The sequence below is a fragment of the Phocoena sinus genome, chromosome 10 (genome assembly GCF_008692025.1).
Source record: "Phocoena sinus isolate mPhoSin1 chromosome 10, mPhoSin1.pri, whole genome shotgun sequence".
NCBI classification, from domain to species: domain Eukaryota; kingdom Metazoa; phylum Chordata; class Mammalia; order Artiodactyla; family Phocoenidae; genus Phocoena; species Phocoena sinus.
Window position 1 is genome coordinate 13,139,789 of NC_045772.1, and position 72,089 is coordinate 13,211,877.

Below are 72,089 nucleotides of genomic sequence, written 5' to 3' on the forward strand. Positions count from 1 at the left end.
CACACACACACACACACACCCCGATAGCCACAGTAAATGACTGCTACAAACAAAAGAAGCCACCTGGACTTTAGAACCTCATGTTTTATAGCCACATCTTACAGGTATGCAGGAAGACCTGCTACTCATTTGAGGGACCTCTTAAGAAAAAAGAATTCTATCTTCCCTTAACCCCATCTGTGCCTTATTAGGTAATTACGGCTCCTGAGACCCAGCTGTCTAGACAGGACTCCTCATTAGGAAGGCACAATACAGCTTCAGGTCCCCGGAACCTGAGGGGAGTCAACATCTGACAAGATACATCCCAGTGAGATTGCAAATGACATTCGCTCAAACATAAATATTTACACTCTCACCTCCCTCTCCATCAACACCAACCACATATCCTTTAAGTACACATTCAAACTTTCACTACATATTCATGTGCACACAGTACACAATCATACATAAAGCCAATCACCTTTACCCAACCTAACTCCACCTCTTCACTAATTCCGTGAGCTACCTAATCCCATTTGCACTATCATAGCAAATTCCTTACCACTCCCTTACATATACTCATATGCATAGACACCCTACTATCGAAATCACCTCTCATATCCTTTTATTTTTGTATAAGCCATGTGCTGTTCTAAAAAATTGATGTTGTATCAGCAGATAAGATAGAGATGGACTCTGCTCTCACGGAACTTACATTCCAGTGGACAGATAAACAAAGTATATAAATAAGATAGATTTAGACAGTAGTAAGTGCAAAGAGGAAATTTAAACAACTTAATGTCATAGAGGCAGAGAATCATTGAGCAGGACCCATGAACTCACACCCCTACTACTCAAATGCATTACACCTCAGACTCCTTTTCTGCAAATAGTCCTGTTGCAGGAAGGAGAGTGGGGCTGGAGAGGATGGTCATGTCCCAGGTCTCAGGCGAGTCCCTGGAATGGCTGAGTGTGGCTTCTTGGCTTCACACAGGAAAGAATTCAAGAGAGAGCCATAGTAATGTGAAAGAAGTTTTATTCAGGGAGAAACACACTCCATAGGCAGAGTGTGGGCCATCTCAGAAGGCGAGAGGCCCCAGGGTATGGGGTTGTCAGTTTTTATAGGGGTGGGTAATTTCATAGGCTAATGAGTGAGAGGAGTATTCCAGCTATTTTGGGGAAGGGGTGGGGATTTCCAGGAATTGGGCCACTGCCCTCTTTTTGACCTTCATGGTCGACCTCGGAACTGCCATGGCACCTGTGCGTATGTCATTTAGCTTGCTGATATGTTACAATGAGTGTATACTGAGGCTCAAGGTCTAGTGGAAGTTGACTCGTCCACCATCTTGGGCCTTTTTGGTTCTAATCAGTTTATGTCATGTCCTCGGGCTATGTCATTCTTTTAAAGGTTGTGCCCTGCCCCCTTCCCCTTTTCAGTCCCACATATATACCCTACACACAAGTACATTTTCCTCTGCCACTCCAGCACTCCTACAGACAAATAACTATACACATGACTCTTTCTCTACCATGCTGTACAGCACACCTGTTTATATACGAATATATCAGTTTCACACACACATTCTCCCCATCACAACTACCTTGCTTGCCCACCCATCACACACTCTTATACATGGATATACCCCCACATAATTCCCCACAACCAGAGTTCAACTTCACCAACATGCAACATGTCTCCGCAGGCACCACACATCACGACACTCTGGTACCTATAGAGTGCACATTCTATTTACACAAAGATGCGTTCACACACACTTCATTCACACACAAACACACACAGCAGAGATCAGCTCGGTGTTTTGTGGCAACCTAGAGGGGTGGGATAGGGAGGGTGGGAGGGAGGCTCAAGAGGGAGGGGATATGGGGATATATGTATACATATAGCTGATTCACTTTGTTTTACAGCAGAAACTAACACAACATTATAAAGCAATTATACTCCAATAAAGATGTTAACACACACACACACACACACACACACACAGCAGATCTTGCATTTAGCCTCCTTTTGCTTCACAAGGGAGCGCATCTGGTCTTGTTTACCAATTTACTTTAAGAAATACAACTCCTATTATTCCTCCCACCAGCCCCAAGGATCATTCAGTCTGTAGTTCTGTTAAGACAGAGCTTACTCTGATCTCAGACTAAATGGTATCTGTAAACAGTGATAGGAAGAAAAAAACAAACAACTTAATTTTGTTGAGATCCAAGTCAGGAACTTGTTTGCCATTTCCCTTGAAGTCAAAGCCATAGGGAATTTGCCTCTTCCTTTCCCTCCCCTCAGTTTCTTAGTTCCACCACTGGCCGTTCATTGTTGGAAATAAAGATTGCTCCAAACAGAGGTCTACTGATGTCAACAGCATGGGGATGTGGCAGACTCTACAATGAGTAAAATAGTCACATGTCTGCCCACCAAGCTGGAGGGGTGGGAGTGCTTTAGAGGAGGGAATGGCCCAGAGATAATTATGGCTTATCAGTTTTCTATTGCTTAGTGACTTGAAACAACACCCATTCATCATCTCAAACTTTATAGATAAGGGCCCCGGACATGGTTCTCTGCTTAGGGTCTCAAAGGCTGAAATCAATGTATCAGCCAAGATCTCATCTGAAGGCTCTGTGGAGGGATCTTCTTCCCAGCTCATTCATGATTGCAATCTTTTTCCTTGCAGTTATAGGACTTAAGCCTCCATTTCTTTGTTGGCTGTCAGCCAGGAGCTGCTCTCTGCTCCTCGAAGCCCTCCATATCCTATGCCATCTAGGTTCCACCATCAAATCCCTCTCACATTTTGTATCTCTGACCTCCATCTCTGACTTCTAGACCCAGATCTAAAGGGCTCATGTGACTAGGTCAGACTCACCAGGATAATCTATCTTAAGGTCAACTGATTTAGGACCTTAATTACATCTGCAAAATATCGTCCCAGTAGAACTTAGATCAGTGTTTGAAAAACTGGGAGAAGGTGTGTGTAATCATGGGCTGGGAATCTTGGGCTCATCATAGAATTCTGCCGACCACACCCAGGCAGGTGGTATCTGGCTCATTTCTCCAGGATTTCCCTCAGCCCTTACTTAGCCAGACGTCTCCACTTCCGCTTGAATGTAAGCTCCTGGCTTTATTCCATTCTTAACTAATCACCGTGCTGAGGCCTAAGAGTGTACGCTTTCTACATCCAGCCTTCAAATATTTGGCAACGATGAACACACCCCCTCTATCATCATTTTGCTTCATCTCACAAAGCCAGGGCTTTCCATTTTTCCTCATAAGGTACCCTTGACAGCCTTATTTCTCCCAATTCTGGCCTGCATATTATATTCTAAGAACCATGAAATATCCCTGAAGGGGCATTTAAAATTCACCAAGTCCAAGTCTCTCATTTTGTTGTTAGGGAAGCTCAGAGAGATTGTTCAAGGTCACACATCGAAGTGTTGTTAGAACTACAGCATCCCTGGTTACTTCTGATCCATGAGCCCCAGTGGGGAAGACATGAATCTTCTCACCCAACGAACCAGGGCAGGAGATCTGGTACAAGTGATAGGAGGGAGAAGGAACCCAGTATTTGCTGAGTCCACTCCATGTGCCAGACACTGGGCTGGGCATTTAACACTCCACATCCTAAACTCTCATAATAACCCTTTGAGTTGGTAGTTCTCAAGGGGCGCAGTTTTGCCCCCAGAGGACACCTGGAAGTCAGTGTCTGGAGAGATTTTGTGTTGCCACTACTAGGCACAGGGAGTATATGCTACTGGAACCTAGTGGGTAGAAGCCAGGGATGCTTCAAACATCAATAGCATCTACAAAAACTGCTGTCTGAGGGCTTTGGAGAGACAGCAAGGCAGCTAGGACATGAGAGGAGGAGCGGGTTGACTTGTTTGCCATGGGGGGTGGGCTACAGCCTGCAGTAGGCAAAGACTTTGGCCATCTGAGGGGCCTGGGGAGACAAACATTGGAGTTCATTGTTGCGAAATCAGCCAGGACATGAAGGGTTGATACTCTGTATTCTTGTTTGAAGATTTCTTATATCAAGGAGTTGGTTGAATTTGGACCCAAAGGCTTCAGCACTGCCCACTGGTGCTTCTGGTTCAGAGCTGATTTACCACTACTAGAAGCAACTTGAGGAAGACATTTTCCTCCCCTCCCCTCCCGCATCCCATCAATGTACGTCTGCCTTCTTAATATCTCTCTAATCTGCCCTTCTTTTCCATCCCCAAAGCCTAAGTTTGCTGCCTTGAATTGCTCAGATCTTCACCACCCCTCTCCTGGATTACTAACCCATCTCCCTGCCCCAGGCTCTCCCTGCTGTAATCTATTCTTTGTGCAGATGCTAAACCTATCTTCCAAAAGCTAGAATCTGATCAAAAGATTCCTTGATTCCATATATATGTGTTAGCATAGCTGATTCACTTTGTTACACAGCAGAAACTAACACACCATTGTAAAGCAATTATGCTCCAATAAAGATGTTAAAAAAATACATCAAAAGATTCCTTGATTAAAAACGTTCTAGACTTCCCACTGCTCTCAGAAAAGAAAAAAAAAAAAAGTCCAATCTTGTTAGCATGACTGGACTTGTTAACATGATCCAAATGTCTATTTATGCCCTGGCCCCTGCAAATCTTTCTAGCTTCTCACCCTCTGATCTGTCACCACAACCCACTTCAGTTCTCCAAACTCCCTCCACACATTTCCACGTAATATCCCCGCTTCAGGAGAGAGTCTCACCCTGTGCCTCCTGCCTCTACCCAGTTAGTTATTATTAGCTGTCATACCCAGCACACATAATTCTACCAGGGCCTTCCCTAAGCGGCCTCTCTCTCCCTCCCATGTGGCTGGGCCACATGACCCTCCTTGTGTTATCACAGCACTTTGTGTATCACTCCCTCTCAGCATGTACTATGCCAGGGAGAACTGGCCAGCTACTCACTTCTTGCCCCACTCGATCATGACTTTGCCAAGGGTAGAGCCGATGTGGTTTGTCTGTACATCTCTAATGTATAGTGTGGCTCTTGCCCATCACAGCCAATATGTCTTGAGTGAATAAAAGCAAAAGGCATATGGAAAGAAATGAATATTATGATAAGCGCTCCCACTGCCAGCTTCATTCAAACTAATCTAGGCTGAGCTGAGCACAGAAGCAACTCAACAGGCAAGACATTCTTTTCAGGTCTTAGAGCTCCAGAAATATTGGAGTGAGGTTTCACTCAGGACTCTTTGGTTGCAAGTCACAGAGGCCCAATTCAAACTAGCTTGGGAAAATAGAGGATATTATTGATTTACATACTGAGTCCGCAGCAAGGTCAGGGAAGGCCAACACCAGGGAGTCTAAGCTCACCTGCAGAGTCACCCTCTCATCATTCAACTTCTGTCTTCCAGCTTCATGCTCCTAGATCAGCTTCTCCATTTGACAAGGGATTTCACTAATGGTGACTTCAGGCTGGCATATTTACAGTCCCTTTTCTACTTTAGAAGAAAGCTTTTCTTACTCTGCTTCAGTTCTCCAGTTGGGAAGTTCCAGGAAGGACTCCGATGGCCCTGAGTTGGCTCGTGTGCTCTCCTCCCAATGGACTAACCACTGTTGTTAGGAGTAAAGCACACAGATTTTGTCCAAATTGGACCATATGCTCATCTGTAGCCTGGAAGAAGGTGGAGTCAGTAAGAGGATGGCAGCTCTCCCTCTGGACCCTGTGGCTGGAGAAAGAATAAGAGGAGGAGAGGTTCCTCTGGCTGCCACAGTCGAGGTGGCTGGGGCATCATTGGATCTAGAAAGCCATGCCAATTTGCATTAATGAAAAATGGTTCTAGAGGACAATTTGGAAAAGTATGAAAGGGAGGTGTATCAATTTAGCTGCATTAAAAAATATATAGTATGGGGCTTCCCTGGTGGCGCAGTGGTTGAGAGTCCACCTGCCGATGCAGGGAACACGGGTTCGTGCCCCGGTCCAGGAAGATCCCATGTGCCACAGAGCAGCTGGGCCCATGAGCCATGGCCGCTGAGCCTGCACATCCGGAGCCTGTGCTCCGCAACGGGAGAAGCCCCAACAGTGAGAGGCCTGTGTACCACAAAAAAATAAAATAAAATAAATAAATATATGTGTGTGTGTGTATATATATATATATATATATATATATATATATATATATATATACAGTAGCTTAAGATAACACCCTTTAGTTAGCTCACAATTCTGTAGGCTGACAATTGGTCTTGGCTTGGTTGGATGATTTTTCTGGGCTTGACTGGGTACATTCCTGAATCTATAGCCAGCTGCCAGTCGATGAGTGTCTTTGCTTTGGGGTGTTGACTGGCTCAGTTAGGATGGCAGAGGTGATGGGGCTGTGCATCCCTCATCTTCCAGCTGGATAGACTGGGGTTGGGGAAACCACAGCAACTCAGCATGGTTCCAAGAGAATGAACAGAAATGTGAGAGGTGCCTTCAGTCTGAGGCTCAGAATTGGCACAAGGTCACTCTTTTTTTTTTGACTCATTGACTTTTAAATATTTATTTTTTCATACATTTACTTAATTCAAAAATCCAAAAGACAAAACTGTGAGAAGTCTCAGACTCACCCAATCACCATCAACCTAATTTATCCCACCTCATTCCACCAGGGGCAACCACTGTTATTACTTTTGGATACATCATTCTGGGGGCACAAGGTCACTTTTGCCATATTTTATTCATCAAAGAAAATCACAGGACAGCTCAGATTCAAGGAGAGGGAGAAATGGATCCTACCTTTCAATGGGAAAAGCTGGAAAGTGCAGGGAGGAGTGAGGAATTGTGGCCATTTTTGCAAACAGCCTACCATAGAAGGAGAGAAGTGGGAAAGTAAGAGGAAATAGAAGTGAGGGGCTGGCATTTAGGGAGGATAAAGGAAACAGAGGGACTAAAATCATGAACGGTGTCCTGGAATGACCAGGGAGTGTAGCCTAGTGGGATCTGAGGGCCACAAAGTTAAGTTCAAGTGTCATCATGTGTCTGGGGAGCATGACGGTAGAGTCCGGAGGACAAACATGCTGTGGTCTTAGCTTCATGGCACCGAGTTCCAACACTGCCTCTTTTTCATCAAGTGTTTCTTTTCTTTGGCTATCTCTAGGAAGACACTGAGACTCTGCTTCGGCCTGGGATTGCCAGGGACAAGAACAAGCCAAAGAAGAGAGGCGTATCTAAAGCACATGGAAGTTTGGTTCTCTCTTTTCGCTTACGCATTTTGCTGTATAAAAATTAAAAAGATAAAAGGAAGGCAGCCCCTGTGTTCCACTAAACTGGCTGTTAGGAGACTCTGGGGGTGAATTAGCAATTGTGTGTTATGATGATAGCATCTAGTTAAGCTAGCAAAATGGCACTTCGACTCCATCAGTATAAGGGGTGGGTGGGAATTCTCACAGTATCTGAGAAAGCCAAGCATTTGTTCCTGACAGGCAGGGTAGAAGCTGCAGCTGAGAGAAACTCCTTATTCAGGAGTTTCTGCCTGGGGCAAATATACGAGGAACTGCCAAAGGAAGTAGGTGGATGGGGGAAGATTGAGGAGCAAGCCCTGGAAAGAGCTCATGGTGGCAACAGAAAACCTTGCATTTGTGAAAAGTCCTTTCTGCCACTTTCAAACTGGGTAACCTGGGGCAAGTCAGTCTCTGAACCACAGTCCCCACATCTGCAAAATAAAGATTATATTAATACCCGCTTCAATGGAAGATGTTAAGGATTCAATGAGATAAGCTGGTAGTGATATGAAAAGTTTAAACACATGGCATAGTCCTTGCTATTTTGAGGAAGTTGAGTTCCGCAAGTCAGAAGCGAGATACTGAAGGAATGATAAAAATTTCTTCCCTGAGCTACAAACCTCCCTGCTCCCATTCCATGGTTCCAAATAAATGAAATTTCTCTAATCAGAAATTTAAAGGAAAAGAGCTCACCTATAAATGTTACCCTGCATCAGGAATTCTGGAAACATTTTCCCCACATAATTATTCAACACGTGTGGCAACATGGGTTGAATCGTGACCACTGGGCACACCATTCCAGGCTTGGGTGTCCAGAGTTCCCTTTCCCTCGCTGAAACCCTGGGAAAGCCAGCTTGGTTGGAGGGATCATGTACTAAGGGAGAGCAAACATATCTGCATTTAAGCCAATATGATAAAAATAAAAATCAATATCATCCACATTAAAAAATTATACCTCTTTTTAAAATATAAAATCAGGACATAGAACACATACAATTGCACTAAAGAACTGTTTACTATTTCTTTGTCAGTGAAGTCCGGGAGTTTGTGTGTGACTAAATAAAACACATCAGTAATTATGCCATTAGCACACACTGCAGCACCTGACAGTAATACACATGCATTCCTGGGCAAATTTTGTGCGCAGTGAAGCTTGTAGCTGCTAGGTAGAGAGGCTTCAGGAACTGGAGGTGGGGAAGCAGTAAAACGGTGCCAAATAATTTGGGCACAGAGGTGGGTGAGAGGGAGAAAAGGAGTAAGGAGGATAAAAGAGCATATTAGGCAGGGGGAAGAGAGTGTAAGTTCCAAGGAGCATTGGGTATTTTCTTTTTTTCCTTTTTTCCCTTCTTCTCATCATCATTTCCTGAGAGCGTTGCAAAACGCTGGCACATAACACGTTTTCAATAAATATTTACTGAACAAATGAATAAAAAGTAACTGAAAAGCAGACCACAAATCAGGTAGCATCTCAGCCAGGGTGGAGTATACATTAAAACAATTACTTTGAGAAAGCCATTCACAATAGACGATATTATATCAGTTCATTAAAGTGAAATGTCCAGATTAAGCAAATCTATGGAGACCAAAAGAAAGTAGATTAGTGGTTGCTTAAGGCTGGGTTTTGGGGGGAAATGGGAAGTGACTGCTAATAGGTCGAGGGTTCCTTTTGGGGATGATGAAAAAATTCTAAAATTGATTATGGTGATGGTTGCACAACTCTGCGGATATACTAAAAACTATTGAATTTTATACTTAAATGGGTGAATTGTATGGTATGTGCATAGTATCGCAATAAAGCTGTTACATTTTTTTAAAAAACAGTACACTCTGAATGCTATTTTTAGCCCCGGACCTAATCTGTAAAACCCCTAGAAGCAAACACTTTGGCAACAATATTTCCTCAAAGGAAGAAGAAACAAGCCCTTCTACTCTTCTTCCTGGAGCCGTCTCTGTCTCTGTCTTTCTCATACTCATCTGGGACTCTGTCCTATGCCATGAGTCCATAGCTCGGAATGCCACCTCCCTAGCAATGTCCCTGCCAGTGTGTGTGTGATCGTGGCAGCAGCAGCTTCCCTGGTTTAGTTCAGAAGCAGCACAAAGTCTGGTCGGGCTGCTCAGCCTGGGGAGGACTACAGCTCAGGGAAGCAGAGAACACAGACGCACTGGATGGGCATCTCTTTTCGGTAAGAAGAGGAAGCAACAGGACTGAGCTACTCCTGAGCAGTTCCTCCTTCCCAACTCACCAAAGGAAAAAAATGCAACTTCCACAGAGGCAAAAAGTGGAAGGTGAGAGTCCACAGATGTCACACTAATTTCTGTCCCCATACATGGAAGGGAACAGTAGGGGCAGGAAGGAGATGTTCTGTCTTCACAAATAATTGAGAGGGTCTCTGTAAAGCACACCGCAGATGCCATGGCAGGCATTCAGTGATAATAATAACAGCAAAAGTAAAAGCAACAATAGTCACAAACATTGCTGAGGGTGCAATGGGAGCCAGAGACGATGGTAGGACTTCCTGTGCATACTCTCATTTAATCTTTACAACAATCCTAGGAGGCAGGCATGAGTAATAGGTTGAACCAAGTGAATTCACCAATATTTTAGTGTTGAATATAACAGGACGACTTTATTTTCCTACTTTACAGATTGGAAGATAATTATTATTATTGTTGCTGCTGCTGTCAATGTACTTGGTCAGTTTTTGAATTCACAGAAGCCCCTCAAATGAAATGTAATGTCAGACAGGTACAGTGGCGTCTTCTTCCTTTAATGGGGTTGAATTTGCATTGGGTCATCTCCCCATCCTACAGCAGTCCTCCTTATGCCCTGGAGCATATTCCAAAATTGGGGTGGGGGGGTCTTTCGTGGCTTGTTGCGCGCTCATCCTGGGACCCACCCTCATCAATACTTTTATCATTTGGGGGAAGATTTAGCACACTGAGAAAATGTGCAGATGACAGAGTGCCAAGAGAGCAAGATGAGCAAGCATGATTCAAAAAATCTAATTTAGAGCTTACATCAAAGTGATTAAATTCAATTAGGTTACACACAACAGGAATAAACTCATTCATGAATGCACGCATTCTTTCGCTCAAAAGATATTGGGTGCCTACATACGCCAGGCACTGTGCTAGATGCTGGGGATTCAGAGACCAACAAGGGAGACAAGGTATCTATGGTTGCTCTGTTGAGCTTACACTCTAGTTCGGGAGACCAACTATAAACAAGTAGACCAATAAGATAATTACCAGCTGTGACACGTGCTGTAAAGTAGGATGAAATGAAGTGTAGGTAGGTGGAAAGGGGCTCTTTAGAGGTTTGCGGTTTGGAGTTTGGGAAGGCCCTGCCTCATAAGAAGGAGGCAGTCACGAGAAATTATGGCGTGGGAAGAGCTTTCCTGTCCATGGCAATACCTTGTACCAGGTTCCTGAGCTGGGAATGGCCTTGGGCCAGAGGGACTGAAGTGGAAGAGGTGAGAAGGAGGAGAGTGGCAGGAAATGAGACGTGAGCAGGGGGCAGATTGCACAGGGCTTTGGGAAGGAAAATGAGCCTTACTTTTTGTGACTAAATATGTGCTAATCCCCTCAGGCTCAAAAATGACCTGCTCAAATACTTGACGAAGAACTGGTGGAGACCGTGAGCTTCCTTAATGATCAAATTGCGCCATAAGTCAGCATAGCAACAGCAGGATATGCCTATGGAAAGCTATGAATAGAGCTATGTTGTTCCTTATAAAGGAAGTGAGCATCTAGTCCCTCTGGGACACTCAGCGCACAGCCGTGATCCTCTGTTCAGACCTGAGCACCACACATTCAAAGCAGTGTCAACAAACTGAAGCACATCTAGAAGATGGAAAACAAAGTCTGGAGGGTCTGTAAATAACTTGAAGTGCAGAACCATTGAGGAAAATGTGGCTTCTTGGACTGAAGGAAAGGAGATTCGGGATGATCTAGGAAACATGTACTTTAAAGTCATTGTCTCGTTGCATCTGTCCAACAACCGTTGTGAGGCATGGAGCATTGCTCCCACTTTTTATTTTCTATGTGAGGAAACGGTCACTTAGGAAAATTCCTTGCCTAGGATTTCATAACTGGTCAGTAACAAGGTGGGATTTGAACTCAGGACCAAGTTGGCATTCTTTTCGTTATGTCTTACTACCTTCAAGAGAAAGACAGTCATTCACTTTTCATGAGCCCAAAGGACAGAGAGAGGTAGAAGTTATATCGAGACAGAAGTGGTCTCCAGAGGAGGAGGAATTTCCTAGAAACGTATGTGCTGTATAAAAATGGGGTTATACAGCATCATTAGAGGGGGTATTTGGCCCGAGGCTGGGGGAACTTTTGTCTAGGAAGCTGTGGTGGGATTCCACATGTCAGGGGAGGATGGACTGGGGCTCTGAAGTCCCTTTCAGCACCCACGAGGTTCTCTGGTTGTGTCTCTGAAACAGTTTCCATCTATGCAGAACTAGTATGCTCAAAATAATACGGGAGGCATACAGAACAATGGAATAGAATTGCGCATCCAGAAATAAACCTGTACATTTATGGCCTTTGATCTTTGACGAGGGAGCCAAAGAAAGAGAATGTCTGATAAATCCCCCCCTTCTCCTTGGACAGTTCTAGGGGATAAGCCTCCTACTGCCTCATTGCTCGAGCTCCGTCCAAGGTCATCCAACATGAAGTGGAACTAGTCCGTGGGCTCTGATTTGACTTCTGGCTCTGTTCCCCTTTTGGATAAAGAGTCCTATCTCAAGTTGCTGGCTCAGGAATACTGCACAAACCCTCCTTCAGAACAGATTCAAATCCATTACACAGATCTATCTGGCACAGATATGAGGCTGATGTCACTCTAGACCCAAGTTCCATAGAAGAAGAGAGGTCAAGAGAGTGGAATTTTCCTCTTTTCCTCTCTTCTTAAAGAACTAATCGTTTAAAATTAGGAGGAAAATCCCTACACATAGATTGATATAAGCATGACCACACCTTCTGCAGGAACACTATATTATTCATGTTCGCTGTACATGTTAAATTAGCAAGTACATTCCACAAGTTACAACTTACATTCCACAAGTGAGCAAACACATACACAAAATCACCATACATGACACAGTCATTCCAGATATACACATACACACCTTTCTACACACCCCGAAGCCTCCATCTCCCGCACAGTCACAAATATTCAATGCATGTGCACTTTCAAATCCCCCCTCACACGAGTGCATGCACACATGTGGTATGGACATATTCACAAGTGTGTACACACACCTATTACTAACCAGAACCATTAGTAAACTATTTCCAGCCTTCTTGATTTTCCTGCAAAGTCAGAAAAGGACCCTTTCTTTCTCCCCAAGCCCCCTACACATGGAAGCAGATGGAAAAACTTCCTGTGTGTATCAGAGGAAACAAGCGCTCCCTGCCTGCATATAATCTCATCTATAAATAAATGTAACATCACATTCCCTGGTCCCCTCGGTCTGGGGATTAGTTAGGAGCATGGGTTGGTAGTCTCTAGATAAACAATTACTCACATCTCCTAAATTGGAAACCAGGTGATCTCGGCCAGCTGGAAAAGTATGAAAAGGCCTCCCTCTTTGCCTTGAACAAAATGAACTCTCTCTCTTCAAATACCCTTTAGCAGAAAAGCAGGAGATAAGAAGCAAATGGAAGGCTTTTAATCTCTCTTTTATTTCATAAGAACAATGTCTTTCTTGTTCACTTTTTTTACTCCACAGAAAGTGCTAATGAAATTGTAAACCAGTCTAAAAGCTCATGGAAGGGGAGAGAAATAAAGTTGTAGATACAGACGTTCCAGCCTCAGACATGGTTTTCTTCTTCCCCCCAGGTCTCAGTTTCCCCATCAATGGAATGAAAAGAACTCATACGAGAAATATCTTGGTGCCGTTCCACGTCTAATGTCCTATGCAAGCTAATATTTATTGTAAAACAAATGTCAGACTGACCTGGGTTCAAATTCTAGCTATGCTGCTCACCGGGCAACTTCAAGTAAAATAGTTAATTTCACTAAACTTCCCACTTCTCTTCTATAAAATGGGGAGCCAATACCCACCTTGCATGATTATTAGAGGTGGTCAAAAAATGACATAATAATTGGGAAACACTCTGTAAAACATAATGAATCTAAAAGCATTAGTTGTTTGTTGGCTTGGGGGAGTAACTCAGTAACTCATTTCCCACATTTGTAAAAGTTGAAAATTGTAGAGAATAAATGTATGTAAAGTGTAGTGTGTGGCACAGAAAATAAAAAGTGCTTAATTGTGTGAATTTCTTCTATTACAGTAAGATTAGGGTATTACTATAGAGCTAATATCACACACATAGTATTTTTATGAACTTTTCCTCTTTTGTAAGGGTCTTGCCCTACATCTGCATATATATTATAATGTCTCTAAGGACACCAGGCAACAAAGTCTATGCTTTTTCATGAAAGTCAGTGAAATATACTGAACCAAGGGTCGTAAGGTCAGAGATATGGTCCTGGCTTGGCACCTACATGCTGGATAATTCCAGGGACTCATCATTAGGACTCTCAGGTTCTCATTTTTCTCATTTAGACAATATGGATGTTACTAATCTATCAGTGTTCCACTTCACATGGCTATTGTGAGAATCAAATGGAATAACCAATGTGAAAGAACTTTAAAATGTATTTGGTTATTAATCAGGTCCCTCTGAAAACATCAGGTAAGACTAACACCATGGTGAAGTACTCCCTTTTCTTTCTGGACCAGAGACTCTTCTGCTGAGAGATAATAAGACCAGCAGGAAGAACTAGCAGGGAAGACTCAGCCACAGCAAGCTCCCCATCCAGACAGCCTTTTTGTACGCATGGGCTGCTTTTCTACTCCCCTTTCCAGAGACACAAAGGCAAATCGGGGGCCCCGGTAGGAGCCCCTCACCAAAGTCCTCCTCAACAAAGAGACTCCGGCAGCTCCCTGCCCCCCAACCCCTACACCAAGGAAGTCTATTCCACTCCATCAGGCAGCACCAGCAGGGACAAAATGGGAACCCCAGTAGCACCAGATAAACCAAGCAGACCAAAAATAACACTGAAAATTCACTGAAAATTAAACTACTTTTGGAACCAGAGTCTACAAAAGTAGGCTAAGGCCCATACACAAAACCAAGATGAAATGACTGCCTGCTAAAATAAAAGGTTTAAACAGAAGCAGGTGTCTCTCAACATAATCGATGTAATGGATACAATAATAAAATCATCTGTCGCACCAAGAACGAAGAAAATCACAGCTTGAAAGAGAAAAGGCAGTTCATGCTGATACTGATCTGAATACAATATTGGGCTTATCTGACAAGGATAAGTTTTTTAAAGCAGCTGTCACAAAAATTCTGCAATAATCAATTACAAGTTAAACTTTCATTAAAGAAATAGAAGTTATTTTAAAAAACCAAATGGAAATTATAGAACTGAAAAATGCAGTAACAATCATTAAAAAAAAAAAAAACCTCACAGGATGGGCTCAATAAAAGAGTGGAGATGACAGAGGATAGAATCAATTAACTTACGGACAGAACAATAGAATTCACCCAATCTGCACAGTAGAGACGAAATGAACTAGATTAAAAAAAAAAAAAAAAAAAGGAACAGATCTTACATCAGAGTTGTAGGAGGAAAGAAAAAGAGCATGGGACTAAAACAATATTTTAAGAAATAATGACTGAAAACTTAATAAATTTGGTCAAAGACAGAAATCTATGAATCCAAGAGGCTGAGCTAACCCCAAGCAGGATAAACCCAAAGTAATCTGCACCAAAATACAGCATAATCATAAGTTTGAAAGGAAATCAAGGAAGAAAGTCTTGAAAGTGACCAGAGAGAAATGACACATCACCTATAACGGAATTCAAATAAAAGAGAATTTCTCATGTGAAACCATGCAAGTCAGCAGGAAGGAGCTAATTATATATCCAGTGAAACTGTCCTCAAGAATTAAAGGGAAATAAAAACATTCTAAAATGAAAGGAAACTAAAAGTATTATTCTCTAGCAAACTTACTTTTAAAGGCAGTCTTCAAACAGAAAAAAAAGAAAGAAAAAATGAAAGAATATTGGAATATCAGGAAGGAAGAAAAGATCAGAAATAGGGACATACATAAAATAGATTTTTTTATTCATGAGTTTTATAAATCATATTTGATAATTGAAACAAAAATTACTACACCATCCAATACTCAAGACAAAGATACTTAAAAATGAGAAAGGAAAAGGGTTCTAAATCTCAGTAAACCGTCCACATTTCTCTTGAATGTGCAAAATGGTGATGCTAGTTAGCTAAGTCACGTATGTATATTGCGATACTCAGAGCAACCACTCTGAAAGCTACACAAAGAGGTACACTCAGAAACACTATAAATAAGTCAAGATGGAATCCCCAAACTTGTCAAGTAACCCTTGAGAAGACAAGAAAAGAGAAACAGAGGGAACAAATAGAAAACAAATAATAAAAATGTCAGACTTAAGCCCTAAGATATCAATGATTACCTTAAATGTAAATAATCTAAATACGCCAATCAAGAAACGCAGATTGGGAGTGTGGATTAAAAAAATAACACCCAACTATATGCTGTTTACAAGAAACTCACTTTAAATTCAGTAATACAAGTAGGTTGAAAGTAAAAGAACAGAAAAGATACACCATGCAAACATGTTTTTAAAAGCAGAAACAGGTATATTAATATGCAAGACCAAATAGTTTCATCACAGAATTCAACCAAACATTTAAATATGAATTACTACCAATTTTACCAATTAATACCAATGTCTTCCAAAAAACAGAAGAGAAGGAAATATTTCCCAACTCGTTTTATGAGGCCAGTATTACCCTGATACTAAAATCATACAAAAACGTCACACACAAAAAAGAAAACTACAGACCAATATCTCTCATGAACACAAACACAAAATCCTCAACATAATATTAGTAAACTGAATTCAACAGTGTATAAGAGGAATTTTACACTCCATGAAGAAAGGACATTCATTTCAGGGATACAGGGCTGGTTTGAAAATTAATGTAACTTGCCATGTCAATAAACTAAAGAAGAAAAATCACATTAACGTGTCAATTAATGCAGAAAACACATTCGAAAAAATCCAACAGCCATTCATGATAAAAATCCTTCACAAATTAGGATATGAGAAAAATCATATCCACTCAATAAAGAGTATCTACAAAAGTTCTACAGCTAACATCATATTTAATGGTGAAAGACTGAATGTTTTTCTCCTAAAATCAAGAACACGGCAAGGAATCCTACTCTCACAACATTCCATGTCACTGTGGGGTGAGAGGCAGGTGGATGTGATCATAAAAGAGCAAAACATAAGGGACCTTTGTCCTATTGAAGATGTTCATTATCTTGGCAACTGTGGTGGTGGCTACATAAACTTACACCAGTGATAAAATTGTATAGCACCTAATAAACATACAAAAATGAGTGCAAGTAGAACTGCGAAATTATAAATAAGATCAGTGGACTGTACTGCTGTCAGTTTCCTGATTGTGACATTATACTATAGTTTTGAAAAATGTTACCATTGATGAAAATGGTAAACTGTGTAAGGGATCTCTGTATTATTTTTTACAACTGCATGGGAATCTACAATTATCCCAATAAACATTTCACTTTAAAAAAAAGAAGAAAAATCAATCAGGTGGTGAGCCATATTTGGCTTGTGGCCTTAGTTTACAGAGCTCTGATCTAGACCATTGTTTCTCAATTCTGGAACACATTAAACATCACCTGGGGAGTTTTAAAACTAAAGATGCCTGGGCCGGGGCCTTGTGGCCAAGACCGCAGAGTAGGAAGACCCTGAGCTCACCTCCTCCCAAAGGCACATGAAAATTACAACTATTTACAGAGCAGCTGTATACAAAAATGGCCTGAAGACTACCAGGACAATTTTTCACAACTAAAAATATAAAGAAAGAACCACAATGAGTTAGGTAGCAAAGGTGGAGATGTGGTATAATCAAGGTCCATACTCCTGGGTAGGTAACTGACAAACAGAAGGATAATCACAACTGCAGAGGTTCTCCCCATGGAGCGAGGCGTCTGAACCTCACATCAGGCTCCCAAGCTTGGGGGTCCTCCACTGGGAAGGCAAGCCCCCAGAACGTGCGACTTTGAAGGCCAGCAGGACTTGTGTATGAGAGAGCCAGAGGGCTATAGGAAACAGAGACTCCACTCTTAAAGGATGAGCACAAAATATCACACATTCTGAGTCCCAGGACAGAGGCAATAATTTTAAGGAGCCCAGGTCAGACCCACTTGATGACCTCAGAAAGCCTCCTGGAGAGGCTGAGAACATAGACAATGGCAACAGCCAATTTTTTTTTTTAACTTCTTTATTGGAGTATAATTGCTTTACAATGGTGTGTTAGTTTCTGCTTTATAACAAAGTGAATCAGCTATACATATACATATGTTCCCATATCTCTTCCCTCTTGCATCTCCCTCCCTCCCACCCTCCCTATCCGACCCCTCTAGATGGTCACAAACCACCTAGCTGATCTCCCTGTGCTATGCAAGCAGCCAATTTTTGGAGTTCATTCTACCATGAGGATACTGGTGCCATCAAACAACACTCTGGAGTCCTCCCTTTAGCTTATTAGCCCCAGGGAGTTACCCATCCACCAGTGGGCCAGCACCAGTCCCAGGACTCCCTGGGCTGCACAACCAGCCACCCCAGGACCTGACCCCACCCACAAGCATGACAACAGCCACCTCACAAAGCAGGGCTTGGCAGCCAACTAGGCCAGAGGCCACCCCCTACATACCAGTGCACCCAGTTATCAACCCCACAACAAGGGAAGGGCCCACATAGGGAGCACTCTTAGAGGACATAGCTCTGATGACCAGAGGGAAGTGTGCTGCTGCACCCCATAAGATGTATCCTATATAAGGCCCCTTCTCCAAGATTGGGAAACATAACAGATCTACCTAATATGTAGAAATAAACACAGAGAATTAGGCAAAATGAGGAGACAGAGGAATATGGCCCAAAGGAACAAGACAAAACCCTAGAAGAACCACGTGAAGTGGAGATAAGCAATCTACCCAATAAAGAGTTCAAGGTAATGATCATAAAGATGCTCAACAAACTCCGAAGAAGAATGGATGAACACAGTAAGTTCAACAGAGACTTAGAAAACAGAAAGAAGAACCAAACAGAGCTGAAGAATAGAATAACTGAAATAAAAATACACTAGAAGAAATCAACAGTAGGTTAGAAGATACAGAAGAATGATGGAAAGCTGGAAGACAGTGAAGTGAAAATCACCAAGCTGAACACAAAAAAGGAAAAAGAATTTTTAAAATTGAGGATAGCTTAAGAGATCCCTAGGACAACATCAAGCACACGAACATTCACATTATAGGGGTCCCAAGAGAAGAGAGAGGGAAAGGGGTAGAGAACTTATTTGAAGAAACAATAGCTGAAAACTTCCCTAACCCGAGAAAAGAAATAGACATCTAGGTCCAGGAAGCACAGAGAGTTCCAAACAAGATGAACCCAAAGAGGTCCACACCAAGACACACTGAATTACAATGACAAAAATTAAAGGTAAAGGAAGAATTTTAAAAACAGCAAGAGAAAAGTAACTAGTTACAAAAAGAAACAGAGAACTCCCATAACTTCAGCTGACTTTTCAGCAGAAACTATGTAGGCCAGAAGGTAACAACATGATATATTCAAACTGATAAAAGGAAAAAACCTACAACCACAAATACTCCACCCAGCAAGGCTATCATTCAGACATGAAGGAGAGAGAAAAAATTTTACAGACAAGCAAAAGCAAAAAGACACACATCACAACTAAACCAATTTTATAAGAAATGTTAAAGGGACTTCTCTAATGAGAAAAGCAAAGGCCACAACTAGAAATGTGAGAATTATGAAAGGAAAAATCTCACTAGTAAAGGCAAACATGCAGTAAAGGTAGTAGACCAACTATGTATAAAGCTAGTAGGAAGGTTAAAAGACAAATAATCTATATCTACAAGTAGTTAAAAGATAAAACAAAAAGATGTAAAATATGATGTCAGAAACATTAAACATGGTGGGGGGAGTAAAAATGCAGGGTCGTTAGAATGTGTTCAAACTTAAAAAACCATCAGCCCCATGGTAACCACAAACCAAAAATCTATAATAGATACATGGGGTAGGGGAGGGAGGGAGAGAGAATAAGCCAAACATAATGCTAAAGATAGTCATCAAATCACAAGGGAAGAAAGAAAAAGAAGGGAAAAAAGAATTACAAAACATCCAGAAAACAAAATGGCAAAAAGTACATACCTATCAATAATTACTTTAAATGTAAAAGGACCATATATCATGGTCAAGTGGGATTTATCCCAGGGATGCAAGGATGGTTCAACAATCACAGATCAATCAATGTGATACACCACATTAACAAAATGAAGAAAAAAATCATACCATTATCTCAAAAGATGAAGAAAAAACTTTCGACAAAACCCAACATCTATTTATAATAAAAGTCACAAAAGTGGGTATAGGCCATACAGACCTAATAAAAGGCCATACAGACATAATAAAAGTCATATATGACAAACCTACAGCCAACATTATACTTAATGGGGAGTAAATGAAAACATTATACTTAGTGGGGAGTAAATGAAAACATTTGCTCTAAAACTAGGAACAAGACAAGATGGCCACTCTCACCATTATTATTCAACATAGTATTGGAATTCCTAGCCACAGCACTCAGACAAGAAAAGAGAAAGAATCCAAATTGGAAAGGAAGAAGTAAAACTGTCACAGTTTACAGATGACATGATACTATATATATATATATATAAAATCCTAAAGACACTACCAAAAACTATTGGAATAAATGAATTCAGTAAAGTTGCAGGATACAAAATTAATATACAGAAATCTGATGTGCTCTATACACTAACAATAATCTTTTAGAAAGAGAAATTAAGAAAGGAATGCCATTTACACCATTGGTGCAATACCATTGCACCAAAAAGAATAAAATGCCTAGGAGTAAATCTAACCAAAGAGGTAAAAGACTTGTACTCCAAAAACTGTAAGACATAAATAAATTGAAGATGACACAAACAAATGGAAAGGTATACTGTACTCATGGATTGAAATAATTGATATTTGTTAAATAATTGTTAAAAAGACCATACTACCTAAGGCAATCTACAGATTCAATGCAATCCTTATTAAAATACCAATGGCATTTTTCAAAGAACTAGAGCAAATAATTCCAAAATTTGTATGGAATCACAAAAGACCCCGAATAGCTAAAGTATTCTTGAGAAAGAAGAACAAAGCTGGAGTTATAATTCTCCCTGATCTCAAACTATACTACAGAGTTACAATAATCAAAATAGCATGGTACAGGCATAAAAACAGACATGTAGATCAATGGAACACTACAGAGAGCCCCCAAATAAACCCACATTTATATGGGCAGTTAATCTATGATGAAGGAGGCAAAAATATACAATGGGGAAAAGATAACCTCTTCAGTAAATGGTGTTGGGAAAACTGGAAAGCTACATGCAAAAAAATCAAAATGACTACTTTCTCATGCTATACACAAAAATAAAATCAAAATGGACTATAGTTAAATGTAAGACCTGAAACCATAAAACTCCTAGAAGAAAACATAAGCAGTATTCCTTTTGACATAGGTCTTAGCAATAAGTTTTGGATCTGTCTCCTCAGGCAAGGGCAACAAATGCAAAAATAAATGAATGAGACTACATCCAGCTAAAAATCTTTCACACAGTGAAGGAAACTATCAACAAAATGAAAAGGCAGCCTACTTAATGGAAGAAGACATTTGCAAGTGGTATACCTGATAAGGGGTTAATATCCAAAATATGTAAAGAACTCATACAACTCAACATCAAGAAAACAAACAACCAGATTTTAAAATGGGCAGAGGACCTGAATAGGTATTTTTCCAATGAAGACATACAGATGATCAACAGACACATAAAAAGATGCTCAGCATCCCTAACCATCAGGGAAATACAAATCAAAACCACTATGAGGTATCACCTCATACCTGTCAGAATGGCAAACATCAAAAAGATAACAAAGAACAAGTGTTGGTGAGGATGTGGAGAAAAGGGAACCCTCATGCACTGTTGGTGGCAATATAAATTGGTGCAGCCATTATGGAAAACAGTATGTAGGTTTCTCAAAAAATTAAAAGTAGAAGAACCACAGGATCCAGCTATTCCACTTCTGAGTTTTTTCTCAAAGAAAACAAAAACACTAAATAGGGGAGGGAGATTAAGAGGTACAAACTTCCAGTTATAAAATAAATAAGTCATAGGGATGCAATATATAACATAGAGAATACAGTCAATATTATTTTAATAACGATGTATGGTGACAGATGGTAACTAGACTTATCATGGTGATGGTCTTGCAATGTGTATATATTGAATCACTATGTAGTACACCAGAAAAAATACAATTTTGTAAGTCATTATACTTCAATTAGAAAAAATAAAATAAAATTGCCTGGACTGCACCCCAGAGATTTTCATTGTTTTGGTGTGGGGGCCAGGCTTGCTTACTTTTTCAAAGCTTCCCAGGTGTTCCAGTTAGATTGGAGAACGCTTGTTCCCTTAAGCATAAAATGTCAATCATTCTTGCCCTCTTTTTTCCCCCTTATCCCACATTTAATCAGACACCGAAACCTAGAGGTATACCCACAGATAACTCTTAAACATTTCCTTTCTATCTCTCAAGAATACCAGTGCCTTAATCCTGGCCTCCATCACCCATCACCTGAACCAATAAAACAGACTGTAGACTGCTTTGCTTGTCTCTTGCTCTTCTAGAAAACTAGCTCTAATGGTATTTCTGAATGGCAAATCTGATGGTGGCACTCTTTCGCATCAAATCCCTTGTAAATTCCACTTTGCCTGAAAGAATACTTCTCTGTATTCTTATATTTCATTTGGCATGTTTCATCTGGGTCCCACCTACCACTCCATACTCATCTCCATCGTATACACCTGTGTCCCTTCCACTCATATAGCACTTCTCCCTATCCTCTGGACATTCCTGGATTTCTCACTTTGCAGAGGTGCTTTGTACCTCTGCACACACTAGGCCTAAAATCAATTTTTTAAACCTTCTTCACTGGGAAAATTCCTGCTTTTCTCTCAATACACAATCTTCTCAATGAAACCTCTTCCAGGAGAAGTAGCTCTTCACCTCTCTGTGGTCCTCTCCACATCATCTTGCTCATTCCATCTCTCTGTGCATCCATCCCCACACTCCATTGTATGTTTCTAAAGTCAGTTGCCAGGTGGGTACTGGATGTCTGGTATAGGACTTGGAACATAGCAGCATTTTAAAATGCTGATATAATTGAAATAAAAAAATGGAGTCAAGGTACCTATTAGAACCCTAATCTTGCTACTCATCCTAGCGTCTTGGTGTAAATATCTTCAGGAAGCCTTTTCTAAGACCCATGAATGAGGTGTGATGCCTTCAGCTATTTCCCCAATAGCACCGTGTTTCTTCTACCGTAGCACTTATCACATTTTCTCCTATACTCGATGATTTAATTGTCTGTGTTTCCTACAGGCTATAAGCTTGAAGAGACATGGGTCTGAATCTTTGTTGCTTATTGCTTTAAGCCTGTGCCTGGTATACAGTAGGTGCTCAATAAACAATGGTTTCATGAATGAATGGTTGATCTCTGTCTAGTGATCTGTCTCTTAGTACATAAATAATCTCTCTTCTTTGCTTCTTACCCTAGATCTACAGTTTCACTGTCTCAACATAATCTCTTAGTAACAGGATATACTATTTCCAAGCCAAACTGTTGGACAATCTGTACTTCCCTAACTTGGGAATGTCTTTGCTGCCCAAGTGGTAAAGAGGTGACAATACATGACCAATCTGCTTTGTCAGGACTTGGATGTGACATCACTGTGCCTGCTGAGCCTACAATACTCAACAATTCCAATGGGCTTTAGGACTTGCTTACACTAATTACAGAACGTACTTCTGTATAGGGAACAGGAGAGTTTGAACTGAATGTAAGGGATCCCAAGAGGGGAGGCAGCTTTGAAAGATGCGATGTCATCATCAGTGCTCTGCAAACTGAGTTTGGGCTGAAATATGGGTTCTGTTTGCCTGACTCAAAAGCGCCCGGTGAAAACATCAGTGTTACTATAAAATATGGTGACACGCTGGAGCTCACATGTTATGCCGAGAGGCCTCCAATAAGACGATACAGCACAAACTGTTCTCCTTTATTCTTTTATTCAGTGTTTGCGGGAGTTGCCGATCTAATAATAAATTCTTCTTCTAGGGAAGAGAGCACCAGATGAGTACAAAACAGCATTTTTGATGAAAAAAATTATGCATGTTGGGGGAGGAAATCACTTTGAGGTTTTTCAGCTCCTTCCATAGAAGAAGGAAGTGGTACTGGAAAAACACACTCATTTCTTGTCATAGCAGCAGAACAGCAGGGACTCCACACTGTCTGTTTTTCTAAGAAAGTAAAATGGAGCCACAGGAGAGTTCCTGAAAACGAATAGCAAGATGGAGCAGGGACCAGAATGTTAAAATGTGGCATACATATATCCCATATCCCCTCCCTCTTGAGCCTCCCTCCCACCCTCCCTATCCCACCTCTCTAGGTCATCACAAAGCACTGAGCTGATCTCCCTGTGCTATGCGGCTGCTTCCCACTAGCTATCTATTTTACATTTGATAGTGTATATATGTCAGTGCCACTCTCACTTTGCCCCAGCTTCCCTGTGTCCTCAAGTCCATTCTCTATGTCTACATCTTTATTCCTGCCCTACCACTAGATTCATCAGTACCTTTTTTTTTTTAGATTCCATATATATGTGTTAGCATAAGGTATTTGTCTTTCTCTGACTTACTTCACTCTGTATGACAGACTCTAGGCCCATCCACCTCACTACAAATAACTCAATTTCATTTCTTTTTATGGCTGAGTAATATTCCATTGTATATATGTGCCACATCTTTTTTATCCATTCACCTGTCAATAGACATTTAGGTTGGTCCCATGTCCTGGCTATTGTAAATAGTGCTGCAATGAACATTGTGGTACATGTCTTTTTTTGAACTATGGTTTTCTCAGGGTATATGCCCAGTAGTGGGATTGCTGGGTCATATGGTAGTTCTATTTTTAGTTTTTTAGGGAACCTCCAAGGGAACCCTCGTGCACTGTTGGTGGGAATGTAAATTGATACAACCACTATGGAGGACAGTATGCAGGTTCCTTAGAATCTTGATTTTTAATTAATATTTCCTAGGACCTTCTTGTGCCTGCTATGGGTATCAATATGCATCTCGAAAATAGCAAAATAATAATAGTTCATATCGAACATTTACCTTGGTCCATAGTACATATTACTATGTTACAAATATTTTTCAAACTTGAATCTGTACACTAATCTTGGGAGGTAGATACTATCATATCCATTTACCCCCTCAGGACAATGGGGCTCAGAGAAATGAAATAACCCATCCAAGTTCACAGGGCTGGGAAGCAGCAGAGGTACACTTTGAATTTCAATCTTCTAGATCACAAAGCCTGCTCTCTTAACCACAAAGCATATGGCCGCCTAAAAACACATGGACCAGTTTTCTCTCCACTAACGGTTTTTGCACGTATTCATGGGAGAGAAATCTGTTTAGATTTTAATAGATAAAAATCTATTTAGAGTTCAAGCATTTGGGGGATTCATTGTTTTCTTCTTCGTAGGTGATATCTAGTAAACTATGTGATAGATAAGGCAAGAGCAAAACAGAATGGAAGCTGTAGGGATTTCTCTTTGTCATCAACTTAAAGCTCACCCTCAAGTTCACATTATCCTTTCCCTGATTTTATTATCATCCTAACATGATCCTAAATTGAGCTAAATTAGAGAGATGTAAAGATTAACATTTTTTACTCATCTCTGCATTTTTCTCTGTCTCTTCTGAGAGGTCCAGACATTCCTGCCTAAAAGTGGGGGCTGGGAGAGAAAATAAACCATAGACCACTGCAGTGGCTCCAGCTTCAAGCCGCTTAACGGCCCAGGAGAAGCAGCAGCTCTGCCAGCCCAGTGTCCCTCCACACAGTGGGGGTTCTGGGTGATGCACTGTGGCATGAGGACTCCCATTTATTTCATTATTTGTACTAATCACAGCTATAGATTAGTTGTTTACCCAAGAAGAGTCTGAAAATGTTGGCCCCTTAGAACTCCCTTTGCACAAGGCTCATCTTCTCCTTCTGAGTTCCTTCTTTGTGGAACAATTTTTTTTCCAAATAATTCTCTGGATCTGCTTACAAAGTGGAGGTGGGTAGTACACTGGTTGCTTGTCTGTAGTTATGATTTATTTTGTTAACACATGGACTGGTTCCTTATTTCAATACCATTACAATGGGGTGGCTCCATCACCAGGTACAATATCTGTACCTTCTGTTCTATTCAGACAAACTCTGTATACGCACACAGCTGATCTCATTTTTATGATCACAAGGGTATAAACATATAGCAGCTCCTCTTTCTGATTTTCTGATGCTCCATCTGCCTGTATACTTTTTTCTACATCTCATTCCTGTATCTTATTCTACTTCCATTAACTCATATTGATTTTTCCTCATCTGATATAAAACATTTCCCTTGTGATCAATACTGTTTATTCAGCAGAGTTCATCATGTAATCGTGTTGACAGACATAAAATCAAATATGGAAAACAGCATTGGGGAAAACAATCTTGCATCTGAACAGTATGCACACGGTAGAGTGGTGACATGGAGAGGAGTAGTTAATTCTGCTTAGAGCAATCAGGAAAGGCTTCTCGGGAGGTAAAATTTGAATTGAGTCTTTAGGATTCAGTATGAGACTTCCAGATATCACCCTAAACAAACAAACAAGGCGAACTGAGAAGTTAGTCTGAGGACATAACGTGTGCAAAGATGTGGAAGCCTGAACCGTGATGGACCAAGTAGTTACTAGGTTCTTCAATATGGCTAGAGCATAGGGAGTGTGGGGTTGAAGGTGGAAGATGAGAATGGAAAATATGTTTGAAGCCAGACCACAAAATGCTGTAGGACTCTATAGGGCTTCAAACTGTAGGTGATAAGGAGCCATTAAATGAGAAGCAAGCAAAATAAAAATCTGTAATTAATTAGTAATCATTTAGTGGGCCCAAAATAAAGTGGCAGACACTGTACATACACTGCAAGCAGTCTACATACATTTCATGTAATTTCACTGTTAGAGATGAAAGGGAATTAAATGAGATTAAATGACAATGTCATATGGTATTTACAGTTAGTAACCCAAGAATGCCTGGACCCTGCCTAGGAAATCATCCCAACCCTACCAAGAATTTCTAATATGGATAGTAAATACGCAAATTTTAAATCCAGCCCTGTCACACTAAGTCTGCACTTCTAATCTCGTTTTAGAATGATTGTTGGCGACTGGGTGGGGAAAACCTTGGAAGAAGTAGAAAGGGAAGCAGAATGTTTCTGCATCAGTTAAGGTAAGAAGAAACTGACTTAAAGAAGTGACCCTGGGAAGGAAGAGAAGGAAACAGACTGGAGACATATTTAGGAGATTGAATAAACAAGACTTATTCATTGAAAGTGAAAAGTGAGCAAGAGAGAAAAAACTGTCTAGGCTGCAGACTCTGAGAGCTCAGGGGATAAAGAACAGTGTGGAGAACACTCCAGCTCTCTTTCAGCTGTCCTCCCATCCAGAACCTCAGAGTGTCCCATCTTGAAACTTCCCCCAAATGCCAGGACACTCACTGCCTCAGCCTTCCTCTGTAACTACCACAAACCCAGAGATGATTTAACTGCCTCCTCTCAAACTTCTCACCACTTTTGATTTGCAACTAACTCTTTCTTGTTCTGCGGTAATCATTCTTCTAGACACAGCTCCTTCTCTGCCATTTCTAGCCCAGCCAGCTCCAGTCCAACACAGAGCCAATTTCTCCTGAACTCCTATAGCACTGTTTGTAGAGTGATGGTAAATTGCTATTTATTTTTGAATCTCCAATGACTGGCACGGTATCTGGCACATAGAAGACAAATGAATACATAAAACTTGTACTTGAGTTTCCTTGCACATGAAAAGGGGATAGGAAATCCTATCTCAGTGCATGGTTTTGAGGATAAAATGTGATTTTAGAAAAGAAATGGTAAAAATGTCTTTCCGGTTGCATTGTGCAATGTACATGAAAGGAAATATTATTCCTCATTACCATGAACAGTGGTTAATTATATGTGTCAACTTGACTGAATCAGGGAGCATCCAGATATTTGATCAAACATTACTCTGTGTGTTGGGCTTCCCTGGTGGCGCAGTGGTTGAGAGTCCGCCTGCCGATGCAGGGGACACGGGTTCTTGCCCCGGTCCGGGAAGATCCCACATGCCGTGGAGCGGCTGGGCCTGTGAGCCATGGCCGCTGAGCCTGCGCGTCCGGAGCCTGTGCTCCGCAACAGGAGAGGCCACAACAGTGAGAGGCCCATGTACCGCAAAACAAAACAAAACAAAACAAAACATTATTCTGTATGTATCTGTGAAGGTGCTTCTGGATGAGATTAACATTTGAATTGGTAGAATGAATAAAGCAGATTGCCCTCCCCAATGTAGGCGGATCCCATAAAATCAACTGAAGGCCTGAATAGAATGAAAAGGCTGACCCTCCCCTGAATAAGAGGGAACTTCTCTTTTCTTGCCGTCAGACTTGAACTGAAAACTCAACTCTGCTTAGGCCTTGAGTCTGCAGCTTTTAGGTTGGAACTTCAGCCTCAGACAGGAAATACACCATCAGCTTTCCTGCATCTCCAGCTTACCAACTGCAGATCTTCAGATTTGTCCGCCTCCATAATCACGTGAGCTAATTCCATATAATATTGGGTTGGCCAAAAAGTTCACTCGGGTTTTTAGTAACGTCTTAGGGAAAAACCCGAACGAACTTTTTGGCTAACCAAATACATTTCTTTCTTAGATCGATAGATAGGTAGATAGATATAGATAGATAGATCGATAGATATAGATAGATCGATAGATCGATAGCTAGCTAGCTAGCTAGATATAGATAGATAGATAGATAGATAGACAGATAGATAGATAGAGATCCTATTGGTTCTATTTCTCTGGATAACACTCACTAATAAGACATTATTATTCCTAAGGTTAACTCCAGAGTTTTTCCCTTCTAAGAAGCTCACACTGAGATCCAACCCACGATGAACAGAGCAAGAAATGCTACTCTGGGGAACTTGGGCAACTACAAGTTACAGGGACTGGAGTGGACTGAACATGTGGGGATTGGGCAGGAGTGACCAGCAAGGCCAGCAACACAATCCACATATCTACTAAGCAAGAAACCTCAGAACAGTCCTCAAAACCAGAGTGGGAGTGACGACTGGACGATCAACTACTGGAATGAGACATGACCAATCATGCAAAGATAAACCACAGGGTCGCAGTCTGAGGCTTCTAGTTTGTTACTTTTCATTGCAATGTATCAGGATACACTCCGATTATTTCAGAAAATAGAATGAGAAGTGAACAGACAAAATAGCTGCCCAGCTATGGGCGTCTCTACTAGATCATGAGAATTATTAAAAGATCCAGAAATGCAGGGTGAGTTTTGACAAGTGGTTCAACACTTTAAACAAAAAAAAAAAAAAAAAAAGGAGGGTGCCAGGGGCTTTTTTTTAAGTGGTAGCTCCAACTTGGTGGGATAACAGGAGTGACATGGTGCCTTAGAGAAGTCAGGTAAATTAAAGACTCTGGAGGAAAGGCTTTTCATTTCTTTCTTCATTTTAAAAAATATTTGAACCTAAGCATTCACTTTCCGAAAGGATTTCTCTCTAGAAACCTGCGCAGCCTGAATAGCCCTGGACTTGTGTTGGAAATGAGCACTTCCAACAGAGCTTTATACTCATCTGTCAGGTCACAGTCTGCCCTGAAACAAACTGACTCTAAAACTGTGAAAACACCATCCCCCGACTCCACAAGGTCCTTGGGAAACATGTCCTGGGACAGCAGATATGCAGGGGAAATATGAGTGGACTGCCCTACCTGAAGGGAGACTTTGATCAATGGATTCTTGAATGTCCAGGAAGGACCAGATATAAACAACATCAGCCTTGCTGTAAAAGACTGCAAAGCCCTTGATGTAGGAGCTGCCCAGTTTTGAACCAATCATAAAAGGCACAGACGTGATAAAGATCAAATGGAGGATCAATGCTGGGTCCGGGCCAAGTTGCTGGTGGAGCCAGATGAGCGTTACTCAGTTTCAAGGTCACCTGCCTGAATCAAGAAAGGTTACCAATAATATATGAAGCAAAGTGTGTGTGGCTCAGTGGCCTGGGTTGATCTCCATGAATGCATATATTCTTATAGAGGTACCCATGCATTAGTAGAAAGAAGATATTATCTTCTGAAAGAATTATTTTTTAACATCTTTATTGGAGTATAATTGCTTTACAATGGTGTGTTAGTTTCTACTTTATAACAAAGTGAATCAGCTACACATATACATATATCCCCTATCTCTTCCCTCTTGCATCTCCCTCCCTCCCACCCTCCCTATCCCACCCCTCTAGGTGGTCTAAAAGCACCGAGCTGATCTCCCTGTGCTATGCGGCTGCTTCCCACTAGCTACCTATTTTACATTTGGTAGTGTATGTATGTCCATGCCACTCTCTAACTTTGTCACAGCTTACCCTTCCCCCTCCCCATGTCCTCAAGTCCATTCTCTAGTAGGTCTGTGTCTTCATTCCCGTCCTGCCCCTAGGTTCTTCATGACCATTTTTTTTTTTTTTAGATTCCATATATATGTGTTAGCATGACAGACTCTAGGTCCATCCACCTCACTACAAAAACTCAATTTCGTTTCTTTTTATGGCTGAGTAATATTCCATTGTATATATGTGCCACATCTTCTTTATCCATTCATCTGTTGATGGACACTTAGGTTGCTTCCATGTCCTGGCTATTGTAAATAGAGCTGCAATGAACATTGTGGTACATGACTCTTTTTGAATTATGGTTTTCTCAGGGTATATGCCCAGTTGTGGCATTCCTGGGTTGTATGGTAGTTCTATTTTTAGTTTCTTAAGGAACCTCCATACTGTTCTCCATAGTGGCTGTATCAATTTACATTCCCACCAACAGTGTAAGAGGGTTCCCTTTTCTCCACACCCTCTCCAGAATTTATTGTTTGTAGATTTTTTGATGATGGCCATTCTGACTGGTGTGAGGTGATATCTCATTGTAGTTTTGATTTGCATTTCTCTAATGATTAATGATGTTGAGCATTCTGAAAGAATTATTTTTTAACATCATTTATACCACTATAAGCTCTGAGACCTTTTATAGATTTATATAGCCTCTTTGATTTATCTGTTAAATAGAAATTAAGATGCTTTGGGTACAAATAAGAGGAAACCAACTCAATCAAGCTTATGGAAAAAGGAATTTGTTGATTCATGGACTTGTATCATTAAAAAGTCCAGAAAAATACAATAGTTGGGCAAGGCCACATCCCAGGGTTCAGTCAAAATAGTCAAGATTCTGTTACTCTCTCCAGTTCTCAGATAGCATCTTTCCATATGAAGGAAAATATGGCAGCTGGCCACTCCAGACTGATAGTTTATTTCCAATGGAAATAAGTCCTTCCAAAAATTCCAGCAGAAGGTACCATGGAAGATCCTAATTGGTCCAACTTGGACCACATTTCTATATCCCTAACAAATCACTTTGGCAAGGAGAATAGGATATTGTTATGAAAAGAGAGATACAGGAAAGGGTAGTGCAGTGGTGAACTGCGTAGTATATAGATAAAAGGAACAGATGTCTGTACTTGTTTCCTTTTCTATATTTTTAGGACCAGATGAGATAACTACTTGGAAATCGTGTTTTAAAGTGAAAATTCTTATAAAAATTCAGATGTATCTATCACTTAACATAGGGACAGTCAATGTTAATGTTTTATTTGTCCACAAATAGCTGAGAGATAAATGTGGGATCTTTTCTTGCATTTTCTTCCCACATTGAGTAATAGAAAGGTACAATTTCTGGAATAATGAGACCTGAGTTCAAATCTAGACTCCCCTCTGTTACCAGATGCGTGATCTAGGACATGATCTACTAGCTCACAGGACTGCTAGGAGGATTAAAAGAAACATACTATGTGGAAGCACTTTGTAACCCAGAGAGCTGTATGCAAACATAAGAGGAAATAGAGTTATGAAGCCATGTTACAGTACAAAGAGAGATGGGGAAAGTGCGAATGGCCAGGAGCTTAAATATCCCTCAAAAGCCTGCAGGGCAGCTTCAAGGCCTGAGGTGGAAAGGTCAGCGAGACTCAACTCTTTGGGGTCGTCAGTTACAAAAAAAAAGGGGGGCAGCTTGGGACAGTCACTGATGCCAGGGTCTCTTGGTAGATAGTGTTAGTGGAGAGAAGACCAGGTTTAAGACTTCTCGCCATACCAGCTTCTTTCCATCATCCAACATCACTCTCGTCCTACAACCTATACTTCATTCCCTTTAGGAAGAGTCCAAGAATGAAAGGACTCTAACAAAATAAAGGCTATGCAGAAAGCAGAGCTTATTGTTAATATCTCATTACCCAAGATTCAAGGATAATATTCACAACTGCCTTTACGGGAGCTGGGAAGGGCAGGGAGAAGGAGATTGGAGAGGGTGCTTTGAATGGTTTGACTAGAGTACATGGATGTCTTCTATACTAGACTCTTTGATTTGATCTTACCTGATGAGCCCTGCCAGATAGAGAAAAAGAATAGCCCTGTTTGGGGTCATGCTCCACCTAATTCATTGATTCAACTGAAATACTTTACTCGTATTCTCTAAACTTCCCACAACACTGCTCAATGCTATTCTATTACTTCACTGAGTCCCTACTCTGTGCCAGGTCCAGTGCTGGAATCTAGGGTGTGAGAATGAGTAACCCATGTTCCCTGTCATCCCAAGGAGCCCAGGAGGTAAGGACAGTGCAGCACGATGGATGCTATGACAGGGGGAAGCACAGGTGCATCGGAAGAATGGAGGAGTGGTATCAAACACAGTCCAAGGAGGCATTCCAAGAATGCTTCCCGAAGGAGGTGATTGCTAAGCAGAGTTGACGTTATCCAGGCAAAGGAATGTGGGGAGACCATTTTGAGGTAAAGAAATACAAGAAGCAGCATAATACATATAGAGATTACGAAAAGGTGTGTTTTACCAAAGGCCAAAGTGGAAATGAGTTTGTTGAGGGGGTAATATCGGTGTGTAAGGAGCATGGACCTTATCCTGTAGTTGTTAAGGAGCCACTGAAGAGCCTTACCTGCAGTGCATGGTCTTATTTTTATTTCAGAAATATCTTTATGGTGTCTGCATGAATGATCTATTAGAGGTGAAGCTGGATATAGGAATTAGAGAGCTAGAGCAATAACTCATTTGGAAGATAATGAGGTTTTGAATGAAGACAGAGCTCTGGTAGGGATGAGAGAAGAGAATTAATTAAAAAATATATATGTAAGGTAAACTTGGCCAGATAGGCAACTAACTGATTGAATACAGAGCTGAGGGAGAGGACAGAATCCAGTATAACTCCCAGGCTTCTGACTGCGGGAACTGGTGGTACCATCAAATGAGTTAGTCAAAACGGGAGGGGCAGGCTTAATGGGGACCATGATAAGTTTGTTTTAGAACATATTTGAAACAGTGATGTTCACAGAACCTCAAAATGGAGAGGCCTGTTAAGTAGCTGCATCCACAATTCTCTGTGCTGGGGAAGATACAAAGGTGAGTATCGCCAGACTAGAGGAGGCAGCTACAACCACAGAAGTATGTGCTATTGCTCAAGGATAATTTAAAGACTGATGAGAGGAGTCAGCTGTGTGTGCCAAGGATCCAAGATGTAAGGGAAGAAAGGAGGAGGTAGATACAAGATGCCAAAAAAAGAATGGCCAGAAATGGAAAGACAAAGAAGAGAGAAGTCTCGAGATGGAATGCAAGTGGTCATTACTATCAAAAGCTACTGAGACATCAAGGGAGCTACAGACTAAAAAGAGTCCTTTGGAGGCGACAATTAGGAAGTCACAGGTGAGAAGAGAGATTGCAATTGAGTGTGATCAGTTTGGGGGAACAAATTAATAGCATCCCTACCTTCCTAGTCTGGGGGCAGAATCAACTGAGACATTGAGACAGAAAACTCAAATGGAAAGCAAAATGTAGCTTAGAAGTGTAATTGAAGAGGCTTGCTACTTCTTCCTCTCCCTTGAACTGACCTCCTCCCTCAATTTAGTTCTCTTGGTTGCAGAGCAGAGTGTATCTGAGTGAGCTTACTGCAGGGATAAACCTGAAAGAAGGGGAGGAGAAAGTTGAGGAAGCAGGCTTCAGCCTTTTTCCAATATCATCAATCAGACAAGTCTATCCATCCCCAGAAAAGCAGAGGGAACACTGAGGCTATCTTTTTGGTAAAGTTTCATTCTGGGAGGGAAGGAAAAGTTGCCTTCCCTCTTTGAAACAAAAATGACAGAGAAAAATATCATATGATATCACTTATATAAAAGAAATATAATATGTTGGCGCTTATATGTGGACTCTAAAACAATGATACAAATGAACTTATTTATAAAACAGAAACAGACTCACAGACTTACAGAACAAACTTATAGTTACTGGGGGGAAGGGTTTTGGGTCAGAGACAGTTGGGGAGTTTGGGACTGACGTGTATACACTGCTATATTTGGGATGGATGGCCAACAGGGACGTACTGTGTAGTTTAGGGAACTCTGCTCAATATTATGTGGCAAGCTAGATGGGAGGGGAGTTTCAGAAAGAATGGATGCATGTATGCGTGTGGCTGAATCATTTTTGCTGTATACCTGACGCCAGCACAGCACTGTTAATCAACTATACTCCAATGTAAAATAAAAAGTTAAAATAAATAAATAAAATTAAAAACAAACCAAAAAACCCCCAAAATGATGGGGGAAAATAATGCTCTCTTCTAGCAGTGGTGGGGATAAAATCCAAATTTCAGGACACTGAGGAATGAATGAAAATGAGGAGGTAGAGGCTGCCAATGTAGATAACTCCTTCTGGAGGCCCAGCTGGGAAGGGCAGAAAAGAAAGATCAGGGAGAAGAGATTTGACTAATTAGGTTAGAGCACGTGAATGTCTTCGACACCAGACTCAGATTTTGTCTTACCTGTCCCAAGGCCATGACTCTTTAATTTCAACTAACATTATACCAAGAGGCAAGAGAGAGACTTCCTTGTCCTAACCAAGCTGAACCAGCGAAGTTGGTCCTTTTCCCTCAAATACAGTAGTTTGTTCTTTGATGGTAGAAGGAGCGCCTGGGCGTGGAGTCAGAACATCTGGACTCCAATGCCAGCTCTTTTACTTACTCCTTATATCACCTCGAGTAAATCTTTTACTATTCTGAGCCTTGGATTTCCCATCTCTGAAATGGAAATAATTGGCCATATCTCATAGGGTTGTTGTTAAAATCGACTCGGATGGAATCGTATCAGATTAGGTTAATATCAATAGGAGAATGCACATGATATGGCCTCTGCACATTGCTCAGGTGCTCGATACATGCTTACTGATTCTAAATCTATTTACTGGCAACAATGCTCGTCTATAAAAGCATCTAAGAACTACAATTTAGGACTATTACACATGACAGCATACTGTTGTCCCTCTGGGAAGACTCCCTTTTTATTTACATAGAAGAAATATCAGGCTAAGAGTCTGGCTGACTGCTCAGAGCACAGCAGTGTCTTGTCAGAATCACTCTTTTCTAGAGTTAGGTACCAATTTTGCCAATTTGGATTCTCAATTTTGTTTCAATACCTAGAGGTAATCTAACTTAAAGGGATAGATCAACACTGTCCAAAGTTACAAGAGACCTGGTATGTAATACAGGTGCCAATATGTTTTTAACAAATCTCCAGTTCATTGGTGATAATATCCAATGTGTTATATTTATTTACTCAGTCATTCATGCAATACTTAGTTTTATTCTGTGCCAGATATTGTGAATACAAAGATGAACAATAATGACCTCTTATCTTGAGGAACTAATGGTCTGTTAGCAGAGAGGCGTGCAAATAGATGCATGCAAAGCAAGAGATGAGTGCAAAATTCCAAGTCTAGGGACCTCAGTGCCACTGAAGAGAGGTTAGCCCTGCTTGGAGGAAATCAGGAGAGATTTTTTTTTTTTTTGCGATACGCGGGCCTCTCACTGTTGTGGCCTCTCCCGTTGTGGAGCACAGGCTCCGGACGCGCAGGCTCAGCGGCCACGGCTCACGGGCCCAGCCGCTCTGCGGCATGTGGGATCTTCCCGGACCGGGGCACGAACCCGTGTCCCCTGCATCGGCAGGCGGACTCTCAACCACTGCGCCACCAGGGAAGCCCCAGAAGAGATGTGAGAGTAGCAGCTGCTTGAGCTGACTCTTGGAGGGTAAGTAGGAGTTTGTCAGATGAAGATGGTAAGGAAGAGCACTCCAGACAGAGGCAGCTGTGCTCTGGAGACACGAAACAGCCGGCTCGTTCTAGGAACTGTTCATTCTGGAAACAAGTTTAGTGGGAATGGAGGGTTGGATGCAAGTGATGGAAGCCGCAGTGGAAAGTGGGAAAGTAGATGCCGTATCAGGGAAGACCATGAATACGAGGAACTTGTACTCAACATAGGCAGAGGTAGCGATGGGAAGGGGCTGGGATGAGGCAGTCTCTGCCTACAGTCTCTGCCATGCATGAAACCAGCCTCCCAGGAAATTACTTGCTGATCTGATGTCAGAACAAGCATATATGATGTCATTCTTCATTAAGATCATGTGACTCCCCTCATTAGCTCATCACTCAGTTGACTTAGCTTCATTGTTTGGCAGAGCACCTGCCCTCCTCTTCCATGAGTTAGGGAAATATTCTGTGTCCCATATGGATAACCCATTTCCATTTAAAAATATCTTGTTTCTAACCTGTTACAGTATAGCTCAAGAGTCAAGAACGTGGAGCCAGACGGCTTGGGTGTGAATCCTGGCTTCTCCACGAACTAGTTGTGGAACCTAAAATGTGGGCTCAAGCTTTTTATGCCTCAGTTTCCTCATCTATAAAATGGGGGATAATGTAACTGCCTATCTTAAAGTGTTGTTAGATTAAATGGGTCAATATACTCTATATAAAGTGCTTAGAACAGAGCCTGGCTCATGGGAAAAGGTATGAAATGTTAGTTGTTGCTATTATATCTTAGCAATTAGATTGAAGCTTTAAAAGTTCTGTTCTAGACAGTTAAAGACAACAGGCCCAAAACAGAGTCACTTATGTTAAGCCCCATGTCACCAAACCGAGACTTAATTAACAGTTTTCACCAAACCGAGACTTAATTAACAGTTTTGACCAAACCGAGACTTAATTAACAGTTTTGGCTCTCAGAAATGGAATCTTCAAACAGTCAGTAAGGAATTGCCTGGTCAACACTACTTAGGAGTGCATGATAGACACCTACTATCCCCTAAAGGAAAGTAATCTTGCAATAACAACCTTTTTTTTTTTTTTTTTTTTGCCTAGTATAACTTCATTATTCTTGCTCCCTTTTGCCTATAAGTCTTTCCTTTTGTTCAGTTCCTCAGAGCTCCTTTCTATCTGCTAGACTGGATGCTACCCGATTCAAATTGATATTTTGCTCAAATAAACTCTTAAAATTCTTAATATGCCTCAGTTTGTCTTTCAACAAAACCCACGAGATTTCCCTAGACTCTGGGGTATTTTGTCTAGTGTTAATCAAAGAGATTCAAACTGCCGAGGTTCAAATCCCAGCTGTGGCCCTCAGTGTTCATATAATCTTTGGCAACTTACAAAACTCTGTTAGCCTCAATTTCCTCATTTATAATATAAAATCAGTAATGTGCACCTGAAAGGATTAGTGTGAGGGTTTAACACAATAATGTCTGTAAATGTTCATATCACACAGAAGATATGCAATAATTTCCTATTACTTCCATTAGGAATCAGCTAACACTGATTCTTCCCTGTGACCCAAATAAGAAAATAAACCCAATAAGAAAGAGCACATAGGGAATTTTTGTCAACTAGGTTTCAGAGATGAAAAACTGAATAAGAACTGACTTTGGATTTGTCTTTAAAACCCAGTCAATAGATTAGTCATGATTTATCCAGACACTAATTTACCTAAGCTGATTTGAAACTTGTGAAAAATGTCTTCCTTCTCTCTGACCCTAAACTCGAATATTGGGCACATCCATCCCAGATCCCTTTCATGCAGATAAATGGTGCTGAAATTGTACTATCTGTGATCACTCACCTTGGTTATAGCCTTTGGATTCCTGTACAACTTGCTTTTGAAGTCCCAAAGTGCACATCTGACCTGAAGAGGTGTCAGTTTGAAGATTACTTTGACTTAATCTAGCTCTGCCCTTCAGAGACACTCAAATGTACCCCCGGTATAGACTCACCTAAGCGAACATTCATTTGCAAACATTTCGTCTGAAATTTCCCCATCTGGGCAGCCAATTTCTCATTGGTAAAATGCGGAGTTTAGATTATCAGGGATTCTTTTTTTTCCATGTTTAATTTTTTTTGTTTTTATTGAAATATAATTGACATATAAATTATATTAGTTTCAGGTTGTACAACATAATAATTTGATATTTGTATATATTGTGAAATGATTACTACAACAAGTCTAGTTAACATCTGTCAACATACTTAGTTATAAAGTATTTTTCTTGTGATGAGAACTTTTAAGATTTACTCTCTTTTAAGATTTACTTAAATCTTTTAAGATTTACTCTACTTAAGAAAGTAGCAGCTTTCGAATGTGCAATACATTATTATTAACTACAGTCATGATGCTGTAAATTATATCCCATGACTTATTTATTTTATAACTGGAAGTTTGTACCTTTTGACCACCTTCATCCATTTCGCCCACCTCCCACCCCCCACCTCTTGCAATTATCAATCTGTTCTCTGTATCTATGAGCTCATTTGTTGTTGTTGCTTTGTTTTATTTTGTTTTTAGATTTCTCATATATATGGAATGGAAGAACAATTTAGGAGTTGTCAATATTTTCAGGGTGGGTATGCTTTCTTCAAATGGTGCAAGCCTCCTGGGGATTCTGATAGTTGCTTTCCTGGAAAAGGGGAAAATGGTGTAACTCTTCTCCTCTGCCCCCATTACAGAGCAGCCCAGAATCAGGTAATGAAAGCTCTATGTTTTGGTAGGACTATACGGAGGAAATGTTGAGGGCTATTGGATTATAGTATTTCTGAGAGCTTCGGTAAACTCTCAGAAGTGAGACAATTGAAAGAGCACAAGTTTTGTTGCTGGAGAGGTGATGTTCAAACCCCAAATGTATCTTTTATTAGTGAGAGTGAAAGGTTATTCAAGGCTTAGCCTTGATTTCTCCATCTGTAAAATGGGGATGAATGTAGAAGAGAAGAGAAGAGTAAATGAGAGATTGAATGTAAAATCATAGTAAATGTTCAAAAATGTTATATACTTTATCCCAGCAGGGCACTACGGGGCCTTCCCAGGACAGACACCACAACCACCCTCATGTCCTCAGCCTGCCTCTTGTCTATAGAAAAAATTTAGCCAAAGTATAAATTTAATCACAGAATTGAGAAAATGAAGAAATAAAGGAAAACAACCAAACAAGACAAAATAATAGTTTAGCCATTAAGTAAAGTCAAGAACCTTTAGTTCCTCCTCAAGGGCTATAGCTAATATTCTGAGCCATATCCTGTGAGCTGTTTTGCAGGTACTGAAACCCCCACCAGGTGGAAGAAGTTAGCTACATGGTGACCACACTGTAGCCATGACATAAGCTGCACCATCTTGCACAATTCCAAGAACTGGCCTCAAGGAAATGGGAACAAACCAACCTTGGAGTTGAAGATGAACTGTACTTAAAACAATCAAGATGACCAGACCATCACATGACCATTTTCAAGATGGCTGTAGGAGCCAACTGTGCTGTTCTGCACATAGCCCCCCTTACCCTACGTGTGCACCCTTGAGATTCCCCTTTAAAAGCTCTTGTCCCTTGAACAGCAGTGGAGGAATGGTTCTTTGGGACATGAGTCCACCTTCTCCCCAGGATTTCTGGCTTCCTCAATAAAGCTATCTTAACTTTTACACAACACTTGTCTCTCAGTATTGGATTCTTGAGCAACAAGCAGCCAAGCCTGAATTAGGTAACAATGCCTTTTTTCTAACACCCTGCATCTATGATTCAATGAGTAAAGGTTACAGGCATCCATATTTTAACTGTGTATTAGGAAGAAATTTCTAATATTGAGGGTCTCCCAGTAATGGAATAGACTGATTCATAGGATTCTGATCCCCCAACTCCTGTTGTCTCCTGCTATTGCTGGAAATAGTCAAATACAGTCACAATAATCTGCTTTTATTATAAAAGACGATGAGATAGGAAATTGACTTAAATGCCACTTAAACTCAAAGACTTTAGGATTCTTGAGAAGTCACTTCTAATTTCTAAAATTCCCTAATGGATAAACTAGATGCTTTTAAAGACATTCAGATTATTCATAGGAGTTTTTAGGGAGAACACCCTTGTTACCCAGAGAAAGAAGATCCTCAAATATGGGCTTGATCATGGAAAGAAAGTTCTACTGACATTATTTAACCTCAAGGGCATCCACCTCCTTGAGATACCCTTGAAGTAATTGCTTTAGTGTGTAAAAATAGAGATTACACAGTGTCACAACTGTTAACTGAAAAAATGGGCAGAAAAGTATTCAACAAAAGGTTTCTCATTTACATGACCCCAAAACAAACAGTTCCACTTCTTGTCCTCTGTGAATCGACTTGAACTAAATTTAGCGTTTATCAGAGGGAGGGAGAATAATTCAGTCTTACAGGTTGCTGTTGCTCTTTTACTTAGAGAGAAAGCAAGGTTTCATGATGAAATCCTAAGCTTCAGCCCCATCCCTGCCCCTGACAGCTATATGTCTTTGGGCTAGTCATACAATGCCCTGGAATTTCATTTTCCTCATTTGTAAAGTAAGGGTAAACTTTAAACACCTTGTAGAGTTGTTGTAAGAAGAATTGAGATCTGTTTTCCAAAGTGTGGTGTTTTTTTGTTTGTTTTGTTTTCAAAATGGTACAGGCACTTTGGAAGACAGTTTGGAGGTTTCTTACAAAAACTAAACTTACTCTTAACATACAGTCTATCAGTCGTACTCCTTGGTATTGACCCAGAGGAGCAGAAAACTTATGTCCACACAAAAACCTGTACCAGGATGTTTATAGCAGTTTTATTCATAGTTGCCAAAACTTGGAAGCAGCCGAGATGTCTGTCAGTAGGAGAATGGATAAACTGTGGTACAACCAGGCAATGGAATGTTACTTAGTGCTAAAAATAAATGAGCTATAAAAACATGAAAAGACATGGAGGAAACTTTTATTACTAAGTAAAAGAAGCCAATTTGAAAAGGTTACATACTGTATGATTCCAACTATATGACATTCTGGAAAAGGCAAATCTATGAAGACAATAAAAAGACCAGTGGTTGCCACGGATTTGTTGGGGCAGGTGGAGGAATGAATAGGTGAAGCACAGAGGATTTTTAGAGCAATGAAAAGACTCTGTACGATACTATAATGATGGATCTATGTCATTATAAATTGGTCCAAATCCATAGAATGCACAGCATGAGTGAACGCCAAGGCAGACTATGGACTTTGGTTGATTATGATGTATCAGTGTAGGCTCATCCACTGCAACAAGTGTACCACTCTGGTGAGGGATGTTAATAACGGGGGAGGCTGTGTGTGGGAGCAGGGAGTATATGGGAAACCTCTTCACTTTCCTCTTTATTTGCTGTGAACCTAGAACTGCTCTTTAAAAAGTCTTTTAAAAATGTGTTTCTTGGGTCACTACAGTTCTGCCTTTGAAGGGGGTATAAAGAAACCAAACAGATAAAGTCTGGGACCTCTCACTCCACAATCCAGGGTAGCTCCATATTGGCTCCAAGATTTTAAGCATTTGAAAACCCTTTAACTCTCATTTATTCATTCAGGTACTCACATATGTATACTTTGTTTTGCTATATGCCAGGCACTGTCGTAGACCGTGGGGATATGACAGTGATCAAGACAGATGAAGTCCTGGCCTTCATGGGATCATATTCTAATGGGATGATGTTCACAGGACTGAGGGGAAAGTGATTATTATTTTACCAGAGGATTGATTCTAAGAAAACCAACAAGTCTGGCTGCCACTTGGAAAACATGTGAAATCTGAGTCTGGAAGCCAAATCTCTATGTCATATTTCTCAAGAAGTTGTGCCCATCTGGCCAAAAATGCTTTTGCTTTGGAGAAAGGGAGCTGCCAATGGCAGGATGGGTTCCAGTGGGACAGTCCAGGCATCCTTCTCCGAGTTGGGGCAAGAAGCCCACTGTTCAAAGTAACTTGCCAAACATCCTCTTTGTGATATGAAAAATTCACCACTCTCCACTCTTTTTTTTTTTTTTTTGCGGTACGCGGGCCTCTCACTGCTGTGGCCTCTCGGGGAAGCCCACCACTCTCCACTCTGTAATCATATAGCTGCTTAATCTGCAATCAAAGACTGTCTGTGGATTGCCTTGGGCCAGTTTTTCCTAGGCATGGGTCATTGCCATGCCACTTTTGAGGTATTTTCTCTCTCTCTCTCTCTTTTTTGCCATATCCACATACCTTCATTATTATTATTTACTCACTATACAGGTTTAAATCTACTCACATTTTACTCAAATTTACTTAAATAAGAATCTCTAGTAAATAAAAAACTGGAACCATTTTCCAGAAACCATAAGGTATGCATAGGGAATAAATACTACACAGACAAAATAATGTTATTAAAATCTAAAGTGCTGTCTGCTAAAGATTTTGAGCCCAAGACCTGCTCTCTCTTTGTTAAAATGTACTATCGCAAGGGTTAGAATCCTGCTAAAGATATGCTGACACTAAACTGGGACTTTCTGCTTGCCTTAATCAGAAATATGGAAGTTGAAAAAGAACTGTCTCAGTATGTGACTCAATGTTATTTAATTCCATGGTCGCACACCACCTAGATGCATCTCACACACCACCCATTGACCTAAAATAAATAGAATGCCAGATAGTTCTCCAGCAAAGATGTGTGTATTTGGGATGAGCAGAGGATTGCAACTGGGGTCTGCAACCATGGTGAGGCATGTGCAAGCCCCCACATGGCAAGGGAAGGAGAACCCTTTTATAGAGGAGAAAAAGAAATTGGGAGGGCTGTAGTAAACAAGGAATCTATGGCTTTTCATTGGCTGAGTCCCTTCCAGGAAAGAAGAGGAGTCTTCCTTCCTCCTGTTGGGCTCAGCTGTCATAGAAGGGCAAGAGAGCTCCCCCTTCAGGTCTCCTGACTCTATTTAATTGTGATTTCTGTTTGTTAATTTTTAATACACCTAAACTCATTTCAAGTCCCACCAGTGCTGAGTGCTCGACTTTGGGGAAGCTGTTTTGCGGGAGCTTGACTTTTGTAGACCTTAACATTACGCTCTGTGATGCCTCAGATCTAGCAGACCAGCCCTGGATATGTTTCCACACATCACCCGGTCTGTGAGCCAGAGATGAAGTCCCTGTGTCTCAGCTCCAAACTCATTCTTTTTTACTCTGTTTCTGATGCTGAGGCTGGGACTTTGCAAACCACAGTTCCCCCTTACTAGAGGGGTTCTCATTAAATTCTGCCAGCCGGAGGCATTTGAAGGATTCCGCATGGCAGGAGGAGGGAGAAGGGACTTGCTCCTCTCCTTTTGCCTGTAGAAGTTTCTGTTGGTTTTGCCCGAGCAAGAGCCTTTCACCTGTCGTGGGCATTGGTTCCACTCTCCAGACTTTTTACGCACTTCCAGGCTCAGCCTCACTGCACCCCTCAGAGATGCCCTTGGCAGCCAGTCGGTACCCTTCCCTTGGACCATACATCTGTACCTCATCTCCACCAGGACCTGTGAACTTCTCAGGTACCACCATCAACGGGGCAGCACTCTACCTTCAGATATCTCAGTCCCAGCTCCTCATAGCCTCTCTTCCAAGTCATTAGGTTTTGGTGACCCCCAAGCTCTCCCTTTGCCCCTATAACCCTAGCAGTGGTGGCTGCTTCCTAAAGTTACTATTTCTGTGGTGCTTCTTCCTAAAGTTACTATCTCTGTGGTGTTTCAGTGCTCCCTTTTGGCTTTTTCTGTTCTCCAGCATCTGTTAACCAATTCCTTTCATCAAATTCTCTTGGTTGAAATACCTAGTCATTTTTGTTTCTTGACTGCACCCTGACTGACAAGTATTTGTTTACATCTCTCTCACTAGAGGGAACTCATTAAGCACAGAGATCATCATTAAATATTCAACCAGTGTTTTCTGAATACTTCCTTTACAGAAGGAAACAATTTCACACTCTTGTTATCACTGCTGATCATCCCTTCCTACTTCTGATTGTGCCCCTGAAGGGAGAGCTGCTAATCTGATAGGCTAGCACCCAAGACGTTGGCTTTACATCATTCCCTAGTGGTCAGTGTTCCCAGGAGCCATGCCCTCTTCTGCACCACCACTTTCACTCTACGTTGGGTCAGACCCCTTTTAGGATCTAGCCATCTTTCTCTTTCCCCCACACAACTCAAAATATGCTGCTCATAAGATTTTGATTCAGAGGAAAATAGGAATCTCACTTGGACCTCCAGGGCTAAGCCCAATAATAGCTCAAAACAACTTTTATCATACACAGTGATCCCTCTATATCCAGCATCTGCAGATTCAACCAATCACAGATTGAAAATAGTTTTTTTAAAAGTCCAGAAATTTCCAAAAAGCAAAACTTGGAGTTGCTGCATGCCAGCACCTGTGTATGTTGCACTTGCACTGTATTAAGTGTCATAAGTACCTAGAGCTGATGTAAAGTAGCCTGGAGGCTGCGTGTGGTCACACTCAAATATTACACCATTTTATATGAGGAACTTGGGCATCATGGATGGCATCTGCGGGGGGTCCTGGAGCCAATCCCCCATGGATATGGAGGGATGGCTGTACATTGGGGTTTGTGGGTACTGGATCTGTTAATGATAAAGTGGAAATGTACATATCCTCCTATTGGTTTTTGTGGGTTTTGCTTCCTTAGGAACTTGGTAGAGATGAGAGTTGTATTATTTTCTATTACTGTATATCAAACCACCCCAAAACCTAGTGGATTAAAATAATGACTATTGATTTGCACACCACTCTCTGGGCTGGCAATTAGGACAGGGTGCATCTGGGATGGCTCGTTTCCACTCCACCTGGTGTCGGCTGGGCTCATTCATGTGTCTGCCATCAGTTGGTGGATCATCCCTGGATGCCTGATGACTGCCTAGGGTGATGGGGGCAGCTGGACCACATGTCTCTCACCATCCAGTTAGTCTGAATGTCTTCATATGGTGGCTAAGTCCCAAAAGCAGCAAGACAAAGAGGATGAGCACTAATGTGAAAGTGATTTTCATCCCTTTTCTACCATTCTATTGGCCCAAACCAACCAAGTCACATGACCAAGCCCAGAGTCAATGTGGGAAAGGACATGAGGTATGAAGCCTTGCATGGTTTGGGGTCACACTCACCTTTCTGGTTCTGTCTTTAGCTAGACTCCGCCCCCCCCCCCCCCCCCGCAATCCCCACCTCACCAATCTCCTTCCTCCAGCCTACTACCTGCCTCACTTCAACCCTATCTTATAATCTAGACTTATGAAACTAATTGCATTCCCTCCCTTCTCCATGTTTACTTGCACCTCTGGCCCTTTGTGCATGCTATTTCCTCAGCCTCGGACTCTTTTTTTTTATTATTATTACCACCATCCCTCCTCTGCTTCTTGCAACCAGCACTGGTCATTCTTCAGCATTAAATGCAACTTCCTACTGGAAGCTTTCTGCCAATCCCCTGAGACTGTGTAAACTTAAAACATGTTTCCATGGTACCCAGCTCCTGTCTTATTACATAAGATACGGAACTTGTCTGTTTGCTTATCTGTACTCACACCAGACTATGGGTTTTGTAAGGATAAAAAGCATGCACATTTCTGTGCCTATAGCCCACCAAATTTGTTTTCTCTAACCTTCCTGAGCAAAGAGTTCTCTAGAATAGAAGAAAATGTTTCCCTTTTGCATTATGATGGCATGAGAACAGGGCAAGCTCAGGACATTGAGACGTGGCATCTTCCCATCCTTTCTGGACTCATGTTTCGTTAATGTGCTCTATAATTGGCTTCCTGACTTTGAAATGTTCTCCTCAGGAAGCAGTTTACCTACCAAACACAGTTACTCTAACAACACACTCCCTGGGGGTGTTGCTGGGGTGGAAAAGAGAAGATTTAACTGCTAAGATATTAAGATTTTTTCCCTATTTTTTTTCTTATAAAGATCTTATATTCATAAACATAAATGGAGAAAAATTGACCCACATGGTACAACAACAGAGAGATGACTCAGACAGCTAGATTAGAATTTAACTGCTCAGAGCTGTACCTCAACAGAACCCTCAGTGTTCCTGCTTATAGGACATGTGCTGCAGGGCAAACCCCAGGAGTACCTTAGTGAATAACCACAAGTACCTTAGTGAATAACCACTGTTTGACCTTCAAGGATTGGAAGGACATCTTGCTTTTGATCAGAAGGACCCCTCACACACATACCATCCCACCGCCCTAAACATCAGTGTGGAAACAAGAGAAACTGTTGCAAAGTAATTAGTCACCTAAAAAGGTACATCTAAAAGTCTATCCCCCTCAACCCCAGTGGTCATTGAATTTGTATGCCATATCTTGTTCACAATATACAAACACAGCCTTAGTGCATAGAAGATACTTAATTATCATATTATGAATAAATTGATGGTGTTGGTGAACAGGAAAATAAAGGCCATGTTCAAGCCTGTGTTCCAAGTGTGTAAAATTATGAACAAGACATATCTTCTAGAAGGTGTTAACAAGTCTTTGTTGAATGAATGAAGGAAGCTGAGGCCCTAGAGAAGGTCAACACTTCCAATAAACACATTAATCTCAGGAGTCAGCCTCTTCATTTTGACATTTCTTCCAAAGAGAAAGTCAATTATCCCTGAAATATGACCCAACACTTTGTCCCTGCTTATTCTTGAATATATGAACAAAAGAAAAAATAGCAAAGGTCACCTGGGGAAATAAATTTTAAGATGATAAGCTTCGAGAGAGAGATTTGATTCAATCTGGAACATCCAAGATGGAAACTTAATATGTAGCAATGGAAGAACACAGGCAATGCCTCTGGGCAGAGACAGGAGTCCTGCCTACTGCTTTTCCCTCCAAACTTCTATCTTGGAAAGATGCAAGGTCATTAGAACATCAAGGCTGGGTCTGAATAGAAGACAACTTGGTTCTGTACCTCTTCAACTACATCAAGCTACAAATTCATCTCAATGTGAACAGACAGACAGCACATGGCATAAAGCAAGAGTTCCGTGTTACAGGTTGATAAACCTGTGTTCAAATTCAGGCTCTCCAGATAACAAACTCTAGGAACTGCATAAATTATTTCCCCTTTTCAGGCTTTAGCTTCCTCATCTGTAAATAATGACAATAATGTTTCAGACTGTGGTAAGCAGTAAAAGAGAACATGATTTATAATGAACAACGCTACATAGTGCAAGCGGTAATTGTCACTACTATAAAGACAGAGCTCTCATCTACAGAAACTTAGAATCTAATCAGAGAGATAGACCCGTGTTTAAAGCTGGAATTCATGGAAATCTGTATTCCTAATCCATCTATTCCTTGAGCGATTTTCAACTGTTACTTGTTCATGTAACAAATATTTATCGAGCATGCACAAGCGGTCAGACAATGTGCTGGGCACGGAGGGGATATCATGGCAGGAAAAAGAGAGACAATCCCACTCTTCTCATGGGCCTTCTAAGTGAGTGGATGACCTGCAGACACACACAGACGGGATGTTGAGAGCTTCTTAAGACAAATCCCATTTGGTTGCCTCCTCTCTCTTTCTTGAGTGCTGTGATCACTCTAGTTATTGTAACTCCCTGATCTTTGAAGGCAAATGAGTTGGCAACAACTGGGCAAACTATCTGGCTTTTTCTGTGTGTGCTGAATGTGATATATGAGCAAAGAAGAAGGTTAAAATAAGCCTGGCCATGGAATGGAAATGAAAAGCTTGGGTATGGAAGGACAAAAATCTTGGGGATTGCAAGGATTCCTAGTCTGAAAGTTTTCATTGACATTAAGAATCCAGCTTAGATGAAGGAATTCCTATGTTTTTCCCTGGACTGGCCCTTTAGACTGAAGTTTTAGAAAGGGGGCCTTTGTAGAGGTAGGTACTGGTCTATGTGGCCTTTTTCTCTAAAGTCACGACTGAGAGGAAAGAAAATTGATGACTCCTTCTTCAGGAATGTAGACAAAACTGAAATCGCCATCTTAGTAAGAAGGACCCTGAGGAATAGAAACATGGGAGAGCTTGGGGAAGTCCAACACTTTTTTTTTTTTCATACAGATCAGCAGTGAAAACCCTTAAAAAAAAAAAAAAGAAAAAAAAGAAGGGACAACTTCTTTAGGAGAAGCTGAGAAAAGAAGATGTGAGTAAACTGTATTCCACTCTGCAGCCAGACTGGATACCAAGCAAAAGCCTGGGTGGGGTCTGCCTCAGAGGCAACGCACTTAGAGGGCCTCTGCTGGTGGGAGAATTAGCTGTTTGGATGCTGACCTAGACCAAAGAAGGCAGCCTGGGCCTGAGCCTCAGAAAGACCAGGGACACCTATTGCAATAGTCTTGAATAAAAGTCTTCTTTACCATTGTAAGTGTCAGAATAATTTTATTTTTAACACGAACTCTAGTGAACCTATAGAATAAGGACCAGAGACTGTGACCCACAACCCTGAGCTCTTTATCCCAATCATTCAAATGTATAGGTTCATACTACTCTACCCATAGCCTGACAGAGGTCCACTCTTTTATGGATCATAGGGAAGCCTTATAGCAGGTCTTACTACTTACAATTTCTCTGCTGCTATCCCCTCTCCACAATGTGTTGGAGACTATTTCTAGAGCATGCATGACAGGATAAATTGACAGCTCAAGAGCAGGCTCTGTGAAGAGTGAGGTTGAGTTATCTCTGAGTTTACATATGGAGGGCTGGAAGGCAGATGCAGCCCTCTGATGTGTTTGTTTGACTCACAGAGTCTTTTTAGAAGAATAAGTTAGTTGGCACTTTAACAATGAAAATCAACCTGGAGAGTCAGCTAAAAGTCTAAATTTCTGCCCTTGAAAAAATGGAACATCTGGCCATAATGGGTCAGCATTTCTAAAGGCAACAATCCAATGGAGAACAGGAGATGCTGTTCTCCTAGATAAGGCATGTATCCTCCAGTTTGTCCCACTCCCCACCATTCCCTATTGCCACTCCATTGAGTTATTTAACCACCTAATCTTTGAAGCCATATGTGTTTTTTTTTTTTTTTTTTTTTTTTGCGGTACGCGGGCCTCTCACTGTTGTGGCCTCTCCCGTTGCGGAGCACAGGCTCCGGACGCACAGGCTCAGCAACCATGGCTCACGGGCCCAGCCGCCCTGCGGCATGTGGGATCTTCCCGGACCGGGGCACGAACCCGTGTCCCCTGCATCGACAGGCGGACTCTCAACTACTGCGCCACCAGGGAAGCCCGCCATATGTGTTTTTAATAACTGGGGGAACTACTTGGCTCTTTTTTTTTTTGGTGTTGTTGTGTGGGGTGTGCAAGTTAAGGGTAAGAGTAGAAATGTACGTAACAAATGTTGGGTGGGGAAGGAAGAAAAAGTTGGGGCAAGGTATCAGAAATGGTTAATGGAAAAGTTTGATGAAGCAACCCACACCACCTTCCATAAGATCTCTGCTTTTGAATGCTTCTGTCATTAGCTTTGAGAGTTATAGAAAAGCACTGGGAATCAGCTAAAGGTGGGCACAGCTCAAGAGCAGAGACTGCCTAGTGTGTAGGCTCAACAAAGCATGGCCTGTGGATCTTCCTGGTCACATTACTCTCCTGTGTTAAATCTATGTCCCTCTTTCCTACTCAACTGTGGGCCTCTCATGAGCAGGGACCATTCTTTTTCCTTTGTGTCTCCTGTATCTTTCTATCACTTTCCTGATTAAATCCAAGTTCCTGAGACTAGAACATAGGCCTCCAAGATTTGATTTACTTCCCAATTCTTTTTTCTCACTACTTCCTCTGCATGATAAACTCCATCATTACCAAAACGTTTGTAGTTCTCCAAATGCACTTTATTCTTCTACACCCTTGTGCCTTCACATCTGACGTTTCCACTACCTGCAATATCAAACTTCACCAAGCAAATGTAAATTTTTTCTTCAAGCTTCAGTTTAAGTACCTCTTTGTCTTTGGATTAATCCTGGATTCTCATTTTTCCACAGGCCAAATGAGTCATTCAGGTGTCTTTGTACGTATCTGCATTATATCCATTACATTCATCATACTGTGGTATACTTGCATCGTTACAGGGTTATCATCCCAAAGGTGTTCAGAGCAAAGGATAATAGTAAATGCATTATTCCATAGCTCAGCCTCCACCAGTTAATGTTCTACAAATGGAACATTGGCCCATCCGTGAGCCTTTCTCTGACCTTTAACCCGTGTGCTCTCTGCTGAATGGATGAGTGTGGGGATGGATAAACGTATACATGGCTTAAGAAATGGAAAAATGATTCCTGAGGTGTCCTAAGGAGCCTGCTATCCTTTGTGCCCATGTTGTCTTGGTTCCCACACACAAGGATGAGTCCCCTCACACCCAAACTCTCTGCAGACTTAACATCCCTACCATTGCCGGACGGAGCCCTATACCTGTGTCCTCCCAGCCTAGAAAGTGCCATTGCAGATGCTACTGCTAGCATCCACAGTGCCTAAGGCTCTGTCTCTGGTCACAGAATCTCTCATGCAAGGGGCCAAATTAAGCCTCTCGCATGATTCTTCAAAGTATGCTTCATAATTGGATCAGCAGATGTTCTCTCCCTCTTGCCTGTCATTTTTCTTACCATGCAGTGAAAGCCTTCCAAAAGGGGTAAACCCCACAATGGGAACGTTCTCATTTATCAGCCACTCGCACCATTCTCTGGCTGTTTTTTTTTCCTGCTTCCATGGAGCAAATTCCGTGCCCTCCATAGGGGAAGTTGCCCCTTCGGAGAGCTCGCCCCGGTTTCCAGGCACCTCCCTTAGCTTTCTGCTTCCTCCTCCCATTTCCAGTTATATCTCATTCAGCAGGCTTGACTTAATTCTTGTGATTCTCTTGGATGCTTTTGTCATACGTAGAGGTTTACCTCTCTCACTAGACAGAGGAGGAAGAGTAGGAACCATCTCTTCTCATGTTCATGGCACCTATAGCCCCGCACTGGCCAAAAGCAGTTGCTTAACAGTTACTCGTTTAATTAATAACAGTCTTAAAACCTGGCATTTAGATGTAATAATAACTATAATACTAATGACACCTACAATTTATTGATTACTGGCATACATAAATTATGTCATTTAATTCTGCCCCGAATCCTGAGTGGTCATATTATTTTTTCCATTTTCCAAACCAAGGCTCAGAAAATGTATGTGACTTGCCCAAAGCTACACAGTTTAAAAGTAGTACCCACGTTTTTGATTGGAAGGGAGACCTGATTTCCAAACACGTCCACAGAATGAATGCAAGAGTAACTATGTGAACGTTTCCATTTGGAAGTAAATAAACAAATAAGTGGAGTCTAAATATTGCAGTATAGGCATGGTCATATCACATCCACAAATGCTATAAAACTGCACAGCCCTTATGAGATGCAGGTGCCTGGGGTCTTAGAAGCAAGAAGCTCGGGTACCTTTCAGTCTTCAAATTGTTGCTTGGCTGGTGAAGAAGTCGCAGGAGTTAGGGTAGGGAGGGAGCAGGAGGAAAGGGGGAGGAAGTCGACAGAATTTTGCTCTGTTCTGTTCATCATTCTTTGGCTGGACACACATTTTTCTCCAATTTTAAAAGAAAGGGAAAGACAAGACACATCTCTTTTGCCTCCCTCTGCTCTTCCTAAACTCTCAAGCTCTTTCCCACAGGTCCACAAAACTATCAAGTATCCACTGAAGTGGAAAAAAAAGGAGAAGTTTTCTATACTTCAAGTCACAATCCTAGGAGCACCTCTGGGATGGATCTTTCAAGGAAAAGACTTGATCCGTTACCTCAGTAATTACATCGTCCTCCCCAAATTCCTCCGATGATTCCAGCAGACCTGTCTCTCACTGGAAGAGGTGACCCGGGACAGGAAGAGCTTCATCTTATTGATGCAGGTGACAGGGGACTCAGAGCCCTCTTCTTTAAGTGGATTTTGCTTGTGTCCTCAAGACTAGGGCTGAGAGCGGTATTGAGCCTTCTTGCTGAGTGCACTGTAGTTCCCCCAAAGAACTGGCGTCGGGGGCATGGAGGTAGCTGGGCACTGTGAGAGTGGTAGCAGAAGTCTAGGACTTCTGGACTTCCCTCAGAGGCTCAAACCTGATATGCTCTACTCTGATCTCAGGAGTTTTCCCACTTGCTGTTCTCTCATCCTCAAAATGTGCTTCTCTGGTCTCTTCATCCAAACAAATTTGAACCTAGACTCAGGATCTCAGCCAAAATATCACCTCCTCCAGAAAGTCTCCCCTCCCCTTCAGATTCTGTCACAGTAGTAGACTGGTCAAGAGTATGGGAGCTGGAACCCCTAGGCCTGGAGTTGTACCCACAGCTACCACTTACTAGCTATGATCTTTGGGCAAATGACTTTACCTCTCTGTGCTTCAATGTTCCTTTTTAGTATAAATTGGGAGAATAATGTTGTGAACATTAACTAAGTTACAGCATATGAATCACACAGAACAGTCCCTGCCATGTAGTAAAAATTTCATAACTGCATTATTATTACAATTTTTCTTATTGCACTTTGGCATTGCAGTTATTTGTTCATCATGAGCATTTGCCCTGAGACTTCAAGATTCAAGAGGTTCAGCGAGTGTGTCTGTCTTGTTTACTGCTAAATTACAACAGCTTTGCATGACACATCAACTACTGAATAGATTTAGAATAATGAGTGACTCAATCAATGAACTGAAAATCTTCAGCAAACAGTGAAGTGACACCAGCTCTCTCTAAGAATATCTATCATGTTTTCTTTTAAAGCCCTAGCACAATTTCAGCCTTTCCAATAGACAAGAAAGAAGTATTTTTGGATGAACCAATGATACTTTTGGGGGAAAGTGGAAGAACAGTAGAAATAAGAAACGCAATCGCCAAGCATGTGCCAAAATGCCAGAAAGGGTTTGTTCTTGCAAACGCTTAACATCCAATGAAAATCATCTAGGAAAAAGGGGCTTGCCATGTAGCAACCTATGAAAACACAAAAAAGGAAGCACAGTGGTGGCTGCTAAATGAATATGTTTCAGGCAGCTGAGGCCAGGTTGTGCTGTGGGAGGTGAAAGCGAAAATAAATACCTCGGACTTCCCTGGTGGCGCAGTGGTTGAGAGTCCGCCTGCCGATGCAGGGGACATGGGTTCGTGCCCCGGTCCGGGAGGATCCCACATGCCGCGGAGCGGCTGGGCCCGTGAGCCATGGCCGCTGAGCCTGCGCGTCCAGAGCCTGTGCTCCACAATGGGAGAGGCCACAACAGTGAGAGGCCCGCGTACTACAAAAAAAAAAAAAAAAAAAAAAAATTAAATTAAAAATAAATAAATAAATACCTCGCTACTTAAATCAATGAAGTTTGATTTCTGCTCCGGCTCTCGTGCAGCGCTGGTCTACAGGGAGTCCCTGGAATCCCCCAGGCACCAGGCTAACAGGGCCTCTACCATCGTGTAACATCACCATCTCAACACAAGACCTCACGGTTTTCACAGCAAGGGCAAGAGCACGGGGGATCACACACCCACCACTTCAGGGGAAGAAACAGAGTCTTGGGTCATTTGGCTTCTGATCCGAGTTGGCACCACTGGATCTGAACCTTTTATACAATTCCTAGAAAGCAAAAGTCTTTGGAAGTAGAGCAGAAGTAAAAATGCATTATCTGAAGAGCCGGTACCAGCATTTTTCTTAAGGAGGAAAATGTCTATTTTTTTTTTTTTTTTTTTAAGGAAAATACTTTAGGAAGCTACTTGGGGTAGAAGGTGGGACTCTGAAAGCATGGATGCTGGCAGGGGCTCTGGGAGCAAATACGCCATTCTGCGTGAGATAAAAGAGACGAATTATACTCCAATAAAGATGTTTAAAAAAAAAAAAAAAGAGACGAATTCAAAGGAAAGGAAATCTCGTTTGTTCCTAAGAAGGGAAAGATGGTTAAGAGAATGAAATGATGTTCTTGAGATCTAAACCATGCCCCAACTTTCCTCTCTTACATACACGTCTTCAGTAAAGTCAACCGACGCAAAGACTGCTTCATATGAGCCTATTGTGCGGGAATGTGTGTGAGGGAGGCTGAGTTCCTATTTAGGCTGGCCATGTATGGAACCAAGACACCATGCACTCTCGGGTGAGATATCCTGTACAGCAGGGAAGCCAAGAACCCTGCCAAAGGCAGCTATGAGAAATGTAAAGCCCCTGAGAACCGTCAGTAATACGGGACAGTACTTTGAATTTCCGGAGACTAGGATGGAAGCCAAAACACATCTCATTTAGATCACACGAGATAGGAAGAGTCTGGCTGGAATTTGGGACATCTATATAAATTAAACACTCATGAAAACATTTCTTCTTTAATGCCTTGCAGTTGTAAAAATTGCACACTAAAAAATAAAAGAGTTCATGGGAAGAACGGATTGGGGAAGATCATTCAAAACTATTTATATAACCAGAGCACTCAGAAGGCAATCATAACCATAGTACAAATACTAACAGACTTCAGTGCACCAGCAAATATACGCAGACCAGAGCAAGTCCTCGGCAGCTTTACACCTGGGCTTTATGTCTCCTTTGACTAACAACTTCATTAAAGTTAAAAATACGACCCAGGTTGTAACGTTTTCCCTGAATCCATCCCTTTAATGAGGGGGAAATGTCTTCCCAGATCCTCTAGAAGCTTAACCTGTGGAAAGCACAGTAGTTCTTGAGGCCATCAAACTAGCCATTACATGTACTAACATTGCAGGATCACCATCGTCTGTTGCAAGCTCTTCTTTAATTATTGGAAAACTTGCTCCTAATCACATCAAAGCATTCATATGCTGGGGAAAAGCCGTGAATGAACTAATGGGACTTCTGCATTACACAGACATCGTGTCCTTCTTAACTGATCACATAGGAGATAATCCATGTCAATGAAATGTGTTGACAGCGCAGACAGTACTACTTGCTTCTCTCTATTCTTTTTTTGGTTTTTTAAAGGAGGAGATGGAGAATTTAGGGCATCTTGGGACCCACAGAATTACCCATCTGAAGTCCTGCTTGCCCCAGGGAGCATCCCTGACAACAGAGCAATGACAATGATCTTGGGCATGAAGTCGGAGAACTCATGGAAATCATGAGAAGACTCTTCTCTGAGCTCCGGGGTCTTAAATATTCTGTTCCTCTTTCAAGACTGAGTTTGGTCTTAGAAACATAATTATAGTTTCAGAAACTTTTCATTGTCATATATTCATTTTTACAGCCTTTCACTTATTCATTTGTTTTTTTCATTAAATATATACTAAGTGGCTGCTGTGTTTAAGGGAAGGATACCAGACATGAATATATACTAATGTATATGTTTGGTTTCTAGGCTATCTCCCCCTCTAGATTCCGAAATCATCTACATCAAATGTTCATCTCTCTATCCTTACGGTCTAACTCATGGCTAGCATAGAACAGGTCTCCATAAATCCTGCCGAATGAATGAATAAGAGGAACCTACTTACTTGGCAGTTAAAGCACGTGCCTTGGATCCAGAAGAGTCAAATTTGAATCCCTTTTCACCACACAGATAAAACCATAGACAGGTTACTTAACTCCACTAGCCCCAGTTTCCTTATATGTGCATCAAGAGCAACAACAGCTGTTGTGAAAACTAAGTGAGTTAATGTGTTAAACGGCACAGCGCACGGTACAATTCATGCGTTCAATTAATGTCAGTTTGTTATTATTATTACTATTATTTCAAATATATGAATAAGACGTGCATCTTGCCCTCAATTTTTATATTGATAGATCAGAATGACTCTAGAGATCATTTAAGCAATCGTTTTACTGGGGAGACTGACTCAGAAATGTAGCGATTTGCTCAAGGTGACTTTAATAAAATCAGTTAAGTGACGGCACCATGACTAGAAGAGTGCTCTAAATCCTAGTCTCTCTGTTGTTCCAAGTCCTCTTCTGAATCTATCTTTTACTCCTTACTCCCACCCAATGTCTGGAGAAAAGAAGTAGATGCTACGATTATTCAGACATACAATTTCACATGTTCTTCCCTGTGTGTTACTGGTGTTACCCTGGAGACTTGCAGTATCCCATGAAAAACATATGCCAAATATCATCATCTCCATGAAGCAGTAAGTGTTCTTTACATTGCAAGGAATAGAAGATTCAACATAAGCTAGATTAAATAGTAGAGGAGATTGTTGGCTCCTGTGATAAGAGTGAAATATGACAGGCTTCAGTATGGGCTAATCCAGTAGCTCCATGATATAACACTAAAGACCTTGTTCGAATTTAAAAAAAAAAAAAAAAGGACCTTGTTTGTTTAGGTCTCAGCCCTGCTCTCCAGTGTCAGCTGCATCCCAGGGCTGGCCTCCCATCATGGTCACAGAATGGTGACAAGCAGCAATCTTATGTCCAATAGAAAGCAGAGAACTCCATCTCTTAATCATCAAACAACATCTTGAACTCCATGATAATTGGACTACCTCTGAACCAATCCAGGTGATGAGGAAAATTCCATGGGCCAATTGGCTTAGACCTATGACATTCTCAACCAATCACCGTAGAAAGTGAGGTGGAATTAACCTGATTGGCTTAGACCACTCAGGGTCTATTCCATAGCTGTGTGTGGGGAAAATGCCACCAAAGATAGATGGTTGTTGCACAGTGGGAAAGTAGTAGAATGAAGAGCTGATGAAATACACCCTAGTTACAAATAAGGAAGACTAAAAGGGAATCTGGGCATATTGGAGCTATATTTAGAATAAGGTTTTCTTGATTCTCATGCCAGTATGTTTTTTCTGCCATTTCCTCACTTCCATGAGAGGTGGGTCAATTTATTATTGATTCTATTTTTGCTCTCCTGGGTGAGTGAGGTGTGGGTGCCCAAGCACTGACAACAGGAATGCTTTTCTCATTGCATCACTAGTTGATATGTACCTGGTCTATGTTATTGCCTGAAAAGGATTAGAATGAGCTTGGGGGACCCCAGAGGTCAGAACAAACCTATGCAAATGCAAGTACTTTTCATATATATCTTTGTTAATGTCTTCTAGCCTTTTCATTGTTAGCACAAAAATCAACCCAACATTACGCAATGCACAGTAAATAACTGAGTGAACCGTGTCAGTGTCCTGAAGATGCCGTCACTGAAAAATATGGTGCTGGCACTTAAACGTCAAACATCATCATAAGTTGTGTAAATAAGAATTCTTTTGTCATCTTGAGCACCAGAATTGTGCGTTAAGAAATGGTTCTCCAGGGCTTCCCTGGTGGCGCAGTGGTTGGGAGCCCGCCTGCCGATGCAGGGGACACGTGTTCATGCCCCGGTCCGGGAGGATCCCACATGCCGCGGAGCGGCTGGGCCGGTGAGCCACGGCCGCTGGGTCTGCGCGTCCGGAGCCTGTGCTCCGCAGCGGGAGGGGCCACAGCAGTGAGAGGCCCGCGTACCGCAAAAAGAAAAAAGAAATGGTTCTCCACGTTTGGTCGCTTTATACTCCTCTGGAATTTCAATTCCATGCAATGAATTTGGATTTGGATGTCAGTGTCTGTTTTCAATTCTATTTACTTGCCTCTTTAATGAATTTTTTCTCTGATAGCATTAGCAGAAACTCTTCAGCATGAATGTCTGGGAGAGTTCTTTGAAGTACCTGCAATGGTGCTGCATTTGGTTCCCCTTCTGTGTGTCATCTTAACCTATCCATGGTTTTCCTTACTTCACCTTCAGCACCAACATTGTGATGATGTTTTCCTGTCCCATCTTGAATGACTGCATGTTATCCAAATCCTGACGAGTTGTACGTTGGGCATTGCATTCTCTTCTCTTCACAGAGTCAATACTGTTTACTTCTATCTCTTTTAAAAGAATGGAAATGGCAATAAAAACTATTAATAATGTAGCATTGGCTTTTCTTTTTGTAAGCATACAGTTTCTGCCATATTTTTCTGAGAATTTTCAAATAGAGATGTCATATTGCCAAGCAACAGTAGGGTTATTAATAGTTTTTTCTTTTGTAACCATCTGACCAATGGTCACTTGTTCACCGCTAAGGGAAACCTTACTAGTGTCTTATGGGTTCAACACCCAGTTCCCTTGGGTTGAATCAGCCTAGGCACCAGCCAAGGGCATAGTGGTCTATGCTAATTGGAAGGGTAAGTGTGGGAGCATACCCACTAACATCTCTCCAAAGAGTGGCAGACATTTCTTGAGGTCTACCATGATCATACCTCTACAGAACGTTGATTCAAGGGAAACACTGCCCATTTGTCCCAGGTGATGGGATAGTTTTAGGGGGGTTAATGAGATGCCTGGTATCTCTTCATACCAACAAGTTCCTTCTTTCAAACTCCACCCTTATTGAATGACCCAGCCACGTCCAACCAAATGTCCAGCGACATATTAAAGCACCGTGCATGGCAAGATCCCATCCTCTACCTGTCATTCTCTGTGCATTTCTCTAACTGTAGGATTCCTCCTCCAGATGCACAGTTAATATAAATCCTGTTCTTCTGTAAGATTCAAATCCCAGCCCTCTATATAACCCCATGTGGCATCACCAGTTAGGCTGCCAAGGCAAGAATGGTTATTGGCAATACAGTCATAACACAATTATTGGACCAATAAAACCTGAGAGTATCTTTTATTTATTAATCCTATAAATCAAAGTGTAAATAAATGTTATGGGCTATTTGAACCCAGGGCCGTTTTCTAACTATGGATACTTTTGACAGGACCAAACTTCAAGGACATTATACTGTAGACCAAATGTCTCAGTGGTCATTTTGGACAGGACCAAATATCTGCTAATAAATTTTAGAACATTTTCATCTTCCCCAAAAGGACCCTTAGTCATCACTCCTAATCCCCTCATTAACTCTTCTCAAAACTCTCTTTATTGAGAAATGTCACAGATGCAAAGGAATAATTTAATATATATGTAAAGTTGAAAAACTGAAAATAAAACAAACAAAAAATAAGGCTTTGCTGAATAAAGAACTGACGAGTAAAAGATGATGCTAAAAAGTGAAAATAAAACAAATCTCCATAGTGGCTGTACCAATTCACATTCCCACCAGCAGTGCAAGAGGGTTCCCTTTTCTCCACACCCACTCCAGCATTTATTGTTTCTAGAGTTTTTGATGATGGCCATTCTGACCGGTGTGAGACGACATCTCATTGTAGTTTTGATTTGCATTTCTCTAATGATTAATGATGTTGAGCATTCTTTCATGTGTTTGTTGGCACACAGAGAGATCAGCTCGGTGCTTTGTGACCACCTAGAGGGGTGGGATAGGGAGGGTGGGAGGGAGGGAGATGCAAGAGGAAAGACATATGGGAACATATGTATATGTATAACTGATTCACTTTGTTATAAAGCAGAAACTAATACACCATTGTAAAGCAATTATACTACAATAAAGATGTTAAAAATAAATACAGTTTTATTTCTATTTTTAAAAAAAACAAATCTCAAGTATTCATTCCCCAGGTGGAAAATATAAAACATTGCTAATTGATGTTCCCTGTGCTTTTCTCTGATTCCATCCCCTTACTTTCCTCCTAGAGGTACTCAGTGTCCTGAATTTTTAAACATCAATTTGATTGCATTCCCTGATAATTTTAGAAGAAATACATGTGTTCTTAAACTATGTATTATTTAGTTTTATCTGTTTTTGAAAGTTGAACAAATGACATCAAACTGAGTATATTCTTCTGCAACTTGTTCTTTTCCCCCTCAATGCTACGGTTCTTGAGATTTATCCATGTTGATGCTTGTAGCTATAGCTAGTTTCACTGCTTATTTATGTTTGTTGTATGAGTGAAGCACAATTTATCCATTTCATGGAAGACATTTTAGTCACTGTTTTTTTTTGCAATTCTGAGAAAAACAATGCTGCAATCAACATTCTTTACATGCCTTTTAATATTCCTAAGTATGCACTTATATAGAGTACAGCCCCAGTTGTAGAAAGCTGGGTAACAGGGCAAGACCCTGTTCAATTTTATTAAGTAGTGCCAAGTTGTTTATCAAAGCAGTTGTTCCATTTCCCACTCCTTCTGTGAATAAATGAGATTCACATCTTTGTTATTATTAGACTTAATTTTTTTTCAATTTAATATATTTATTTTGCCTTTCTCCAATTAATACTGAGGTTACAAAGTTTTGTCACATTTGTATTAGCCAATCATACTTCCTGTGCTGAGAAATACCTAATTTTGTCTTATGCTCATTCTCTATTTTGTAATTTGTCTTTGCATATTGTTTCATAGGCCTTCACTATACAGTCTGGATACTAATTCTTCCTTGTTCATACCTATTGCAAATACCTACTTCGAATTTGTGGCATATGTCTGTGGTGCCTTTTGATGAGTAAAAATTCTTAGTCAAAATTATCGAACTTTTCTTTATGGGTCGCATGTTTTTGAATCTTGTTTTAAAAAGTCCTTTCCTTTATGAGATCAGAAAGACTTTCTTTTATACTGTCTTCTGATAATTTAAAAGGTTTTCTTTCACATTTAAATCTTAGATCCATCTGGATGTGATTTTAATGTGTGATGTGTAGAAAAGATCCATCACTAATTTTCCATATGAAGAAGCACTTGTCAATATATAATGAAAAATAAGCTAATGCTTCCATTGATCTGAAACATCAGCTCCATCATATATCATGACTCCATGTAGGCAAGTGTATGGTACTTTATTGTGTTCTTTTGGAATAATTATCTCATTTTGCACCAGTACAACAGATTACTAGCTATTACAGCTTAATAGTGAGTCTTGATATCTGGCAGGGTGAGTCTCCACTGGGAGCATCTTAACTACTAATTGGTTCTCCCTTAAAATTATTAGAATCAGTCTATCAAGTTACGTGAAAATTCTTCTTGCAATGTTGACTGGAATTCTGACAAATTTAAAGATGAATTTGGAAGGAATTGACATATTTATGATACTGAGTTTTCCTGTCCACTAGTATAGTATCTCTTTCCTAGTATTTGCATTTTCTTTAATGACTTTCATATAACATTTTACATTTTTCACCATAAAAGTCCTGGACAACTTCTCATATATTTTGGTGATTTTAATTTTTTGTTAAGTATTGTTGGTCATTGCATTTTCGACTTGACTGTTGCTGATGTATAGAAATGCAATTGAATTTTTTTGGAGGGGGTGTCTCAAAGCAGGCAGATGCTGTTTTTTTTTTTTTTTTTAGCTTTTTAGTATCTTTATTGGAGTATAATTGCTTTACAATGGTGTGTTAGTTTCTGCTTTATAACAAAGTGAATCAGCTATACGTGTACATATATCCCCATATCTCTTCCCTCTTGCGTCTCCCTCCCTCCCACCCTCCCTATCCCACCCCTCTATGTGGTCACAAAGCACCGAGCTGATCTCTCTGTGCTATGCGGCTGCTTCCCACTAGCTATCGGTTGTATATAGATCTTCTACCTGGAAATTTTGCCAAACTCCCTTATGCTTTACGAGAATCTTCTATAGATTCTTTGTAATTTTTGATATAGAAGATCTCATCTTCAAGTAATGACACTTTTATTCTTGGTTTTCAGTGCATTTATCTTTTACCTCCTTTTCTTGTTTTATTTTGTTGACCAGAAATTTCCAATAAAATACTGAAAATAACTGGTGATAGCTATCATTCTCATCCTTTTTCTGATTGTAAAGGGAATACATTAAATATTTTATGGCTGAGTATGATATTTACAGCAGGGTTAGCATAGGAATAATCTTTTTAAAGTTGCTTTTTTATTTATTTAATTTATTTATTTTTGGCTGTGTTGGGTCTTTGTTGCTGTGCATGGGCTTTCTCTAGTTGCAGCGAGGAGCAGCTACCTTTCGTTGCGGTGCATGGGCTTCTCATTCTGGTGGCCTCTCTTGTCGTGGAGCACGGGCTCTAGGCGTGCGGGCTTCAGTAGTTTTGGCTCGCGGGCTCTAGAGTGCAGGTTCAGTACTTGTGGCGCACAGGCTTAGTTGTTCCGCAGCATGTGGGATCTTCCCAGACCAGGGCTCAAATCCATGTCCCCTGCAATAGCAGGTGGATTCTTAACCACTGCACCACCAAGGAAGCCCAGGAATAATATTTTAACTCCAAATCTGAGAAGCATTTTAATATTATCATGAGTGGGTGAGGAATTTTGATAAATTCACTGAGGTGATCATTTATTAATAATTTCCCTTTAACTTGGAAAGCAATGATTGTAATAATAAAGTTTCCTAAATTTTGAAACAACCAGACATCCTTGGAAGAAACTCAACTTGGTCATGTTATATTATGTATTTATATGTTTATGGATTGTTAGATTTGGAGTACATGTATGTATTCCGGAGTGAGACTGCTCTATAATTTTGTTATTATAATAGAAGGTTATGGTATGGTTTTGTTGTCTAAGATGTGAAAGACAAAGAGCTGGGAAATTTTTCATCATTTAATTTACTTTAAAACATTTATTTTAACTTTACATATAGTAAAATTCATTCTTTTTGATGCACATTTGGTATGGTTTATTTTTCTGTTTCAGCCTCCAAATGCATAGATGTGCAGTGATAACTCGACCAGTGACTAATGGTGTTAAATAGTTTTCCATGTTCCATCCATATATCTTCTTTGTTAAAGTATCTGTTCAGATCTTCTGCTCATTTTTTAACTGGGTTATCTGTTTTCTTATTGTTGCCCTTTTAAAATTCTTTATATATTCATATATGTATACATATAATACATATATATGATTTACAAATATTTTCTCACCCTTACAATACTGGTCAGTTTTCAAGGTTTGATTTCCTCCTCCAACTGGCCTGTTATTAATTATTTTTCGGAATCCTCAGGTAGTTGATTTTTATTTTGGGGGGGATCTAGAGTTCTTAGTTGTAATCAGTGGGAAAGACAGGCTATAAAGAACAAATTTCATCTCAGCCTGCACCAAAAGTCAGTCCGTTTTTAATTCTCAAAAGGTTTTTATGAAAGATTGGAACGATCAGTCTCTTTATGTTCTATAGAATTCACATATAAGACCATTTGAGCCTCTGTGAGTAGATTTTAATTATCCTCACGTTTTGAAATGGTCATAAGATCATTCAGTTATTCTATTTCTCCTTTAGTTGGTTTGGTAATATACGTTTTGGAGGGAATTTGTGATTTCACTTAAGTTTTAAGATTTATCAGCATAAAGTTATTCATAATATTTTCTTTTTAGTCATTGTTTTATTTCTAGTCACGGCTCTTTTTTGTTACAGTATTCTTTATCTCTGGCTCCTCTTTTTTTGGGGGGTGGCATGCCAACCTTGACAGAGGTTGACAAATACTTTATTGTTTACAGAGAATGACTTTATCTTCTTTTTATACATTTGCATCTTCAATTTCCTTCCTTTTCTTTGGATTCTTGCACATATTTTATCTGTAACTTCTGTAGCTGGATGTTTATTTCATTTCTTTCCATCTACTCAGGACTGTAAGCATTAAAAGCTATACTTCGCCTCTACTTAATACTTTTGTTTTATTCCATGAGTATACGTTTGTGGTTAAGAATTCTTAGGATAGACTCCTGTATTTCTATCAGTTGTGTATTTCTAACAGTCTATTCCATGGGGAAAAATACAGCCTTTCTTTTGAGGCCTCGATAGTTTCCAGCCAATTTTACTAGCCCCACATGACAAGCACATGCCCTGTTGTTCTCTCCCCAAGAAGAGTCCATCTGTGTATGACATGCCTGATTCTCAGCCTCTGTCTAGAGTGGCAGGACCCTTGGGGAATTGGTGGCTCGCAAACATCAGCTCACCTAGAAAAGACTTGTCTCTCTCGAGAATTTTCATTCTTCTATTTTCCTTTGCTTTCACAACACTCAGATATCTTTTAACATATGAACTTTGCAGTTCACTAATTTTTTTCCAGTTAATACAATGGGAATGTGAGCCTGCTACAAGCTACAATGTATCACTTAGAAATAAAAGTCCTCTTTGTACATTTAAAAACCATTTATTATATTCTTATAACTCATATTCATATCTCCAGTCCTGAGCTCTGTCCCCATTCTTCAATTCAAATGTTCTATTGCCCTCAGACCCATCGACCTGAATGAATGTCCTACTTATTCTTCTAACCCAGAATATCCAAAATGGAATTCATCAGGCACTGCCTCCCATACAGGCTCAGTCCTCTCATGCTCCCTGCCTCAGCTGATGGCACCACCATCTCTCCAGTCATCCAAGCTGTTTCCACAAACATAATGTGAATTGCTATCTGCTTACCTTATATCTGTAACCGTAATGATTGGTTAATGAACAAAACCTTGACTCAGGATAGGGAAATCAGAATGCTTCCCTGGGAATTTCATGCCTAATTCTGAAATAAGAGGGCTTTTCCCATCTGGAAAGACATGCACCTATAGCTATTTGAGACCATGGTTCCATTCTGATGGATAAAGCAGAGCTGAGAGGGTGAGACAGTAATGACAGCTCCTGCTAATTGAGCACTCACTATGTGCCTGGCACTGTTCTTAGTGCCTTGCATGTATTAACCATTTAAGTCCTTACAACGACCCTATGAGGTAGGTACTATTATTCTCCCCATTATACAGATGAGAAACTGAGGCACAAAGGAATTAATTATTGGCCAAGATGGCCCAGTGCCAAGGCATGACTACAACAGGCAGTCTGGCTCTTCTCTTAGCCACTATGCTATACTGCCCTCTGATGGTCAATCAGGCATTGCAGCTGAAGCACATCACAGGCAAAAGCATGATCATGTGCAAGTTCATGGTAACAAGAATTCCCATTTGTATGGAGTAAACATCTCTACGGAAAAGAAGCAGCAGATAAAACTGAAAAACTAGCTTGTAGGTCACATCCTAAAAGCTCTTCATTGCTATGTGAGCCTGGACTCCATTCTGTTTTCCTGAGATCAGTGCAGCTAAATATATGATCAGGCCACAATGCAAATGCCAGTGTTCAGAGTCACCAGGCACAACTGTTGAAGCTGTGCACTGCACAAAGGCACCTAGCTGCAGGGACCAGTGGGGGCTGAAGTCCAGCTTGTGCATCCCTCCAAACCAGACGCCTTGCGCAAGGAGTAGCCACCTGGAGATTGCAAATGTTTATAACTTTCACAAAGTACTATATTAACTGGCAGGCACCGGTCATCTTCTCTGCCGTGTTTTCTTGCTCTCAAGAAACTGGGAAACCTTTCACAGAAGCCACTACTGAGGGAATCTCCAGTGCCAGGCAGTGAACTAGATGTTTAAATGCTCTGACTTCCGATTGTTACACAGTGCAGTGTGGTAAGTTATAATGTCCCACTACAGAAAAGAACTAAGGTGAAGAGAGGCTATGTCACTTGCTCAAGGCAGTGGGACCAACACTCAAATCCAGTCCTCACTCCAAGCAGCAGTGAGATTTTTAGTCCCCTCCCCCTACCTCTTCAACATCAATGTTACACAAAATTTTCACCCGCAGACACCATGCTATTAATGTGCCAGTGCCAGGGCAAAGCTGGCCCGCTGGCTCCTGATCAACCACATCTAGGACCAATGACCCTGCTGAAGTCTCCCAGCAGCCCAAGAGGGGTTAAGAAGATCAGCTTCTGGGCTGGAAAAGCGGATGGAGTGGACTGCAGCTTGCTTTGAATCCCATCAGGAAATAAAGCACAGAAGACAGGTGAGCAGTGTTCCTGGCAGCAGACGAGAGTGAAAATGAAATCCAAGCTGCCAACTCGCACCTCTCTTTCAGTTTAACAAGTATGTTATTGTCGAATTTGTATCTACGGACATGCCAGTTACGGTTCAAAGCCCTTTCTGTTTTAGCCACAACTCAGTCAGTCAGAACTGGCAGGGAAGGATTTTAAAAAAGAATACTTGGGGCTTCCCTGGTGGCGCAGTGGTTGAGAGTCCACTTGCCGATGCAAGGGACACGGGTTCGTGCCCCAGTCCGGGAAGATCCCACATGCCGCGGAGCGGCTGGGCCCGTGAGCCATGGCTGCTGAGCCTGCGCGTCCGGAGCCTGTGCTCTGCAACGGGAGAGGCCACAACAGTGAGAGGCCCGCGTATCGCAAAAAAAAAAAGAAAAAATAAAAAAGAATACTTTTCAGTCATTGTTCTCCAAACTGAATCTTAAGTTACTGTGACTGCGTGTGAGGACCGGTCAGGGGAGTCCCCAGAGGTTTTTCTCGGGTCAGTGAAGAGGGCATTTTGCCCCACTTCCATTCTCTGGTCTTTAACTGGTACCATCTTCAAACAGAATTTTTTCCCTGGAATTGTTTAAAATTTCAAATACCAAACCCAGCCTCCGGGGAATCCTGGTTGAGGGCATAGAATCCTTGCTGAGCCAAAGGAAAAAAAGAAATGATTCTGAATGAAGGAACTTATTTCCTTGAAGAGATGCTACTGTTAAGACCCGCAGATGGATGAGGGATCAAAGAAACAAGAGATTTATTGTAAGAAGTGAGAAAAGGAAGGGAACCCTGTCATTCTTGTATATGCTTAGTGTTGGGTTCTATTCTAAAAACTTATACTTATTAATTCATTTAAACATCGCAACAACCTGAGTGGTCAAATACCATGATTATCATCCTCTTTTACAGATGAGGAAACTGAGTCGCTAAGTTAAATAAATCACTCAAAATCAAAAATGTGGGGCTTCCCTGGTGGCGCAGTGGTTGGGAGTCCACCTGCCGATGCAGGGGACACGGGTTCGTGCCCCGGTCCTGGAGGATCCCACATGCTGCAGAGCGGCTGGGCCCGTGAACCATGGCCGCTGAGCCTGTGCGTCCGGAGCCTGTGCTCCGCAACGGGAGAGGCCACAACAGTGAGAGGCCCGCGTACCGCAAAAAAAAAAAAAAAAAAAAATCGAAAACATTGGTAGAGCTCTGGTTGAATGCAAGCAGTTTGGACCGAGAGGCTGTGTTGTTGACCACCATGCCACATGGCCTCTTGGTGCTTGCTTTGCTTCAAGGGACACTTATGAAGACAATTTCACACACCTGAACAGAGGAAGAGCTTAATGAAGGTACAAGCAATGTGCTATGGGTTCATACAAGAAGAAGCTGGAGAGGGTGGAAAATTAGAGACCACTTCACAGAATGGGTAGCTTTAGACCGGATCTTGCGAAGTAGGTAGGATTTTGAAGGGTTACAAACAAGAGGAGAGGCTTTTAGATAGTTCCCTCTCTTGAGCTCAGTTATGCAACTTCTTTTTGGACATTCCAAATTTGACCATTCACTGTGATTTCAACTCAGCATATCTGAAACCGAACTCAATGGTTTTCCTCTCCCTCCCAACCTGTTTCTCTCGTACTCTGCTTTAAATGGTGGTCCCTCCGTTCCCTCAACCACCCAACTTAGGAATCCACCTTGATTCACCTCCTCAATATCTCATCAACAATTTTCCTGTGTCTCACAATCGTATTTTGACAAGAAACCCAATTTATCAGGAGGGTTTGGCCTAAGAGACACACAGGAGAGTCTTTGGGAAATTTTTCACAGGAAATACCCTGAAGTTAGTCCATGGAGAGCACACGTAGGAACAATTCAAGAAGCTTGGTTCGTTAGACTTGCACTAACTTGTTTGTTAACTTGGTTTGTTAACTTGCACTGACTGCTGCAAAATGAACCCATCTCCTTGGGTCTCAAACTCCTCTTCTGTAAAATGGTAGGAGAAACAGTAAAGAATAAAAGTTGGTGGACTAAATTATTTATAAATTCCCTTTTAGTTTAAGCATTCTCTTATTCTTTGCTTTCTGACCAGTCGCTTGCAGACTTAAGAATTTACAGTAGATCCCATTTTGTCTTCATCAAGTTTTTTTAAAATTAATTTTTATTGGAGTATAGTTGCTTTACAATGTTGTGTTATTTTCTGCTGTACAGCAAAGTGAATCAGTTATACGTATACATATATCCCCTCTTTTTTAGATTTCCTTCCCATTTAGGTCACCACAGAGCACTGAGTAGAGTTCCTGTGCTATACAGTAGGTTCTCATTAGTTATCTATTTTATACATAGTAGTGTATATATATCAATCCGAATCCCCCAATTCATCCCTCCCCTTCTTCCCCCTTTGGTATCCATAAGTTTGTTCTCTACATCTGTGTCTCTATTTCTGCTTTGCAAATAAATTCATCTGTACCATTTTTCTAGATTCCACATATAAGCAATATTATATGATATTTGTTTTCTACATCAAGTTTTAATTAATCCTCTTCCCATCCTTCATAAATTCTGAAGCAAGAAAAAGCTTGCTGCACCTGTGAATTCTGTTTCCTACAAGGTCAGAAGGCCCAGTGAATCACCTCACTTAGGTCTTCCTGTCCCCATCCTAGCTGTGAAGGTCAGTCCATTGGTTCCTCTATCCTAGATCAGAGGGCAGATCTAAAAGGCCTGAACAACACTTCCTTTTCTATAAACCACACTCTGATTCCTGCCTGGGTCTCTCAGAATGAAGATTTCTCCCAAGAAGGGGCACTGCTTGACCTGTCTTATCAAGCCAGTCATATGGCAAAGAAAAAGAGAAAAATTCATATGAGAAAGAGAGAAAAGTCTAAGACAGAACAAGAAAACGAGCATCATAAATTCCTCAAATCTGAAACAAATCACAAAATAAAAATGTACCTAAATGCAATAAGAAGTTGATTTTTCCATCCCCAAATTCCACTCCTTCCCCCTCCCCCAAGATCACAGCTCAAGACTGTGCCTTTGACAAACAAAGAACCTCTCCTTTGGAGTAAAATGAGGCAGAAGAAACCTTGAGCTCTTCTTAGAAGTCAAATCATGTCACAACTGCACAGTCTGTCAAATAAAATGTAGGTGTTCAGTTGATACCTGTCAGGTGCAGAGTGAATACATTAACATTGTAATGTTCTTCTCAACACTATAGTTAATAACAAAATCCGGTTCAAGCCATCATAAATATTTGACCAAATAAAGCAAAGTTTCTTTCTTTTTTTTTTCAACGATGTGGCTTTTGGTTCTCTGCGAATTCTGTTTTTATTTTTGTTTTAGAAATTTGTCAATTGAAAACATACTGTCATCATTCCATTCATTTCATGGAAGAGGAAACAGGTTCAGAGAGTCTAGGCACTGATGACAAGTAATAAACTGTGAGGGGAGTCAGGATTCAAATCTGTTTCTATCTGACTTCCAACCTGGTACCTTTTCCATCTCACTGTGTGTTGATAGGGAGAGATGTGAGCAAAACTTAAGACAAATCGGTTCAAGTTTTATCATCCTCCTACCCTCTAGCTTGCTGAGATAGTAGAACTTTACTTTCCTCTTTGCCTGTTCAAATATGCCTCTTAGAAGCTGCATCAAGAGGGAGATAGTGTTTCTTGAAGGAGTATCTTTGTCCCATGTCTACAAATGATGACATTACTGCAAGGCTAATATTGCATTACTATGGATTTTTTTTTTTTTTTTTTACACTTAAATGAAACTAAGGAGTGTTTCAGCTTGGACTCCTTCCTGCTAAGAATCCATCTTAAGATGCTGAACCTGCTATCCTGTACATCTTGTTCTTCTCTTTCATTACAAAAAAGAGCAGGGACAAAACAGCCTTCTTTCCAGGGGTGCAGGATGACGGGGAGAGGCTGATAGTTTTTTCCTTTTGCTCTTTCCTATCACTGTCAGTGTAATCCAATCTATTCCACTTGTGGTTTAACGAAGTTTTTATACCCCTGTTGATTCTTGTGGAGACAACTGGTCTTTCCAAAAGAGTTGTGCCCAAACTGCAAAGACCTCAAAGGCCTAAGTCAAACTCTTAGAGATACAGCTGGCCTATCTAGACTTTAGCTTAACTGAATGTAGGCAGATACTAAATCTTGGGGGAAAAAAGAGGGAATGTTTATACACTGTAAAGGCTTTAGTCTTTCAAAAGACTGCCCATACACTTGTAATTTTTAAGTTTCTGCTCTTTAAAGATAGTTTCTGTGATATTTCAATTTCTGTATCTCATCAAGGTAAAATATTAGTAAAACTACTGCTTGGATAGTACAGGTCCTCATCAATTCATATTGATACATATTGGTACACACACACACACACACACACACACAGAGCAGCTCCTCTTCCACCCCTTTCCACTTTAGAATTGTTAGAGAGGAAGTCTTATTCCTACAACCTGATGTTTCCTCGCACATGAATTAATATCCACTAGTGTGATTCCCCTGCCTCTTGCTGACACTTCACTCCCTCCTCCTCTGAGTGGGAGGGGCAGTGCTTGTTCTGATAATGAGTTTGAGAAGAACCAGGTATATGTAGATACACCTCTTCCATTCCTGTTATCTCTCTGGGAACACCCTGCTCTGAACCATGTGATAAGTTTACCTGTAAAGTCTCCCCTCCTGTGGGTGAAACTTTTCCCAACCCTGTCTTAGGTGGATGGTAAGCCTGTCTCATTCTGAAGCTTAGTATCAGAAGCCCATGGTGGCAACTCACCCAAGCCACTGATCTACCTTTAACAATGCTAATACCTTGCTCACTGTTCGCTGGATTCCTTTTTCTCTCTCAATTGGCTCAGGACACAGGCAGGGGAAAGAGGGGAGTTATGTGTGTATTTATAACAACCCTCAACAATTACAACTACAGTCGCCCTCACTATCCACGGGGAATAGGTTCCAGGAACTGCAGCAGATACAAAAACCTGCAGATGCTCAAGAGGCATAGTCGGTCCTCTGTATACATGATTCCACATCTGCGGATCCAGGCAACCCCAAATCGTGTAGTGCTGTATGTATTTATTGAAAAATATCTGCGTATAAGTGGACCTGCGCGTTCAAACCTATGTTCAAGGGTCAGCTGTACTTCCATTTTCTAACCTACGAGCAGACACTGGCTAAAGGAAGGGAACAAACACAGACTATAGTGATGGAACACAAAAGCTCTCCCTAGATACCAGCTCTCAAATATCCCTTCCATTATATGGTGGCGGGGGGGGGGATCCTGACTTCCTTTCTGGACTCAGCCATGAAACCAGCACCATCACAGTACTGCCAAATAAGGTACATGCACCCCTGTGAACACAGCAGCACTATGCACAATAGCTAAGACATGGAAACAACCTAAATGCCCATTGACAGATGAATGGATAAAGACGTGGTACATATATACAATGCAATACTACTCAGCCATAAAAAAGAACGAAATAACGCCACTTGCAGTGACATGAATAGACCTAGAGATTATCATACTAAGTGAAGTAAGTCAGAAAGAGAAAGACAAATACCATACATACCACTTACATGTGAAATCTAAAATATGACACAAATGAACCTATCTATGAAACAGAGACAAAATCAGGGACATAGAGAATAGACTGGTGGTTGCCAGGAAGGACAAGGGTGGGAGAGGGTAGGATTGGGAGTTTGGGATTAGCAGATACAAACTGGTATATACAGAATGCATAAACAACAAGGTCCTACTGTGTATAGCACAGGGAACCATATTCAATATCCTGTGATAAACCATAATGGAAAAGAATATGAAAAAGAATGCATATATATGTATAACTGCGTCACTTTGCTGTACAGCAGTAATTAACACAACACTGTAATTCAACTATACTTCAATAAAAAATAAATTAAAAAAGAAGACACTTCCACAGTCCCCTCGTGAGCATAGAGGTCCTCTTCTGACCCATTTTATAGATTCGGCACCTCTCTGGGCTGCACCTCCCACACCTATGCAGTGGGGATAATAGATAATAGAGCTACCCTGCTCATAGGGTTACTGGAGGATAAAGGAAGACAATAGATGGAAAGAACTCAGTTTCTGACACTGCAGAGGTCTCAATCGAGTTTATCTAGATTTGTTACTTCTTTGTTTTGTTTTTACTTCATGTTGTTAGTTTTGACAATGAGGCCCAGGAAGGTCATGCATCTTCACACAAACACTCGTTTCACAATTCAGCATCTGTTTGCTTTGACGTCTCACCCATCTTTCATCTTGCTGTTAGTGAAATTCCAAATTAGCCTAAGTGGGCAGGTCTCCTTTTTATGTGAATTGAGTTAGAGTCCTAATCATTTTTTTCAAAGTGATCACCTTTAATCAAGAGAGACAAGACCTCTGTGTGCAAAAGAGTCCTCGCTCAGTCCTGCATTGATTGGTAAAGGTGTTCATGGCATCAGCCTATAATTAACTGCCCTCAGAGGTCAGCGTTTCCATTATCGCTGGCTCTATCACAGATGTGCCTAACGTGAGGGAGGCAAGGAGCAAGGGAAGGGCCTAATGTGCCCTTCAAGACAGTTACAGTCCTGTGAGACTCATGGGAGCCACAGCTGCAGTAGGAGCAGATCAGGTCAGGAGGAAGCAGTGATTTTAAGAGCATGATAACAAAAAAACAAACAACCCAATCCAAAAATGGGCAGAAGACCTAAATAGACATTTCTCCAAAGAAGA